At 41.3% G+C, this 63,905-nt stretch overlaps 2 protein-coding genes across 2 annotated transcripts; one reads left to right on the top strand and one right to left on the bottom strand.

Annotated features, from left to right (window-relative positions):
* Positions 1 to 5,070: 5,070 nt before the first annotated feature.
* Hsd17b7 (hydroxysteroid 17-beta dehydrogenase 7) lies at positions 5,071 to 21,839 on the top strand. Its single transcript, XM_051186208.1, has 9 exons — positions 5,071 to 5,115; positions 6,880 to 7,083; positions 8,439 to 8,531; positions 9,737 to 9,851; positions 12,270 to 12,464; positions 14,865 to 14,969; positions 15,193 to 15,249; positions 18,597 to 18,695; positions 21,312 to 21,839. The coding sequence occupies exons 1-9, from the start codon at positions 5,081 to 5,083 to the stop codon at positions 21,411 to 21,413; spliced, it is 1,005 nt and encodes a 334-aa protein (XP_051042165.1). The 5' UTR covers positions 5,071 to 5,080; the 3' UTR covers positions 21,414 to 21,839.
* A 15,546-nt stretch (positions 21,840 to 37,385) lies between these two features.
* On the bottom strand, positions 37,386 to 43,927 carry Ccdc190 (coiled-coil domain containing 190). The gene is made up of 3 exons (XM_051185736.1): positions 43,449 to 43,927; positions 39,135 to 39,255; positions 37,386 to 38,439 (listed from the first exon to the last, which is right to left on the bottom strand). Exons 1-3 carry the CDS (start codon positions 43,642 to 43,644, stop codon positions 37,881 to 37,883), a joined length of 876 nt encoding a protein of 291 aa, XP_051041693.1. The 5' UTR covers positions 43,645 to 43,927; the 3' UTR covers positions 37,386 to 37,880.
* Positions 43,928 to 63,905: the final 19,978 nt, after the last annotated feature.

Genomic DNA, 63,905 nt, shown 5'->3' with positions numbered 1-63,905 from the left:
CTCATTTCCTCACTGGACATTGCCACTGTAGTTTGTAACCTGGCCTTGGTGGCATATGGCGGGAAGGACTTTGGATATTATTCTACAAACATTTGAGAGAAAACAGCAAATTGACAAGCTCCTTTACCAGCGGACAATAGCCCACCTATTTGCTTAACCCATTTCAATTAATGCTTATCATTTCTGGACCCAGAATGGCCATAGCCTTACACATCAATCATGTGTAATGATTAGTCCTTGGTGTGACACTCCAAACAATCCAAGAACAATTTAAGAGTAAAAATATAAAAGGCTTTTAGGCAGAAGGAAATTCTAAACAGAAGAACTTTTGTTGGTGACAAGAGGGATTTAGGGTAAACCAGTACTTCAGTCAAGAATTCATGTGGTACTTAATAGGAGCAGGGGTAGTTTGTGGATAGAATATAACACAAATGTAAACCCCTAATGTGAGATAAAACACTCTTTTCAGAGTAGCAGAGAAGTATAATTTTGCTCAAAATGTTCATCCACAATTGTTATAACAGCAGCTAAATTAAATGCAAACACAACAGCTTCCTGGGAAAAAGTTGAAACTCTAGTTTCATGGATCATGACTTTGGGTTTTCTGTTGGACATATTTAAGCTGCCCTGCTTAAGGAATACATGGTAATAACTGTCTGTGGCTTATGAAGCTCCTAGCACACAATGAATAAAGTATGGAAAAATTTTTATGTATCACAAGTGTGAATTTTGGGAGAAGTGCTTTGTTAGAACCTATAGGACTTCTTTTCAATTAAAATGATAAAGAAAAAAGTGTCCTACAGGCAGTGGATACCCTTGTATCTTTGTGATGGTGAAACTGATCAGACAGCCATGCATAGTAGTTCTCACAGGACACTGGATCAAATCAGAGAACACACTCTGGCCCCAAACCTAGCTCTTCTGAAATGAGTTGCTTATTTAGTTTCTTATGCACACATTGCTAGTAACTTTACAGGTCTTATAGGAGAACAGATGTAAGTTCTAAGGCTGATCTGCAACCAAAATTGGATGTCAAGAAAGCATTTGTTAAGGGAAAGCAAAGGCAGCTGTTATTAGTGCAATCTTCTTAAAAAGAAGCTTGGGTAACTGGGAAAGTTGGGAGCATCCCTGCAAACACACGAAGGTTTTATAATCTATACTATTCATCTGAATCATTCTTTATTATTCAAAGGATTCATCTTTTTTATCCCGATGTCTGGTAACTGTTCCTGGGAACTAACTTTCTGCAGCAATATGGTGGACTCTTGTATGATGAGGTGACATCTGGGCTTTATTCAACTGGCTGTGGTGGAAAATGTGTCTTGTTAGGGGTTAAGCAGCAAGTGGATTTAATTTCTGCTTAAAGCTATCACAGCCATCCTAAAATAGAATACATAAAAAATCCTCTGTATTAGGAAAAGGGGCAGAACGTGATGCCAAATGTATATTTTTTTCTTTATTTATTCTCTGTAAGTCTGTTGGATGATAAATTGTAAATAACACTGATTAAAGAGTCATGCTACTGATGGAGCCTCCTTTTTGTCTAAGCAGTAATGGTTCTGGTGTTCTCTGTTATCCTTCCTCCTTACAGTGTTTGTGGAGAAGTGATGAGACATAGGGAAAGAACTACAGGTGCATGCAGCCTGCACATGTTTACTAGGGCTGTCCAACAGGGACATGTGAACGGGCTTGTTTGGTTTTAGTTGACAGCTAACTAACAGGGCTATGTCTCTGACATATCTAAACACAATAGAAACTGTGATTTTATATCTTCAAACTATTGTGCCTGTCTGGGAATCTGAGTCCAGCATTTCCACTGTTATCTGGAGGGCCTTTATTGTTATTGCTATGGAGGTTTTTTTTGTTGTTGTTGTTTGTTTGTCTGTTTTGGAAGAGAAACTTTTGCTAAATTCAAACATGGTCTATGTCAGGTAGCTGATCACACAAGCATAAACCAACAAAACTCTATACAATTGGAATCCACATTCAGACTTCACAATAGATTAAGGTGGAACAATCCTACACACATTTTACGTCAATCTGCAGAATAGGTTTCTGAGTACCATGAGCAGACCTCTTCCAGCTCTTGTCAAAGTAGATAAGAGAATGGCTCTAAATGCCCAAAGAATAGAATATTTATGATTGCTCTGTCTCTACAATGTCTGAGATTTCGAGACCCAAGACCAGGAATTTGTGTACCTGAGTGGTGAAACTGGGATAGAAGAAAAGGAAACAGGGGGATTGGAGATGTTCAGAGAAATATAATTCTGCTGTCAACACATATTGCCAGGGATTAACAGCAGAGATGAGTGATGATTTGCATCTATCCGTACACAAACACACAGACAAGCTATTCATATACAATATAACATGTTATTTATATATTTTATATACATATACAATATATAGAGATACAATATATTAATATATATTCATGAATATATATTCATTCAAATACAAAGGTTGTTGATGAATATGGAAATATGTCTACTTAGTTTTTCATTAGTAACTTGCAAGGGCTTGGTTGAGTTGCAGAGAACAAGAAAACTAATTTCCATTTATAGTTTTGTACTTATTTTCCATTTGAAGAAGTAGCCACATATCTGTAAATTGTTCTCTTCTATAGTCCTGGGATATTACACAGGGTAACATATGACTGTTTACCATCAATGAATTTGGTAACATTCTGAGTTTTGTGCCAGACTGAATGCATTATTTCCAGGGAAGAGGGGTGAAAAATATAAACAAGAGAAGCTGCACAGCCTCAACCAGCAGTTGTCCTGTAGCCCTGTTTGTACATTAGAAACTGTCAGTTCTGGGAATGTTTATAAGCACCAAGAATGGAGCTTTGTTATTGGAGCAAAAGATACTTCACTCATCCTTATCTACTATATGATAAAAAGAGCTAGAGATCAGTGCCAGAGCTTAGGGTAGAGGAGCATGTATTATATGAAGCCTAAATAGTGGTAGAATAGGTACACTTACTATTCGACTCATATACCAAGGCTTGTCAGTCATAGGTAGGCTCACTGTGTGCCACACTGTTCTGCTACCTAACAGAAGAAGCCCCTGACCAATATAAACACAAGATGAGTAGTTTAGAGTGATAAATAGAACAAAAACAACTCACTCAGCTATGGATTAAAATCTGTTTCAATTTGTTTGGGGTTGTGTCCTCTCTTGAAGGTCACAGGGCCTTGGAAGCAGCAACTTAAGTAGAATGAAAGGAAACACCCAGATTCCCTCACTGGGCTAAGAAGGAAGTGAGAGAGAAAGAAAGACTTTTCCTGAAGTCTTCTGGGCATCATGTAATTCAGAGCTGGTCCTATAGTACCTCATCTGAGAGTGTGGTGAGGCTGAATTCCTAGCTGACTCATCCAACCTGACACTGTGGTGTTTTCATGGACAAAGTACACACTAAGAACTACACAATAGAGACTTTTTAAAAATCTCAAAGTAAACCTCATAATATTTTTATTAAGCTTACAGTTTGGTGTTGGGCCACCTTCAGAGCTACCTTAGGGTATAGTTAGGCTATACCTCCTTGACCCTAGACTCTATGCTTTCTGACTCCTTTAAAGAAATGGGCTTTCTTTGGGAGAGCCACATAGTTCTTTCTACTCTCTTACATGACACCTCTAATGTTCAGGGCTTAAAAAGGATCACTTGGAGCCAGGGGGTAGTAGTGCACCCCTTACCAGCACTCCAGAGGCAGAGACGTGCAGATCTCTGTGATCTTGAGGCCAGTCTGGTCTACAGTGCTAGTTCTAGGACAACCAAGACTACACAATGTAACCCTGTCTCCAAAAAGCAAAACAAGAAAAGAGGAAGAGGAAGAGGAAGAGGAAGAAGAGGAAGAAGAAGAAGAGGAAGGAGAAGGAGAAGGAGGAGAAGGAGAAGGAGAAGGAGAAGGAGAAGGAGAAGGAGAAGGAGAAGGAGAAGGAGAAGGAGAAGAAGAAGAAGAAGAAGAAGAAGAAGAAAAAGAAGAAGAAGAAGAAGGAGAAGAATGATCCTTTGGGTATAGAACTTCAAGATTAGGGAGAATTTTACTTGAAAGCCTTTAGAAAATACTGTTAAGATAGCATCTTTGAAGAACTGATCAAAAATCCATTTTAACTTTTAGCCATTAGTAGGTACCATTAATCAAAACATCTAGATCAAAACCCAGAAAAGATGGTCTCAATCATTTAGGATCACTGTAATTCATAGTTTTTCTTGAAAGAGTCATGACATTTGTTCAGTTGTACTATGTGTATTAGTACTTTTATTCAATGTTACTCAGGACTTTTAACCATCTATAAATAGCAAAAGCTAGAATAAGGATTATAACAGTTGTTCAAGGTGCTTTTATAGGAATTGAACTTAATAAAAATTGAGGGTTGTAATTTGAACGTATTTGCCTTTCCCTCCCTCATTATCTAGCTTCCTCTCCACTACACCCCCTCCAAAATTCTCATCTGCGTTGGTTTAGCGACAAAAAAGGCCCTTTAGAGAGTCCTGACAGGCACTGAAGGCCATGGCAGCACATGTTTCTTTACAGAGCAACTCTCATTTCATTCCACATTCAGAGCTTGGAAATCGCTAGTTCATCTGTGACTCTAAATAAATAAAGCACAATAAAAATCCACGTTCCTTTTCTCAAAGATCATGCTTGAAAGAAGGGTCGGAAGATGGATCTACACTTTCTAAGAAGTAAATTTGGACTTCGGTTCCTGCACCCCACCCTTTTGCCAGTGTCCCACTGAAACTTCCAGTTCTGCCCATTGGCTCGCTTCACCGGAACAAAGACCCCGCCTCGCTGTGACACCTCCAGCAAACTGGAGGCGGTGACGACCTGGATTGGCTAGGACCTCTGTGTCACGCAGCTCCGCCCCTCGGCCTATCTCACCCCACCCGGCCCGGGCGAGGAGAGAGGATTCCGGGCTTCAATTGGCTGGCCTAGGCGGGGACGGATGACGCAAGGGGAGGCGGGGCCTGGCCGAAGCTTGATTGGCCGGAGTGCGCAGGGCGCGGATCGTGGTCCTGGCTGTAAACTGCTGTGGTCGGCGGTGCTGATTATCTCTGCTGTGCGCTGTGCAGGATGCGGAAGGTGGCTTTGATCACCGGGGCGAGCAGGTGAGGCCTGCTACGGAACCTCGGAGGCTGAGTTCCGGGGTGCGGGGAAACGCGGGTCGGTGACCCTGGACTCACATCGGTGGGGATTCCACAGAGACCTTGCCCTGGGCCTCCAAAGAGGCGTGCTCATGCTTGTCTCTCTGGGTGCTCGCTATCCAGGCGCTTTGAATTAAACATGACAGTGGAAAGAAAAACTAGAGCTCCAGTTACTGTTCAGCCTGGCAGTGACGCTGAGCCTGTGCTCTCAAGGGACCTGGCGGTTCCATTCAGACTCCACCATCCCCATCAGCGACCAGTCTCCAGTAGTTCCTGAAGGTGCCCACAGTTCACTTTCACCCCAAACACACGGTGTATCTTACACCCCGGTGTTTAAATGTCAGCATCCATGAACTTTAGGACAATGGGGAGATTGCATTCCTGCAGCACACTTCTCATACACTCCCCAGGAACACACCTAACGATCGCAGCCTCCTGTTAAGGCTTGTCCTAGTGCAGTCACCAGTTCCTAGATTTTTCAGGCTTGCTCAGTTGACCCTTGGCCTACTCTATTGCCTCCTAGATTTCTTATTTGTTCAGGAACAATGTACGGAGGATGAAACCGTCCAACCTTTACCCCAGCTGGTTACATTGATATTTTTTGAGGAATTAATACTGATCTAACCGTGTCCACATTAACTAAACCAGGCTAGGAGGGGTCGCTCTTGGGCATTTAGTTAGCATGCCCTTTCTTTTAGGTCAACTGGTTTTGGTGGTTCCTATGTGGAAGGTGCATATAGAAGTCAGGCCTGATCTTGTGTTTCTTTGTGCAATTGTGTATTTATACTAAAGGTCTGCTATTTTGAAGTAAGGATGATACTCCTGGCAGGTCCACCAGATTATGTGAGTTCCAGACTCTCATTGGGGTTCTGTTTACTGGCATTTTGCATGAGAATTTGCTAGTACCCAGGATGTCATTGCTACCAGCAACTGGCCCCATCTGCTGGGCACTTTCATATTGCTCTTTCTGACCTAGTGTATCTAAAGCCCCAGTGAACTACTGTGCTCCACCCTGCACCTCTGTCTTCCGCTCCATCTGATTGTATTCCTGCTTTCTGTCCACTTGAATGGAGGGCTTTTTCTTGTTGTCAGTTGCCCTGCTGATTTTGACAGGGATTTAACCTCCTGCCTTGCTACTATGCTTTCTCCTTTGCTATTTACAAAGCTCCATTCTTGGTGCTTATAAACATTCCCAGAACTGACAGTTTCTAATGTGCAAACAGGGCTACAGGACAACTGCTGGTTGAGGCTGTGCAGCTTCTCTTGTTTATATTTTTCACCCCTCTTCCCTGGAAATAATGCATTCAGTCTGGCACAAAACTCAGAATGTTACCAAATTCATTGATGTTAAACAGTCATGTGTTACCCTGTGTAATATCCCACTTGCCTTTGAGGGACCTAGTTAGCACAAAACAATGGGGGCATAATAAACAGATAATATGATCCTCTTGACAGCATTGCTGGGGATGTATTAAATCACAACACAACAGGTACCCTGAACCCTACCTCTTGTGTCATTGAACTATTTTGGGGGGGTAACTAGATGTGAGCCTAATCAAATGATTTATGGGGGGGCGGGATTCCATCTTTCACATAATTTTTAGGTGTTTTCTGTCTGCCTGAGTTTCTTATTGGAGAACCTGACACAGCCAGGTTTCTGAACAAGAGAGAAATGCCTCAATTTAAGGCCTGTCAATGAACTGCCCTGTGCCTGAATTGTCTTCTCAGTGGCATTGGGCTAGCCCTTTGCAATCGGCTGCTGGCAGAAGATGAGGAGCTTCGCCTGTGTTTGGCATGTAGGAACCTGAGCAAAGCAGGAGCTGTTCGAGATGCCCTGCTGGCCTCTCACCCCTCTGCTGAAGTCATCATTGTGCAGATGGATATCAGCAGCCTGCGGTCGGTGGTCCAGGGTGCAAAGGAAGTCAAGCAAAAGTAAGTCTCCTTTAGACAGATTCCTTTCTCGTGTGGTAGTGCAGCATAACATTTAATCAGATGAGAAAGGACAGGAAAATATGGAAAGGTAATGGGTGTCCTGTAAAATGAGTTGTGCCAAGGGCATCTACAGAATGACCTTAGAGCCCAGAAAGCTCAGAAGTACCCTTTCCAGATGACAAGCGAATCATTGTGTCTGACACCAGGTCTTTCCACCCTCAGTATTCTGTTCCGTTGGAACTCAGAAGAAATACTGATGTTGCTTTTGTCTAGATAGATATGTTGATCCTTTTATCTCTGAATACACTAATTATATTGTTTGATTGAAGCCAGAGTTGCATTCCCACATTTTTCTAAGCATTGCTTCTTCATGCCTCACAAAATAAGTTGTTACAACTAAAGTCTATAAATTAGATAATAGAATAATTAATCTGAGGTCCCAGTGGCCTCACTTGCATGATGAATGGTGGTTATAGTGGCAACAATGTCATTGCTTTAAACATTTTAATAATTTGGATCATAAGGTTGTTATATAGCATGATCAAGAAATGCTGATGCATAATCCAAAATGTCAGGCACATATATATTTTATTAGCTGTGGATCTGTCCTGGGCTACATAGAGGACACAGTGTTGTGCCTAGGATTATGGGAGATACTCTGAGCATGGATGTTGCCTGGGGTGTCATAGGAGCACGTGCTGCTTGCTTTGATCCTTCTTCCAAAAGGATGTATTTACATTAAGGCTTATGAAGTTTCAAAACTGAAAAAGCTCATTCAAGTCTCCATTTCGCAGCTTCTCCATGCTATGTATTCTGGAGTAAGCCCACTGAGAATACCTAATCCCCATAGGGCATTTACAGTTTCAGGGTATGAGAGTGATCATTAATCAGTTTATGATATGGCCATGGACACTGAGTGGTTCCCACTTGGGTCTTCTGTTTTGGTAGATACCAGGCCTTCCAGATTCCAGCACTGGTAAGTCGTCAAGTCTAATGTATATTATGTACATTTAACTTGTTAACTATGGAAGATGTGAACTGGTAAAAAGCTCAATAACGTTGTAAAGGGAGGAGGAAGGGAGAATGGTTTTAATAGAAGGTGCTTCAATGCCTGATTGATGAGCCACAGTTGGATTTTCCTATAGTGATTTAACCTGAAAGCCCACTGGAACCACCCAAAGTAAAGATACTCATTGTGGCTAGAGAAACTGTTGAGAAAGAACTATTTTAATCCTGATATCACATAGTCTGGTTCAGAAAGGAGTTTTCTGTCCTTGGACCATCTGTATTTGAGAGGTGGAGTGCAGTTTTGTGACATCTTTTCTAATAATGTCATTTTGGTATTTTGTTTGCAGGTTTCAAAGATTAGATTACTTATATCTGAATGCTGGGATCATGCCTAATCCACAGCTAAATATCAAAGCGTTTTTCTTTGGCATCTTTTCAAGGTAATTTTCATGTTCTAGACCAGTGGTTCTCAACCTGTGGGTCATGACCTATGTGGGGAGGTGATCAAACTACCCTTTCAGAAGGATCACATATCAGATATTTACATTATGATTCATAACAGTAGGAAAATTACACTTATGAAGTAGCAACAAAATAATTTTATGTTTGGGGATCATCACAATATGAGGAACTGTATTAAAGGATTGCAGCATTAGGAAGGTTGAGAACTACTGTGCTAGATTGCAAGGAAGGCATTCATTTTGCTGCCATGGTTTTTGCCTTTGGTATGTATGTTGAGTGAGAGGGTGCTGTGGAGGATGAAGTTATATAGAAAGGAGGAGTTGGTACCATAGTAGGCAAGTCAAGTACTCATCTTTGTGGAGAATACTGCATGCTGTCATGGTTTTTATAATATTCTAAGTCTCTGGAACATTCCATATCATTAGATGGTTCATGTCATTAGCTTTTGGTCTGGCTAATTGTGCTACTGGCAGAACCGTTTTTTCTGGATAAGGTGACATTCTTAGAGAGCCTTCAGCACCTAGCTGGTGTCAGCTATGCTGACCAGTAAGCCCAGGGGATGCAGAGAACCAGTGTCTTAGAGATTCTCAATACGCACCAGACTAGTGGCTTTCAAAGTTATCTAACTACAAACCAGACTTAGAAATAAGTCGTTTGTAACCCAATGCATTTATTTGTAGAGATTTTTGATGGGGCTACATATTCACTTTCTCTTTACTTTTCTTCATGGAAATGAAACATGCACAAATCCCACTACTAAGCTGACCTCATAGCAAGATGCTCTGTTAATTTGTATGATGCTCTTAGACTTCCTAGTTAAAAGACAACCTGACTAACTTTTTTTCAGTAATTAAACACACTTGGTATGGGTGAAAACTTTTTCTCATTGGAATAGCTGTGATTGCCTGATAGCTTACATGTAATATGATTGGGTAGTGGGAAGAGGAAAGCATGTTTAGTAATTGGAGGCAAAGAAGCATTTAGTAACTAATTTACTATCCACACATGTCCAAGAAATTGGCATTTTGTCATTATAGAATCAAAAGGTGTGTGTGTGTGTGTGTGTGTGTGTGTGTGTGTGTGTGTGTGTGTGTGTACACAAACACTTGTTTGTGACTAACATCTTTAGTCTTTTCAGTTAAAGTAGTTTTAAAAGTCACACTGCTGTCTTCTGCCATTTCAGAAATGTGATTCATATGTTCTCCACAGCGGAAGGACTGTTGACCCAGAATGACAAGGTCACTGCTGATGGGTTCCAGGAGGTGTTTGAAACCAATCTCTTTGGCCACTTTATCCTGGTAAAAGAAAGGCTTGGGTCATACTAATTCCATACTTATTACTGGGATCCTGAGAGCATGCAATGGAAACAGGACTGTTCTGTGAAGCTCCTTAGTTTATGGTTAACTTTCAATCTTGGAGAATTTAAATCTGTTCACTGGCCTCTGAAAATGTGGCTTACCCAGAGGAAGTGGATTTCCGGACACCCAGTCACCTTTAGAAACAACATACTTAACAACAGAAAAAACACACTAGTTCTATTCTAAGTAGTTCTACAAACTGGGCTTGACGTCAGATAGGCTGGGATAGTGAGCACACTGTTATTAGACACATACAGATTAGACTTTTCACTATGGTCTCTCCTTAAGTGGTAATGATAGAGGGTAATTTAATAATGGTACTGATACTCTTATGTTTTTGATGAATCTATTGTTTACAGAGTTAAATTGTTAGGAAAGCAAATGAGGGCTGTGGTCATGGGACAATTGTCACAAGTGTTCTAGTATGTCCTTATGTAGGCAGATATGTCATCAGAGGATTCAGAAACCACTTACCAGATAAAGTGATTCTAAAGCTGTGATTGCAATGCCTTCTACTTCAGTTAGGTTTAGGAATCTCACCATAGTTCATAAAACACAAACTTGAATTCAGGGTTCATGTGTAAAATGAACAAACAGATCCAGTACTAGTTTGATGAGCATGAAAAATAATGACCAGACACTAATGGTTGTTATAGAGAGTGGGGATTGTTTTTGTGAGCTCCAAGTTCAGTGAGGTATTACTATTTAGGAGTGAGTAGCTGACTTGGTTTCATATATGGGTTTTTCTCCGATTGTGTTCACTTACTTGTCTATTGCAGCACGGGGCACATCTGGAAGCCTTGTTGGTAGATTTTTCTTTAATGAACTAATGTTTTCCAGTAGTTGTAAAACTTTTGCAAAGATAGTACGGTGAGTTCTTGGACTTCCTATATTCAGTTTCTTCTTTTGTTGACATTTTGTATCAGTATGGTACATTTGTCAAAATAAATGATAACATACTGACATGTTATTGAGTAAAGTCTATACTAACTTAAGTTGGCATTTTTCTAAAGTCTCATTATCAGCTCTGGCATTTAATCCAGGGCACCACATTGCATTCAATAGTCAAGGCTCCTTAGGTTCTATGTTGTGGGAGTTTCACAGACTTGCCTTGTTTTTGATGACCTTGCCAGTTCATGGGCTTGTTCCCCAGGCATTTCACAAACTTTCTCTGTTAATTTCTCTGATTTTTGTCTCATGGTTAGACTGTAAATATAAAATGCCTTTCTCATCACCTCATATCAAGAATGTATATTCCAAGGCAAGGCATGCTTAGCACGTTCTTATAATTGTAGCATTGGGAGATGGAGGCAGGAATATTGGGAGTTCAAATCCAGCCTGTGCTACACAGTGCATAATATAGGGTGTAGAGCATAGTGAAGTACATAGTGAGAACCTGGCTTAGAATGATGGCCGACAATAGAATTTATGACCTTTTCATGTTAATCTTGATCACCTAGCTTGAGGTGGCTTGTCAGGCTTCCCCACTGTGAGGTCATGCTCCCTTCTCCATACTGTAGTTTTCAGAAGAAAGTTACTGTGTGTAACCCTCATACAAGGAGTTGAACTTCAAATTCTTAAAGATGTAATATCTATAGAAATTGTTTGGATTTTCAGGAAACTTTCTCTTCCATTTTTTAAAAAATTCAATTAATTTTGTATTCATGTAGACTCATGGTTATATATTTTTATATCAAAGTTTTTCATTTAAAAATGACACTTCTCAGCCAAGTGGTAGTGGTGCATGCCTTTAAACCCAGAACTCTGGAGGAAGATCTCTGTGAATTTGAGGCCAACCTGAACTACAGAGTGAGCTTCATGACAGCCTGGGTTACACAGAGAAACCCTGTCTCAAAAACAAAACAAAACATAAACCCAAAAACAAGACAAACAAAAAAGATATTTCTGTAACATATTCTATTTATTAAATATGGCATAGAATGGTGAGTAGATGTATTTATATGATTATCCCTACAATTTTTTCTTGTTTTTCATCTTTCATTTTATTATGTAAGCCAAGATGAACTGTTATCAGAAACAAAGAGCTGGTGCTTGTTGTTACTGAGATGTGAATAGCTTAGACCCTCTCTGCTAATGAAGCAAGGAGATAAATGTGTGTATATCCATACATGTATGTAGCCAGTCCAACATGAGGAAATACTGATGTCTTTAACCCTGATTCATTGCTGCCTGTAAGCCTTCTATCTTCTCCCTCTTGCGACAATAAGAAACCTGTTCATTTTTGTCATATCCTCTTTACTTCTTGAATTCAAGCATACATACACAGTAGTTTTGAATTGTTAGTATAAATCCTTCAGTGGGTTGTGATATCTTCTGTTCTGTGTCGTCTTTACTCAGATCCGGGAATTGGAACCTCTCCTCTGCCACAGTGACAACCCCTCTCAGCTCATCTGGACCTCCTCTCGAAATGCAAGGAAATCTAATTTCAGTCTTGAGGACATCCAGCATGCCAAAGGCCAGGAGCCCTACAGCTCTTCCAAATATGCCACTGACCTTCTGAATGTGGCTTTGAACAGGAATTTCAATCAGAAGGCAAGGCCTGTCTCAGAGATCCAGAAGTTAACCATCAGAGTCACTATTTCTAGGGCATGGCTGACTTCTGCCAACTGTTGTAACAAAAGCCCTAGGGGGAGAGAGAAACAGCTCCTGTCCTTTTAGCAATATGCAGTTTATTTACCATTCTGCATTCCTTAGAAGTGCGGACCTCTGCTAACAGAACTCTCCTCCTGTGATATCATCTGGTGTCTTCCCCCACTGCAGTTGGGTGGCTTTCACTATTCCAGTTTTCAAATGAGAACACTCAAGTTTGGAGAAGTGGGGTCATGTACCTAAAGGTCCCATGACTTGTGAATTGCAGAGCTTACAGTGGAGTGTAAGGCTGGCTGACTTTTTTCCTTCTAAGCCTCATGTCTTTACCCTCTGTCATGCTGATGACTTAAAGGCAACCAAATGTCGTAAACCTTCTGGAAGGTGGTGATATGACTTCGTAGCTCTGTTTTTTTTTTTTTTTTTTTGAGGTTACAGATTATATATAGGGGGAAATAAACCCTTATTGGTCATTCTGGCTCCTACTGACCACAATCATCCGGAATCACAGCTGCTGTGTATTAATTCGTTGCCCAGGTCCAAAATCTTAACAGGAATTCTTGTCTTTCCCACAGGCATTTTCTGGTTGTCATTACAGCTTGGAGTCAGTGTGTTGGTCCTATCATGTGTTTCCTTCTAACATTTTTGAGATCTTTAAAACCTGTTGTAGCTGCTTCCAAGCCCTGTCCATACTCGCTTTTTAGAAGGCAGGGTCAAGTTGGATTTATTCCATGCTTCATAAAAAGCTCTGGGATTTTATTTACATTTTAGTTGTCAAGTAAGGTGTGGGATCTAATTTTTTTTTTTTTTAAAGGAGAGTGAGTGATTAAGCTGATGCAGCTCTGACTTAAAGTCGGTTGGAATCTGTTTTCAGCCCATGGTTTTTCTTTCTTGGCATTCCTAAGAAAGAGAAAGCTTAGAAGGAATTACACTGGGGGCTTCCATTTGAAGCCTTTCTAATGATATTTTTCACATTTTTGGTTTACTTTTTCAACAAATTACTCATTGTTTTAGTTTTTGTTGTTGTTGTTTAGTTTTTTTTTGTTTGTTTGTTTGCTTGTTTTTGGTGCTGGAAATCAAACCTGGAGCTTTGCACTTGGTGCCATACCACCTGAGCAGTGACCTCAGTTCTCCAGTGATGGGTTTCTGTCTTCTCTCTGCATCTTTCTGTCTCTCCAGCATCTTTTGTATCCCAGGCTGGCCTCAAACTTGGCATATAGCTGATGATGCCACACAACCACACCTGATTTTATACATGTTAGGCAAGCACTCTGTCAACTGAGTTACAACCCCAGAGCCTGTGTTTTGAGACAGGTTATCACTATGTAAATTTGATTGGCCTTGGACTGGTTTCTAGTTTAAGTGAGCCCCAAATTCAAAATTCTGCCTCTTTCCAAGGGCTAGGATTGTGTGGCCATGTCCTACTTTTTATTTAAAGAGAAAGAGAGAGAGAGAGAGAGAGAGAGAGAGAGAGAGAGAGAGAGAGAGAGAGAGTGCAAGAGATTAAAAGTAACAAGAATGAGTTAAAATAGTCACTTTAACAAGAATATAAAATGTAGTAAAATTAATTCCAGAGCTCTAGGGCTTACTATGGTTGGCACAGGGTAATTCTTAAACTACCACAATCATTGTATCGAGGCTTCCTTTATAGAGCCGTATGTACATATATGATAGATCCTTACCCAGTGATTAGTCCTTCTCTAAGGACTTAACTGGAGATCTTGAGTTGAAGGTTTTTGTTCCTCCTGATGCTAAGAGCATCCAATTCAGCTGTGTTCCTACCTTCTTAATGCTCTTACCCCTGTAATACAGTTCCTTGTGTTGTGGTGACCCCCAACCATAAAATTATTTTTATTGCTACTTCATAACACTAATTTTTTTTTACTGTTAGTAATCATATTATAAATATTTTTGGAGTTAGAGGTTTGCCATAGGGGGTGCAATCAATAGGCTGAGAACCTCTGCTACATGGAAACAGCATATATTTTAAATTTAGCCACTGTATGTAATCAATCAGAAACTAATTGAAGGTAAAAATTAACCTCAGTAAGCCTATTATATACTTATTGGAATTGATGAATTAATCTTTAATTAAACCATCATCACAGGTGGCTTTCTTTAAACTATAACTTTTTTGAAAATAGACTTCATTTTGCTAACTTTTGCCTGCTGATCCTAGTAAGTGATTTTAGATTTAAATGGTCCTCCTAAGGACAGCTGAGAGCACAAACTTGCCATTCCCGGGTTTTCCGGCTTTTATGTTTGTCTTTTGTTAACGAGCATCCCTGAACTGAATCAATATGCATCCAGTTCAAATCCTAGTGCAACTCTCCTCTGTGTTCCCAGGGTCTGTATTCCAGTGTGATGTGCCCAGGGGTAGTATTGACCAATTTGACATATGGAATTCTGCCTCCCTTTGTGTGGACCTTACTCCTGCCAGTGATGTGGCTGGTAAGTGGTAAACACTTAACTATTTTTTTTTTTTTTTAAATTCAGAGTTACGAAATATTAAGAATGCAACTCTAAGTGACAGACTTCCATTTGACTTGACATTTTTGAGTTGCTGTAATAATAAATGCAAATTTTCTTTCTTAAATCTAAGTGAAAAAAAAAATTGTTCTTTTTGTTACTGCTCTAAATAGCCACATAATACCTACTGCTTTCTTTTTGTCAGCTTCGCTTCTTTGCAAACGCTTTCACCTTGACGCCGTATAATGGAGCAGAAGCGCTGGTACGTTACTGGTTTCACAGCCTGTAAAGTACTTTGTGGTGGGAGCTGTCAGTCCACTGATGGCAGTGAGCAGTGTCAGGGTAAATACGGCTGTACCCAATGCCTTTGCGATCTATTGACTCTTTCACAGGGGTCACATATCAGATACCCTGCATGTCAGATGCTTACACTGTGACTCATAACAGTAGCAGAATTACAGTTTTGAAATAGCAGCGAAATAATTTTATGGTTGGGGGGTCACCACAGTATGAGGAACTGTATTAAAGGAGTAACATTAGGAAGGTTGAGAACCACTGTTATACGGGACTAAGCTCTGTGGACAAGCAAGCTCCATTTGGGACTATTATGTTACACATAAGAGATATCAGAAGTTTGACATTTAGCATCTGCTGTGATGTTGGATACCATGACTATCGAAAACATACTTCTATGGAAGCAAGATGCACCAGCAGCTGCAGGAGAGGCAGTTAAGAACCCCCAGAGAGGTGGCTCCGTGGTTAAGAACTCTTGTTTTTGTAGATGACCCGGTTTTCCCCTCACTACCCATGTGCAGTTCATAATTGTCTACGACTCCAGTTTGAGGAGGTCCAACACTCTTTTCTGACCTCCACAGGCACCTGGTATGCCCATGGTGCAGATACACATGCAAGCAAAACACTCATACACAAAAAAATAAATCTAAAGCAAAATGTAAAGATTCTTCTTCCTCTCTCGATACTGGGGGAATCAAGGATCAAGGTACAAGAGGATCGAGCATATTAGGAAGATAGGCTTTCCTGGAATGATGCCTACCAGGTGGGCTGTGTGTGTTTCAGGACTTTTAGCATAGAAACTGGAGGGCTAGTACTGTGGTGACCAGGCTTGATGCTTCTTATATTTTGATCAAATTGAGTTTGGGGAAACATGAAGGGAGTGAATGCTAAGCATTAAAAAATCAAGTACCTTTTTGTCTAGACATAAATTGATTGTGAAAACAAGTGCTTTTAGACTGTATTGGTGTAGTTGCCAAGATATAAGAAGTATTAATGTGTAGTCCTTTAGGGATTTCTCATTCTGTGCATCTGTGGTATGGAAAGTCTTGTCCAGAGGATCACATATATGTTGCACATCAGTGGTGTGGGATATGTTTAGAAGGGAAAAATCCTCTGTTGCTAAGTAGCTTAGAGTTGTGTTTAAAAAAGTAATGAATCTATAAAATAGGCAAGAAAACAGGACATCTTGTCATTGGGTGGGGAATGTTGGGACCCATAGCGGCTGGAACTAGATGTAGGCTCTGAGGTACCAGGTGCTTGGATAGGATGAGCACCGTGATCCTAGTATCACAGTTTGTAAATCATTGTGAAGGGCTGGAAAAATAGCTCAGTGGTTAATAGTACTTGCTGCCCTTATTGAGGACTATGGTTCAGTTCCTAGCATCCATATGACAACTCACAACTGTCTGTAGTCCTATTTCTAAGGATTCTAATGCCTTTTTAGGCATATACATATATTCAGGAGAAACACCCATAGAATAAAAATTAATGTTAAAACAAAATCCATGGTGAACCTACTATAATTTTGTAGAATGTACATGAAGAGAAGGGCATAATCCTAAATGTAACCTACTGATGTATGGAGATGCTGGTGGGGTGAGTGATGGTAGCACATTATGTGAGCATTTAGGATCTCTTTCAATCTCTAAGTTTTGCATGCTTGGAGGTGGGAGGGATGGGGGGGAGTTTGAGCTTGAGCTAAGGCATAGGCCAAACATGAGGATGCCACAATTACAGTTACTATTCAAATCCAATTTCTCCAGTTCCTGGCTTAGAACCCTTGAGCATGTTTTGCATGCATCTGGGCTTTTATTATTTGTAAAGCAAGAATCAGAGGGAGTAGGGGCATTGCAGAGGACTCATTATATCCCAGCAGTTCATATTTTTAAAAAAGATGTTAACAACAAATACAGTCTGATGAGTAGAAAGCTTAGAAATTGGCCCATAAACATACAGAGATTTAGTATATAATAATGATCAGAGTTAGAGGGAAAGATGGGCATTTTTAGCAAGGTTGTAGCCAAAGAGGAGTTTATGATATTATATTTCCCGCCTTCCCCAAAATAATGTTCTAGATAGTTGAAGAGGTTTACATGTCAAAATTACAATATATACAAATATTTGGAAGAAAATACAGGGGATTTGTGTGAAGTTTCAGAATGTGAAGGCTTATCCAAATGTGGAAATTCTCGAAGAGTGAAAATTAATCCCAAATAAAGTACAAGGTGGAATACAAACATCTGTCTTAGATGAAGGTGGGTATTTTCTTAGTAAATCAAGAATCCTAGCAAAGGGAAGACAGATGAAAGACAGACACAACAATTGTGAACATTTCAGTCATGTGAAAAGATGCTTCATCACACTGATGCTGATTGAAGCACAAAGTAGATCTGTAATTCAGAGCTCAGCTCAGATTAACAAAGCTTAGGACATTTGACCTGGGGCTATGGTGGCTGATAGGAAATGAGAACACGCCTGCATCCCAGAGCTTCTGCGGAGTATTCAGGATTAGTCAAGTATCAAAGGCACATACCCTTCACCCAGAACTTTCAGTTTTGGCGTTGCTTTTATAGATGTACTCATCATCCATCATAGTTTAGATTGTAATAATAAAGACTGCAGTCTACTGCACATGTCTTTTAATTAAAAGCCAAACATAGACATTACAGCTCATGCCCAAGATAGAGTCCTGTAATTCCAAAAGCAAATGGAAGAGTTTTGTATATACAGATTTGAAAATTTGCAGGTATGACGTTCAAGGGAAAATGTCTGTGTGTTATGTTTCCATTTAAGAGAGAAGGATATGTGTTTCTAAATGAAGAGAGATATTTCTTGGCATGACCACACATACTAGGAGAGAGGGTTACTCCCAGAGATGTTAGCTAAGTGGCTGTGAAATAGGAAAAGGAAAAAGACTTCCTTTCTGTGCTATGCTCATCGACTGGACATGTGCATCTCACATGCTCAGTAAAATATCCCAGCAACCTGTGCTGTGCTGTGTGTGCTAACAATGATACTAAATACACCAGTGTGAGAGACATGAATTTACATGGGAATTAAGGAGAAGATGGGTGAATGAGGATTGTTTTGTGGATTTCTTTTGTTTTGTTTTTATTTAGATTAGCTCTCAAAGTCTACTGTGAAGCAGGCTGCCTTAAATTCTCCCTTCAAAATATGATGGCAGTTTCCAAACACATTTAGATTAGCTTTTTGAGAGGAATCTTGCAATTTCACAGATTGCCCTGTAAAGCACTGATGGCAAATGCCACTTGCTTGGGGCAGGAACAATGTCACTGACATGCTTTTCCTTTCCAGGTGTGGCTTTTCCGCCAGAAACCCGAGTCTCTCAATCCTCTGACCAAATACCTGAGCTCCACCACAGGCTTTGGGACGAATTATGTCAAGGACCAAAAGGTAAGTCTGTTTGTATTGTCACGTGGAAGATGCTGCCAGTCTGACGCACTGGGCCCATGATGCTGACAAATCAGCACACAGCTTGTGTGTGCCCAAGTCTTCACTGGCATTGTCATGGCTCGTGTCATTGTTTTCCGCTTCCTCAAGTCTCAGAGATTTGGGCGGCATCTTCCTGTTAAGCATCTCTTATGTGTATTCCTGTTGATGTCTGCTCAATCCTCTGTGCCTCTTCGGATCGGGCCCTATGCTCTATTGTGGGATTTCTCAGACCTATTCTCTGTAGCCCTCACTCTCAGCTGCCCCCGTCGGTGTATAAGCTCTGCGAGAGGGCGTACCTGTGTCCTTACCTCACGTGGAGACATAATAAACACATCATGAGTTGTATGCAACATAGAGCATCTTTCTGTGTGACTTTAACATCTCTTGCAATATGCACTCTGTTTGAGATTATTATCACCTTCTAACCCCCTGTTTTGAAGAAGTAGGGGGTAGAATAGGGAAAATCAAATAAGTATTTTCTCTTGTCGAGTCTAATCGTAAAAGAAATCATATATATTTACGTGGGGGGAGAGTGAGAACATTTCCTTGGGACTACAAGCACATGCTGTAGCTTTGTCACAGGCAAGGCGTATTGTAGTCTCCTGTTTTCCTCTGTTCAGCTTTACTGAGGATGCATTGGTATAAAGTACAATTGGATGGAGGCAGTTAAATGACCTCTGTCAGTTTGGCAGCAGCATGAGTTTAGTGACAGCCAATCTTCTGTGTTGCTACCCATGTCTCCTGCTAGTAAAAGCCAGCCTTTCATATTTTTTGGAAACACGAGTTGAGTGACCTTTCATGTTGTCTTTCCCTTGCTGGGTTCCCGGGAATGGCTTTGAGATGTTGAAATAGTTAAGTGGTGTAGAGGTGACATGGCTGATCATTGATCTTGGTATCTACAAATTGTTCTTTACTGCATGGATTGTTTATTTGTTGTTGTTTTGTTTTAAGACAGGGTTTCACCATGTAACTCTGGCTGTCTGGAACTCTGTCTTAGTTAGGATTTCTGTTTTGTGATGAAACACTATGACAAAAGCCACTTAAGGAGGAAAGGGCTTATTTAGGCATCTCACACTTCCACGTCATAGTCCATCATTTGAGAGCAGGAACCTGGAGTCAGGCACTGAAGCAGAGGCCATGGAGGAGTGCTGCTTATTGGCTTGCTCCCAATGGCTTGCTCACTTTGCTTTCTGAAGATAGCACCCAGGACTTTGATCTCAGGGATGGCATTGCCCACTGTGAGCGGGTTTCTCCCACATGGTCCATCAATCACAGGATTGCTCACAGGCCATTTTTTGTGGGATCATTTTCCCCAGTTGAGGTTCCTGCTTCAAAAATGATTGTAGCTTGTGTCAAGATGACATAAAATTTGCCAGCACTAACTGGTTATTTAACCCTTTAGGCCTGCAGTGGCTGGCTGCAGGGATGTGTCTGTCTCTGCCTTCTGAGTTCTGGATTGAAGATAATCACCACCATGCCCCATGCTTTGAGTTTTGTTTGTTTGTTTTAAACTCAAGTTTGACTTAACTCATAATCCTTAATGGCCACTGTTTCAATTTATAAGCTCACTTTAAGACTTTATTTAAATCATTTAAATTTGCTATATAACCCTATGGGGAGTGATTTACTTATTAAGGGGAGAAAATGTTTAATTTTACAAACCCAGATATTTCACATAATTTTCTATGAATGCATTGAAGAAAATATGTTAGCCTCTGATTCATTTGGGGGAAATCTGCTTTCCCTCTGTTAAAGGACAGGGGAACCAGTGATAGACCTTGGTGGAGGGGAGTCATTGTCTTCAGTTGTGTGGCCGTTGCTGAGTGCTCATTGCTGCTGTGGACGGCTTCACCCATGTACATGTGGACCACCCAGGTTAAACCCAACATGTCACAACACAAAGACAAAACGATGTAAAAGCAGGAAGAGAGAGGAGTGGAGGTGGAGTGTGGATGAGTGTAGTAAGGATGCACATAGGTGACATTGGACAAGAGTGATCTGTAACATTTCCAATTTCAAAATGAAGAGCAGGATTAAGTGAGAATAATTGTTATGTCCAAAATGTTAATATGTTTCCTTAATCCGTAGTTTTAAGAAGACCCTATTTTGCTGACTTGCAAAAAAGAGAGCCTGGTTGTAGGAGCTTAGAGATGATTCTTATCATCAGTTAAAGTAAGATTTTTCTACAGGAAGAACAAGAATGCAAAACAGTAGTGACTTAAGACAGAATCTCTCATTTCTTGCCACAGAAGCCCTTTGGAAGGGGATGAACATTGATAGGAAATCAGACTCTAGATCTCCTTTCTCCCTCTTTTCCTTTAGCAGTTGGTTGGGTACTAGGAGACAGAGTAGGAAAAAACACTCGCATTTCATATCTTTGCAAGCAGCGGGAGGTTTGGTGAGTGCCGAGTTTATGTGAATATTAATGTCCTCAGTATTTCCCAGCAGTCATTGAATGGCCCCCTCTGCCCTTCCTAGCTTCCAGTTCTCTTACACACATGAACCCCCTCTCTTTACTCTCGTGCAGTTTGCTTTGTTTTTCTTTTGCAGTCATCTCTATTTGTGTTTATTTTCCAGATGGACATAGATGAAGACACCGCTGAGAAATTTTATCAAACCTTACTGGACCTGGAAAAGCGTGTCAGGGTCACCATTGGAAAGTCAGATCTCCCGAGCTGACGGTGACAGTCTCCATAGCATCCAGTACCTGCTGGACATTCCAGAATACGTGGCTGTCCATCATGCTGGATGATGCACATCTGTAGTAAACCATAAACCAGGATAATCTCTGCTCCTACCTTTCAGAACTATCTCCAAGACTCTGTGTGTGTGCACATGTGTAGACATGTACACATGTGTGAGAAAGGATTGGCAACATAGAGGTACCAAGTAAATACCCTCCAGTAGTGTCCTTTCAGATTGCTATAGGCTTCCTGCAGAGTATCTGCATACAGCATTCTGCCACCTGGAGCCCAGTAGATGAGACTTGAATGACCGGGTCACAGGTACAGCCTGAACCTCCTTTTAGTTCCAGCAAGGAGGGGCAATGCTACTGAGTAGTAGTGCTAGCTTTTTTTCTCTATGATCATTTTCCTACTCTCTGTGGTCTTCTTCATATGCTTCTCTGGATAATCTTAACGATCGTCCATCCCAGTGGTCCCCACGTGACTGCCCACACAGCCAATCTCAGGAGCAAAGTGTGAATGTGTTTGGGCTATGTACATTATTTATTCTCTTTAAAAGCATTTTGTTTTTATCAGGTAGCAGAGCCAACAATGAGCCTGGTCTTTAGTCAACATCTGCAGATGTATTCGTAACAACAGTTTATCTTCATGATTATATTTTACTAGAATTAAAACTATAGCAAAAGTTATTTATTGATGTTTCAATAAATTGTGAAAAAGCAAAACAAAACAAAACAAAAAAAAAAAAAACCACAACAAAAACAAAAAAAACAAACCCCAAAACAAACTCAAAAACCTAAGAAGCTGCTACTAGGCCATGTCTGCATGTCTGGCATCTGGTGCACAATGGAAGCAGAAGGAAATAGTTATGTTTGAGGCATCAGTTTATATGATAAATTTTTCAAACTTTTTCTCTATAAAACTAAAAGAGCCACACCTGAGCATCCTTTGGTATGAATCAGAATGCTAAAGGTGGCTAGATATTTTTTATCATAAATAAAGCCATCCTAATCACTTGGGATATAATAAAGTCAGTAAATTTTTTAATAGAAGTTAAGAAAAATACATAAATATGATTTCCCTACAGCTTGTGCTATGAAATTTTTCTGATTAGAGCTTTTCTAATTTTGTTGACCAAGATCTTCTTGTAAAGATACAGATGAAAATGGGTGCATGCCCTCCCCGCATCTTTTCGAAAGGAGGGTGGAGCTTAGCATGGGGTTGTTCTTTGTTCGTTCTTCATCCATTCAGAACTCCCATTTGGAAAAGGCTCCTTCTCCATGGTGAGCTCACATTTATTGTGTAAAGTGAACCCTCTTTGCTCTATTGCTCATGGGTTTGCAGTGAGGAGGGGACTGACGATCTGTGTGTACTATGAACACCATCATTTTATAGAGATCAGTAAGGAAGAGTGCCAGGGTCCAGACACTGCACACACGGTACCATCTAGCCACCGCCCATCTATTCCTCACAGCATTTCCAGGAGACAGTGTGGAGCACTGCAGGATGGAAAGGGGAAGATTATGGGCCCTCGGGCTGGGTAGTCATAGTCGAAACTGTCCTTGAGAGAGAAGAATAGCTTGGGTTTTGATTATTTGTGAGTTTGGAAAAACATGTCCTCTTCCAGTGTTGCCAACTTATGAACATTAAGGTATTCATAGAATTTCTTCTTACTGGCTGCATTAGTAATCCTCTCTCTTTTATTCTTGATACTGATATCTTTCCATAGTCAGTAGTTCAGGGAGTTTTCCAATTTGCTGGTGTTTTCAGAGACCCATGTTTCTGCCTGACTGATCTTTTTTTTTTTTTAATCCCTAGTTGCTTATATGTTTTCCATAGACATTTAACTCTGCTTGTTTTAATTATCTTCTTTTTGCTCTCATTGGGTTAAAATAAGCCATCCTACCCCTCCCCCCCAGTTTCTTATTACTTATTTAGAAAGTTTTCTTCATGGCGAGCCTGGTTTAACTGCACCCCATGTTTGCTGACATACTGCCTTGCTTTTATTTTCTTCTTTTTAACCCTAGATTTTTTTATTAATTTTTGTTGAGGTAAATTATTAAAAGTGTTATTTAGTGTTCATATTTTTAGAGATTTAAAAGGTTGGTATTTGGCAGGGGAGATAGTTTGGTGGTGGAGAGTACTGGCTACTCTTCCTGAGGACCCATGTTCAATTCCCTATACCACGTGGTGGCTCACAAACATATGTAACTTCAATTTGAGGGGATCCAACGCCCTTCTTCTGGCTTCCGTGTATACCAGACATGCATATGACACATAGGCAGACAGAACACCTATACTCATAAAAATAAATAGTTCTTTTAAAAGTAGTTTGTTGGAATTTTCTAGTTTCATGGTGTAGTCCGAATACACTCAATCCTATTTCTATATTCAATTTTTTGGGTTTTATTTATGGTCCAGGATATTTTCTACCTGTAGTATTCTGTGGATTTTTTTTCACACCTTGCTTGCTGGTATTTCCTCTTTAGAACACTGGAGATTGTTCTCTTTGCACTTTGTACAGAGTGCATGGTTGCTTTTCTGGCAGGTGTCAAATGAGAGGACCATGCTGATCTATTGAAAACAACATTTCTCATCTTCCCATCAGCTTTTATTTCTGTTATAATTTCACTCTTCTATTTCTTTCCTGTGTTCAGTTAGTTTTTCTTATTCTATTTTTGTTTTAGTTTCAAAATTTTGATTCATTTATTATTTATTTTTATTACTTATTTATTTTGCATGCTTGGGTGTATTGACTTAGACTATGGTGCCCATCTTCTCCCTCGCTTGAGGTTGATTCCCTGGGCAGGAATGCTGCATATAGTTGTCAACTGGACTTTTTTTTTTTTTTTTTTTTTTTTCATTTTCTTTCAGTGAATATCATATCCCTCAGGTTTTATCATCCTTTGGAAAACAAAACAAAACAGAGTATTTATTTGAGGGCCAGAGAGATGGCTCAGCTTAAGAGCTTTGACTCTTCCAAAGGACCTGGGTTCAAGTCCCAGCACCCACATGGTGGATCACCATTTCTGTAACTCAAGTTCCATGGGACCTGGTGTTCTCTTCTAGCCTCTTGGACATAAGACACACAAGTAGTGCACAGACATACATGTAGGACAGACATTCATATACATAAAGATAAATCTTTAAAAAGGAATCCCAAATTTAAAAAAAAAAAAAACCAAAACATTAATTTGGGGGAAAAAGAATAAAGTTGTGATAGAACTAAAATCTGTGCACATCACCAAATCCTTGTTACCCTGAAAGACTCCTGATAGACATTTAGAAGCAGGCTGCTGCTCAGGTTCCTCTTCCTGCTTCTCTCCAGGCTAACCTGGAGTGCACCCTCCCATCCTACCTAGAGGATGCTAAGCACATTTGAAGTCTCCAGTCTGAGAGACATATACCAGGGTTGGACTACTTTTATTTTCCTTGTATTGATAGAGGGTGCTTTAAAAATTACCTATTTGCATCAAGCTATGTGTTTATAAATCTTACCATTCTTGTTTGATTTTTAACCTTTGATTGTAAGAGATGTTATCTATTTAATAAAGAATGAAACTCTTGTCTACAAATCATTTATTTATCTAATTTGTACTTGTTTCTCTTATTGTCTTTTGACATACCAAAGGGTCAGCTCCAAGACCTGTTATTATCCATAGTTGTATTTCTAGCTTTCAATCAATGGCTGACATTTACTAGGCTCTTGATAAATACATGAACAGTTGATTGAACAAGTGTTTGCTTGAGTAAAAGTATGCTATTTTGGTTTTTAGACTTAGTTGTTTTTTATTATGCCAAAATTAAATACACACACACACACACACACACACACACACACACACACACATATATATATATATATATATATAATCTTGATTTGGAATAATATTTGTAATACCTAGCTAGAGTTTACTGAGGCTCTTTTATTGTCTAAATTTTAGAACATTATGTTATACTAATAAATATGCATGTTTCTCATTATTGTCTGTACTTGCAAGTTTGCAAGTTAATGCTTGAAGAACAACTTGACAGTGTTTATCACAAGTTAAAATGCATGTGCCTTTAGCAATTCAGCATCTCTAAATTTACCCTCAAGATATAACTCAAATATATACAAAGTGTCAGGGTTACTGTTGCCTATTGGAAACTCTTAGAGCTAAATATTCTTCAAAAATTAAGATTGCTTGTACTTTGGAAGGATAAGTTGGTGCAGACAATACAATATGTTTTGTAACAGCCCTAGAGGGAGTTAGGATAACAACCTATAACGAAAGCCAGTTGTATGTCAGCGAAAAAAGATGCATGAATTCACATTAAAGTAGTATAGAAACTATAAATAGCCTCACACCAGCTCAGCTAGAGTTTAGCTGCCAATAGAGTGTGCCAAACATGTGAAGGATGTCGCATGCTTTAAGCTGTTTGTCCTTTGGAATTGCAGGTGAGGGATTTTAGACCCATAACAGCACTGTTCACTGCGGAATCTTTGTCCAGTTACAGCAGGAGAATACAAAGAACTTAAGCATGTTTATCCAGTCTTCAGGGTGCTGGACAAAGAATGAGGTCATTTGCAAAATATACACTAAAAATAATAGTATAAATAATCTTTGAAAAGGGGATGAGGTGGGTCTGCATGGATTGTGGGTTAAATGAATAAAACCAGATGCTGTAGAAGGCAGGGAAGTCTTTGTGTGCCCACAGATAAGCACTAGGGGAAGCTGGAATGTTAAGCACATAGGGTTGTTCCCCCAAAGGGAGAGATGCATAACCTGTTAACCCCCCCCCAGAAGACTGGGAGTTAGCCTGGTGACTATGGTGGAGACCACACTGGATCTCCCCCAGACTTTTATCACTAGCTTGTTTTTCTCAGTTAATCTACAGAACCTGTCTACAGAAAGGGTCACATGTACTTCACAAAGATTTTTGATGTAGTGACATCGAATTTTTATTTATCTTGCCTTTTAAATCATGATTCATATTTGCTTTATTGTGCACACGGGATTGAGTGAATTATGACCAGGAATGTTTTCACCAAATTGTGCTGTGTTTAAATATGCTTAAAATAAACTTCTCAGGGTCAGAAAAACAACAGAGGCAAGGGAAGACTGTTTTCATTGTTAACTGCTCAGTGTAAGGGAAAAAGAAAAAAAAAAAAAAAGCAAAAAAGGATGATAGGGAACATGAAGAGTTATTCATGACAGTTTCCAGATTTTGATATTCAAAGTCAAGGGGAGATCATTTAGTTTAGCCCACCAAAACAGAAAGAGAGAGACCGACCACTCAAAAACAGAGGCACTCCCGATACTGGACGTGCAAGTGCTAGTGAGACTTGTGGACTAGTCGGAGATGGGTGGCAGGTTCCTGGGCTGTATCTTAGCTACCAGAGGTAACCCTTACGCTTTGGCCTCTGGGTCAGCCATCTGAGGGTGTCTGTAAGATTAGGATGCAGGCTACAGGTCAATTGGGCCTGAGTGAGTTACTACCCATGGGATGGCTGAGCTGTGGGTAAGGGGTTGGGGTCAGTTGCTGGAGGGTTCTTACTTGGGAAACTCCTCCGTGTGTTCTCTCCTGGGTTGTTTGTTTTCGTGTGCAACATGCTGACGATGTTCACTGGGATGACTAGGGGAAGAGTGGAGGAGGGGGATTCCTTCCCCACTGTGCCCACCCTGTGGACAACTTGGAATTCTACGGTTCTACGGCTATCTCTCTAGATTCAAGTCCTAGTAACGATTTGGCAATGGTGACTGACCATGTACTTTCCTAGTAGGTGAGGGGTGAAAATCCTTTTATGGTCCCAGGTCCTATTCTGCTGTCAAATAGAGCTCATTTGGAGAAGTTCACCTTGTGTTCGGCAATTTTATCCTCTGTTTTCTTTGGCTGTAGAAGTCTAGGCTTTCCCTTCAGCTGCCTGGAGATGCTCCTTCAACCACTGGGACTCTCTCTTACTACAGTTACACCACTGAGATTCTGGGTGAGTTGATCCAACCCCAGGTCTCTTAGGGTCCCTTCCGTAAAGAGCCTATAAGGTGAGCAGGCTACATGTTACACACAGCACTAGCCTTACACCCAACTCTATAAAAACTACAAACCCCATTTCCCTACAGCAATCATTTAAAGCAAACATCAGGCCCCCCCTTGTTGCAATTACAAAAACCATGTGGGTCGTGGGGGGGACCACTTTGCAGTAATGGAGAGATGAGAGTAGGCAGTGAAGGGGGAGGGAAGGAAGAAAACCTGGGATTTCAGCAAGGCTGGCATATTTGACTTCCTGTTGTCCCCGTGCCCACCAGGGGGCATGTGGCTAACGGGAAATCAGGCATTTTACTCCATTTGGGGGAAGGCGTGGCTAAGCCCATTTTCTGTCAAAAAGTAGCAACTGAGGCATTCTATCTTGTCAATGTGTAACGTCTACAATCTTGTGTTGGCCACAGGAACTCTCTTCTTTGCTCCTATGCCCATTTGGAAAGTCTTCATTTCTTTTTCCTTCTGAGACCGTGCCTTTGGTACCCAGTGTTCACACCAGGCTCTGTCTAATGACTATTTGGAGACACAATCTATTCCAAGCACAGATCTCATAGCCAGGCTTGCTCCATGTCCTGACCTTTTGCTCCTCAGGTGGAATTCCTCATCCCAACCAGGCTCAAGGTTCAGGGTTTTAGCCTACCCAAACCTACATCAGGGGATCCTTCCCCTGACACAGATTTATCTTAGCCAGAGTCTCATCCTCAGCAGCCCGGGGAGGTGGTCCCTCCTGTGTGTGTATTCAGCCTACTATGTGACGAGGCCTAATCCTTATAGTGATGAGTGTGCTGGACAGTTTTATGTCACCTTGACACAAGCTAAAGTCACTTGAAAGGAGGGAACTATATTATCAGGTGTGGACATCCTGTAGGGCATTTTCCTAATTAGTGGTTGATGGTAAAGGGCCTAGCCCATTATGGGTGGTACCATCCCAGGGCTGGTGGTCCTGGGTTCTATAAGAAAGCAGGCTAAGCAAGCCATGAAGAACAAGCTGGTAAATGACATCCCTCCATGGCCTCTGCTTCAGGGCCTGCCTCCAGGTCCGTGCCTTACTTGCATTCCTGTCCTGACTTTCCTGTGCTGTTATGTGGGAGCACAAGCTGAGTAAACTCCCCAATTTGCTTCTGGTCACAGTGTTCCATCACAGCAACAGTAATCCTAAGGCAATATGCCTATCTGATTTCCCTTTGTACTCCTTATTGGCATGTGCAGGCTGGTGTCTCACTTCTGGCTAGGGCTGTTGGCTTCCGTGCCTTCCCATTAATATGTCTCATCCTTAGCGTTTCTAAGAACAGTGTGTACTGTTGTGGCTAGCACTTCCAAGTACCATCTAGCTTAAGCATCTCTGTTCCTGCCTTCAGTGTCTGACCCTGATTTTCCTTTCATGCCTGCCTCTGGGTTCTATAGCCATTTAACACAGCTGGCGCTCACACCGTCCTACAGATGTAATCGGCTTTCTGGTAGTGGGAAGTAATTTCAGCTGGTCCTTTTTGATCTTCTTTGAATACAGTGGTCCTGGTTTGTTCTGTTCAAATTAAGCTGGAGCTTGCCAGGGTCAGAATATCTTACTTGTCATCTGAGGGAATCTTGGATTTTATCTGAGCCATAATTGTTCAGGGAGAATGGACACTTGTAAATATATATTTGTAACTCTTTACATTGCTCTGGGAAAATATCAGAAAGAAGCGACTTGAGTGAAGAAGAATCTGTTTTGTCTAATGATTTGAGGAGATGCAGTCCATTATGGGGTGGGGAGCAGTGTGATAGAGATCATGGGCAGATCAGGAGCCAGAGATGTGAATTTGGCTTTCTATGTCCTCCTTGTCTATTTAGTCTGGAAGCCCAGCCCATAGGATGGTGCCATCTGCGGTGGTTTGAAAGAAAATGCACACCCATAGGGAGTGGCACTATTATGGGGGAGTGGCTTTGTTGGAGTTAGTATGGTCTTGCTGGAGGAAGTGTATCACTATAGAGACAGGCTTTGAGGTCTCATATGCTTAACCCCGGTATCTCAGTTCGCTTCCTGTTCCCTGTGCAAGATTTAGAATTCTCCAGCACCATGTCTGTCTACATGCCACCATATTCCTAGCCACCATGCTCCCTGCCATAATGATAATGGACTAAACCTCTGAACTGTGAGCTGCCACCTCAATTAAAGTTCTCCTTTATAAGAGCTGCCATGGTCATGGTGTCTCTTCACAGAAATAGAAACCCTAACCAAGGTACCATCTATATTCAAAGTGGAGCTTCCCTTGAATTAAATCTCTCTGGAAAAGCTCTATTAGCATGCACTACCCAAGTTTGTCTCATTGATGCCTAGAGGCTTCTTCAGCTAATCAAGTTAGTGGTGGAAATTAACCTTTGAGGTAAGGATGAAGTGTGGGTAGGATGTTCATTCTGACGTTTGCTGATAAAGGATCTGATAGAGAGTGGAGCTAGAAAATTCCTATAGAGGGCTTACATTATTTGTACTTGTCAGGTTCCTAGAAGCAGAATATTAGACTTAACTCAGATACCCCTTCCAGAAGGTCTCAGAATTGCCTATCTTTCCCCTGAACTAAATTCATGGTGTGGTTATAGTGCCTGGCCCATGAAGCTTTGACCTTCTGCTCAGTTACTTTTCATGTAGTACTGACTTACATGACTGTGAGTCTTCATTCATCATTTCCTCAACTAGGTTGGTTCTAAAAATAAGATGGAAACGCAGCTTTCTTAGCCCTCTCGAGCATTCCCCGAGATAAGGCTCGTTCCCCTTTTGAGAGGTGAGTCCTGGATTGATATTTATGAAATCCTGACCACAGCATCTGGCACAATGTAGCCATGGTTATGTGCTCAGTGCTTATTAAAATAAATTAAAAATTAATAAATAATGAGTTTCCAAGGGTTGTGATATTGAGTCCAAGGTGAATCACCCAATGCTCTCCTGAGGTCATAAAATTCTTGCTACCTTCCGGGAGGTACTGCTGAGCAGGCACACAGAGGCAATGGATTCTTTAATTTGAGACACTGGCTAAACATAGACTATCATTTGCATTGCCTTTTCCTACTCTTTACTGAAATGGCTACAACTAAGGTTAAAGTAAAATTAAGAGTAATGTTGAAATAAATTAGTGCTAAGATATAATCATTTGTAGCATATATAACTATAAGCAATAATTATACATAGTACTTATTATGGTTATCCCTAATTATTAATTTTAAGTTAACAAATTAAAATTAAGATGTACAATAAGTGCTTTTAAATTGTCAATAATTAAAGTAAGTCATCAAAACTTAAGCCACTTGTTATATGAGCCAGAGAGATGGCTCAGCCAGTAAAGGCCCTTGCTATGCAAGTTTGAGGAGGTGAATTCGAGCTCCCAAATCTACGTTAAAGTGGAACAAGAGAACAGACTCTGTCTTAGTTAGGGTTTCCACTGCTGCAACAAAACACCATGACCATAAGGCAATTTGGGGGGGGGAGGGTTTACTCAGCTTACACTTCCACATTAGGGTTGACCAAACAAAGGAAGTCAGGACAGGAACTCAACAGGGCAGGATCCTGGAGGCAGGAGCTGATGCAGAGATCCTGGAGGAGAGCCGCTTACTGGCTTGCTTCTCATGGCTTGCTAAGCCTGCTTTCTTATAGAACCAGGACCACCAGTCCAGGGATAGCACTACCCACTATGGGCTGGACCCTCCCCATTGAGAAAATGCCTTACAGCTGGATCTCATGGAGGCATTTTTTCAGCTGAAGCTCTTACCTTTCTGATAACTCTAGTTTGTGTCAAGTTGACACACAAAACTAGGCAGTAAATACTCCACAAAGCATGTAGCATGCAAAAAACAAAACAAAGCAAAGAAAAAGGCATGGCACGTGAGCATTCTCTCTCTCTCTCTCTCTCTCTCTCTCTCTCTCTCTCTCTCTCTCTCTCCCTCCACCACACAATAATAATAGCAAGTTATCGATAATTAAATCATTACAAAACACCGAAGCAATTCTTCAGTGGTTAACAAGCCACATAATATCTAGTGGTACCTTTATTTTATGTATTCTTGAGGCACGGACTCCTGTATACCAGGATGGCCCCAAATTTACTATACAATTGAGGATAGTCTTGAACTTCTGATCTTCCTGACCTACTTCTTGAGGTAGGATTACAGATGTATGCCACCATGTCCTGTTTATGCAATGATGAGTTGGAACCCAGGGCTCTGTGCAAACTGACCCACATCCCCAGCCCCTAGATGTACCTCTATGTGGAAGCAAATAGCTAAAAGTTGCCAATGTAAATTTTGTGTAGGTTGAAAATTTCCTCATAGGGCAGAACTTTCTGGAAAGATGGACTCCAGGAAGAGTATTTCATGCTGAACATTCAATTCAAATTTTCTCTTGTGCCTTACATGCCTTAAGTGTTTACCTGAGACCAGTGCAATGGGTATTTTGCCTTGGGGATCATTTTCCTTTCCTTGGTCACAGCAAAGGCAAACATAGAGTAGTTGGCAGGGATGTGCACCAGGCAATTCTCTGCAGGGGTCTTTCTTCCTTAGCCCAGATTCTTTGTCTTGTAGTGGACACACAACACATGCAGTGTCACTGAGATCCCCAGTTTCAGTGAAAGTGAAATGTGCCTAGAATGGCTTCTTGCAGATACTAATAACTTAGCAAGCATTCGATGACTCCTTTTGACTGTGTCTATAGCTTTGCCCTGATTCCATCCCTGGCATCAGCTTCCCAGGCTCCTTGGCATCATAGATAGCCAGGTTTGTTCATTTTCTGCCTCCTTGCCAGCTTATTTTTAGTAGTGTCTCAGTTCATTCTCAGAAGCATCCCCATTCAGATGAGAGGCCACACAGCAACCTTAATAGGAAGCCTTTTGTTAGCTGACCTCTACCGGGTTCTCAGCTTGTCTGCTCCTGATTGCTTTCTGTGTTTCCTCTTCAGCCTGGAGTAAGATGACCTTACAGGACAGGGAGTCATATCCAGGTATGACTGTATCTGAAGAAAACAGCTGATTCCTCGGTTTCTTTTTCTTCAGAATGGGGGTACTTTTCTCTGAAGCACCCAGTGAACGTCTCCTGTCTAACTGGCGGGCCCCAAGCCACATACCCCTTTCAGAATGAATTACAGAATGACTGTGGTAGGCTTTGGTTAATCGCGTGTGGTAGGAAAGATGTTAGGGAATAATTTAAAAGCAGTGACTACCTGACTTAGGGCCTAAGTTGAATTTGTTTGGGACCTGTTTATGTTTCTAGCTATCTGGATCCTCAGACTAGGGACTGCTTCTTTATTAGCTGTTGCGGAAAAGAGCGAGGTGTTGTTGACATTGTAAATGGGTAGGCCTTGGAGCTGATTGGAAATAGACTGGACCCCCAGTTCTGCTTGTGGCCTATTCAGAGTCTACACAGGATCCTCAAGTTCAAATCTCTCACCTGTCACATGAAGCGAAGATAACCCCTGACACCACTAGCAGCAGGCAAAGCAGTGAAACATCTTGTTTCCTTTTCTCACTATTTCTGTCTCTTTCACTCTACGGTTTTTAAATGAGTCATGGCCACATTTGCCTGGGTATGCATGCATGTGTGCTGGGGCATTCATGGGAATACTGGTAGGAAGAGCAAAGGGAAATTACCCTGTGGATTGTATGGGGGGGTCTCTGTTGACTAGTTGATCTTTATGATATAAAAAAAGAAAAAAAATATCTTAATCCAGCTTTTATTCCATGGCGATGTTTCTGAAGTGTGCTTTGTGGGTCACCACAGTTGCTGGAGATGATTTGTGGACAGCTTCCATGGCCATATCTTTGGGGTAATTCAGCTTCATTTAATTTCCCCTCTGGATGCTCACCTTGATATTAGCATATTAAAGACTTAAGAAAAGTCCCATCTAGAGACATTGATTCCAATTATCTCACTCAGGTTTCTCAAGACTTATTTCAATTCTAGGTCTTTTCCTAATAGCACTTAGCAAGATTTCTTGGAAAACCCTTTGAGAAATTATGTTAGCATAATAGCTAATATCTTGGCTCTCAAAATTCAGGCTCTCTCTTGAATGGGTCACCTTTACCACTAGGGGGAAGCATTGGAACACATATTGTGAACATTTCCAAAAGTACTATAAACCAAAATTCACTGATAAAAATTCAACCAAAACAAGCACTTTCATATTTTACTTCATTTTAGGAAGTCATTTCACATATTTGAACTGGGGTTGAACTGGCTGGCCTCTGTCTCTACTGACTCAGGGGCAGAACCCAAGGAGGATATCAAGACATCCTTCGGTGCCAGAACATAACTTTGTTTTGCTTTTATGTGTGATACTTGTGAGCTTGCAAACCCAGGGATCTGATCACCCATTGGGGCAACCCCTCCTGTGTATGAACTACTTTCGGCCTCAGGAGAGCTGGTTTCCAGGTGAAAGGAGAGTGGGTGTCTGTCATACATAGTGAAAGAATCTGGCACCCACCTTGATGCTGTGAATATAACTAAGGAAGCCTTGACTTTGTGGACTTTCACTACGGTGGAGTTTTTGTTCACTGTTTAGTAGGACACGGTTGCTTGTCTCTGCTTCTGTTGCAGAGACAAGCTACTGGGGACAGCCAGCTCAGACCTGTGGGCTGTATGCTCGCTCACTCGAGGCTCTGTTTTCTGGGGATGGCATCTGCAGTGAGCTAACCTGTCCTGTGTCTTCCTTGGAGAAGATGCCAGGCTTGCTCTGGTCAGCTCCCTCCCTATATATCTATTCCAAGCACATTTCTTTTTAACCTAAACCTTACCTGACCCATGTTCCTTTATATTTAGGACCTGACTTACACTGCATTTGTTATTTCAGATGGACTCAGACGAAAACACTGGCAAAATGTGTACCAAAAATTTTCTGGAATGTTAAAAAAAAATCTGGTTGCCAAATATAATGGTGACTGCATAAGAATCCCAGCACTCAGGAGGCTGGACAGGAGGACTCTGAGTTTGAGACTAGCTTGGGCTGTATATCTAGAGCAACCAAATGCAAACTGTGTTAGTATTATCACTCACCCACAGGCTCTAAAATAATCACCTCCCCCCCAGCCTGCTGAGAGCCACCACTTTGCTGGTGTGAACTGCAGCAAGCCATTGAGGAACTACGTGGGGCTTCTCTTTACTTTTATTCCTAAAGAAAGTGGTGGTGGTGGTGGTGATGGTGGTGGTGGTGGTGGTGGTGGTGTGTGTGTGTGTGTGTGTGTGTGTGTGTCTAGATTTTTCCTCATTGCTCAATTCCATGGAGCACCTTTTATAGACTTAAACTCAAACCATTCAAAAATCACATGACTAACTATATTAAAGTTAGTTTAATATTAAAGTTAGTTTATACACTAATTGATGGATGGCTACTATCAGAACACTTAGCAGAAACCTGTTCCTAGTAGCAGTAGCCAGCTGGGGGAAGTTTAGGGTGTGTTTCAGGTTATACCCAGTCAGGTAAGACAGTGTTTCCTAGGCATCTCAAGTGATCCATACTCCAAGCTACAAGTGAGATGAGGATTGTGTAATAAATGTATGTCTTTGTTTGTTTTCGTGATTTTGGGCAAGGAACTTTCTTGGGATAGAATCTCACATAGGCGCAGCTGGCCTCAATTTTGAACTGCTGGTAACTCCTATAATCTTGATAGTAAATGGGACTCAGCATCTGCTTTCTACCTCAAAACTGGACAGACTTAGCTTGGTGAAGTGGAAACAGAGTGGCTACCGCTTTTCTTTGACTATTACCCTACTATTACCCTTACACTTCCTTGCATTTTTTTTATTTAAATGTTTTATTTTTGTATATATTCATTCACTAGGTGTCATCTGTGTGCAGATGTGTTTACTCAGGCCAGAAGGGGTAGAAGCCAGAAGTGGATGTTCAGAGCCTTCCTCGATTGATTCTCTGCTTTACTTTTCAAGGCAGGGTCTCTCACTGAACCTTGCCATTTGTGGCAGATCTGATGAGCATCGAGCCCCTGGGACCTAGCTGTTTCTGCCTCTCCTCCCCCCAGTGCTGGGATTCCAGGTGTGTTTGGTCACACCTGGATTTTATGTGGATGATGGGGATCTGCATGCAGGTCTTCATGCTTGCATAGCAAGCTCCTTTCCCGCTGAGCCATCAACTTCTTAGGTGCCAGTTCTTGCTGTTCTTGATCAGTTTTAAGTCTTCCTTGCAGAACTGATGGAGTGCCTATGTTACAGCGTAGAGCAAGTTGAGGAGAGAAGCTCAGTCATCACCTCTGAGTGTGCAGATGCCTCTGCCTCCAGAAAGAAAGGAGTTGCCCTCCACATAGAAGGCATTCTGGTAATACAGTGAATAGATGCACCCCACATAGAAGGCAATTGGGTAATACAGTGAAGAGGAAAGCTTTTCCATCAGGAAGTGGAGACACAGCATCTCTCCCCAGTTCTGGGCACTTTGTAAAGGGGGTTCTGTGTACTGGAAATCTCTACATTCATGACCAGTGTAAGTAATTTGCGAACCATACAGTTTTGTCTGTGACCTGCCTTTCCTATTAGAGAACACACTGTAAGGAGATTTCTTGTGTTACTTCTACTATAAACTATTGCCTTGTCATTTGACGATCAAAGGCTGGGCTAAAACAATTGAATTTTGCAAGGCAAGCTTTTGTAACTTCAGTTAGGTGGTAGCAAGGTAGATGGAGAGAGGACAGTGTGGAGACCAAGGACACATTCTGCTCTGCTCTGTCCATCTTTGGAGTTCTGAGGCGCAATTGGAATTGGTATGCTGTGTGGAAAGTTTGGAACGGCAGGGGATTCTGGAAAATGGGAGCTATTATGAGTTACGAATTTAAACACCAGGCATCTCAAATGGGAATTAAATTGTGTTATTAAACTAAATGCAATTAATTCATACTTTGTCATTAAATTCAAATTAATTTAATCCCTAGGAGCTTTAGTATTAGAATATTGGGTCCTTTATCATCTTTGATATAAATAGTTTCATTTCTTCAAGATAGCCTCAAGCTAGACCACAACAAATATGTTTGTCTAATTGTAAATAGGTTCTGGTGGTAGGAGCCTGCAACCCCAGCTCCTCAGAAGATTGAGGCAGGAGGACCACTGGACCTGGGGGTTCAGGGCCAACACAGGAAAGCATAGTTTAACCTCTGTCTCAAAAAAAAAAAAATAATTCAAAGTAAATAAATAAGTCCAAAATAAATATATAGATCCTGAATTTATTCTTTTGGTGTCAAAATTTGCTATAAGGTTGAAAAATTGAGTTTAATAGTTGCAATCTGACCCTGTAGTTCTAACGACAAGCTAGTTTTTCTGATGAAGTCATTGTAAATAATAATTCGATGACAAAAGTCACAATCTTATTTGGTATGAATTCAGTGAGCAGTATAATTAAAGTGTGTTTATTAATAGTGAGCTGTTGTTTGCTGGTGACATATGACACCATTTTGTTTTAAGTGTGAAATTTGGACTGTCTGGGTGGGAAACAAAGTTTACTCAGTTAATTTACAGTGGAACAAATGTTATGCAGATCTACTTACTTAAAACAGTGGTCTTTATTTTCTCTAAGAATTTTTCTTGACGGAGTCTTGCTATGTGGCTCATACTGGCCTCTGTAAATCATCCTGCCTCAGCTTCCCAAATACTGGGATTCTGGGGTTATAAACTTGTGGCACCACACTAGCTTAAAAGAATAATTTTTAAATGGAAATTATTCTTTCACTGCGAGTCAGTTTGTTATTGGCTGAATCTGGTATAACTTGAAAGTGTACTGGAAGTTTTAAGATATTTTTATTAGAGAGGAGAGGAAAGAACACAGATTAGTTTTTTTTTTTTCCCATTAGGATCCCAAAATATTTGGTATTGATGTTAAAACGGGAAAGGGAATCCACTGGGACTACTAGAAAGGGCAGAAAAGAAGTAAGGAAAGGAGGGAGAGGAAGACAAGGAGTAGAGGGCAAGAAGTTGGAGAGAAGGAAGAAAAGAGAAACAAGGGAAGAAGGAGCTTCAAAGAAAGAGTACTAACTGTGGTGAGAACAGGTTTTATTTGGAGACTATGTCACTACATAGTTTCAGCTGGGTTCCCACACAATCCCCAAAAGAAATGAAACAAGGCGACCAGCTATGCCATTTGACCAGCAGATGGCGCTATAAGCACCTCTTCAATGAGAAGGCCCTTTGGGCAAACAAGGCTTTGTCTCCATCAAAACAAGTCCGAGTTCTCAATTAAAATATTTTCACATTATATCCCCTCTCTTCCCTTTCATAGTATCCTTTATTATAAGAAAGTTTATCATGAGAAAGACCATATAAAAGGGTAGGAGGCCCTAAGGATGCAAAAGAAAGTTGTCATGGATTTCTGTTTATTTCTGTGTACTACTTACTACAGCTATTTGAGGGTCGCATTTCCATAGTGGTTATGGCACCTTATTGCCAGGCTACATTACGCAGACAGGGAGGAAAGAACTTGGTATTATTTTCACAGTTTTCCCCCTTCTCTTAGGAGTGAGGAGTCTCCATGTCCAAATATCTCCCTAATGCTAAGCAACCTCTCAGACTCAGGGGGCACCCTGTGGCGGAGATAGTGGGCATTTTTGGCCTTTGCAAACAACTCTAGGAAGGTTGGCTTTGTGCATTTGCCTTTGGAGCTCTCTGCACAATCCACAGAGCTTGGGGCATTTTGGTCTCCAGCATCCCCATGTAGCTTTTGACCAGCATTTTTTGATCTGGTCTCATCTGCAGATGCTGACCCCCTGTCACCATCTGAGCTAGACACGGGGCTGTCTTCTGTGCTGTTGGTGGAGATCTCTTGACCATGACATGGGACAGAGACATCCTTGTTGTGGTCCCTGCTGTTAAGGGGCTTTGTAGACTTTCCCTCCTGGGCTTGTGAATTCCCTTCCTTGTAGCAGCTGTGTCTGTCACGTTGACATTGCAGGTGCTCTTCGTTTCTCAGGGCATCTTTGAGGGCAGAGTCATGTAAAGAGGGCCCCTGAATCTTAGTTTTAATTTCTTGGATCCTATTGGTTGCCAATATCCTGGGTGAAAAAGAGAAATAAATGTCTTTGAAAAATGAAGGGGATCCTAGTTAGGTCTTTCCATTTATTAGACTATGTGTATGTGTGTGGTTTCAATTGGGGTGGTAAAGTGGGTGGGAAGAGGTGGAGGGCGAGGGGCAGGAGTGTGTCTCTAAAGAAAGGATAAAACATGAAAAATATAAAGCCAGAGACAGATATCGGGGTTCAAACTTCAAGCTGAAGATCAGAGAGGCAAAGCCACTAGCTCTTACCTCTACCTCATGCTGAAAGGGCTGTCCTTTCGTCAGTGTGGCTGGAGACTAATTCTCTCAGGAGACCTTTGCTTCTTCCTTTTATACCTCTCAAATTCTGGGGTTAAAGGCTTGGGCTCCCAAGTGCTGAGATCTCATTTGTATGAGCTGTTTCTCTTTTAGACTGGATCAATTTCTTGTGGCTCAATGTGGCCTTGAACTAATGGAGATCCACCTGCCTCTGTCTCCAGCCCTGGGATTAAAAGTGTATACCACCACCACGTAGCTTCTATAGCTAACTCATGTGTCTGGTTTTGCATTCTGATACTTGAGGCAATCTTTATTATATCATAATATATCACCATAGAAGGAGAAGGCAGCCTCTCCTCAAATGGAGGGGGATGTTTTAAAGAGATTGGTTGGGAAGTGGGATTCAGTGTCATACCTAAACAATCCTATTCTTACCTGATTTTAGGGTCTGGGACTGTGTGGCTCTGTCCTGTTTGTGGTGAGAATGTGACGCCATCTCTTGGTCTCTTCTGAATTCCACTCTCCACATGAGAGGAGAGCCTTTTCTTGATGATATCTGCTATGAGATAATTAACAAACCAAAGGGCTGGAAGGATGGCTCATCTGTTAAGAGTGCCTGATGCTCAACGATGAGGACCAACAGTTGGGATCCCAGCACCCACATCTACAGCTCACAGACACTTTCACCTCCAGTTCCAAGGGATCTAACACCCTCTTCTGGTCTCTGTCAACACTTGCATACACATGTGCTCATATACTTACTTAGACACATGTGTGCACAAATAAAATAAAGCTTAAAATGAGTTAATGTGGACTGAATTATGCAAATTTTCATTTACTGGGGTCCTGGTCCTTAGTTCTTGAGATTGTGACATTATTTGGATATAGGCACTTTATAGACATGGTCAAATTAAAACGAGGCCATTTATGGCGGGTTCTAACCATTGTGATAGCGTCCTTATGACAGTAGCAATTGGAGCAGACACACAAAGAGGGCAGGGTGAAGGGACCTGCGGTCTACACACAGAAGAGAAGGTCTGCTCCTGCCTCACACCCGAGGAACCCCTGCTCACATTCCCACTTTGACTTCAAAGCTTCAGAGGTGAGACAGCGAAGCTCTATGGTTGAGCTGTGTGGGTTTTGATGCTTTTCTGTGCAGCCTAGAAAATGAGTGCAATAGGAGAGGAAAGTGAAGGCTGGGCTTTCAGAGATCAGGTGTGTGAAGATTCTGGGTCCTCATCACATGTTGCTCTCCTCTGATGCAATGTTTGAAAACAGTAAAGCTTCCTGCAGTTCCTGCTGTTTACCCAGAACATGTCAGAGAGGATTTTGACACCGAGATTAGATGTTGCAACTGCCCCAGCCCTGGTGGGCTTTGTTTGAATGTTTTACTTGGCAAGCACAAGTGTTTAAGAAAGCAACTGGGTGTGAACATTTTGTCTGTTTACTACAGTTGCATGCCTTCCCTCTACCCGAGGCAAGGGTTTGCAACTGCTGGAGGCCATGGTTAAGTGGACTTTCCATTTTCCTAGTTGATGTTCTGGTCTCTCGTAGTCACAGCTTGAAGAGAACACACTGACCCAATTAGTTTTCAAGGCATTTGAGACTGAGTCATATGGGAAAGAAAAATCTTACATTGGTTTTTGCTTTGATGGGACTCACTTAAAGTTATAGTGGTTAAGGCTAGGGGTGTTGTTTAGTGGTAGACAGCTCACTATACATGCACAAGGCCCTGGCTTCAATCCCTAAGGCCAAGTGCTTCCTATCCCACTAAACCCAAATCAAAAATCCCAAGCAAGAATAACAAAGAAACATACACCAGCAAACTGCCCTCCCAGAAGCTCCCTGCTTCTGTTAGAATGTACGAGGCAATGGCAATAAGGTTAGGGGACCACACAAGGGGCATGGACATCACATGAAACTCCTCTGATCACTTCTTTGAGTCCTTTGCTGTGTTATCTTCTTGGGGCTATTTTGAGTTATTTTTCCATGGGTTTTTAAAAACCGATTTCTAATAAAGGATTGAGTTGCTTTTCTAGGTGCCCCCCCCCACTCTTCCGCAGCTGAGATAACAGAGTGAACAGGTTCAGACATGAGCATATCTTCTCTCAGTGTCTTCATCTTCCCCTGTTTTCCTCACCACAGTGGTATGGTGCTATGGCGACCTAGTTATCTGATTCAGCCTGTACATTTGATGGCCTACCTCAAGCCTGACAGTATGCTCTCACTTCTTTTATGTTTGAACACGTAATTAGTCAAGGAAACCTGACAATTCTTCTTCCAAATGTATTGAAAAGCTGGTCTCCATATTTTCTCCTCCTGACAGTGCTCTAGTTTAGGTTTTGCATCAAGGCCTGCATTTGGAATTCCATCAGCTCTATGCTGGCTATGTCCTGTGTCCTAAGCTGTTTTCTCAAAAGCTAAAATGTGAATATGGACTCTCCCTGTACCCAGATCCTGCATGGTGGGATTTACCCATGTGTAGTGCTGGCTGGAGACAATGCCTGGTTAGTGTAGGTTCTGCAAGTTCAGGCACACTTGAGCAGCACGGAACTATTTCTGGCAAACCACGCCCATTCGTATCCCTTTGCATACACTCTTCCTTTCTTCCAGGAATGATCTCCTGCTACACATCTCTCCACAATCCCTCTCTTCCTCTGTCACTTTACTCTTCTCCTAGGTTCTGCTCACACACCACCTCTTGGGGAAATCCTCATAAGAGCCTTTTAACAGGGGCAGGAGGCTTCTGGTGCCTGCTTCTTAGTTTGTGAATAATCCCATTCTCAGCATTTAAAAATGTTATGGAATTTATAAAGCACAGTTTGTTTGTTTTTTTAAACCAGCCTTATAAAACCTCAGCTATCTGACAGTGTAAACAAGCATCTCAAAGTGAAGAGACCTTATTTGTCCAAATGTCCATCCCAGCCCCTGTGTAGCCTGACCCATAGCACAGATTTGTAATCTCAGAATTCAGGAGATGGGAGCAGGAAGATCCTGAGTTTGAGGCCAGTTTGGGCTATGTAGTGAGATTCTATCTCAAAACAAAATGTAAACAAAGCAGCAGCAACAACAACAATAACATCAACACCTCTGGAAAACCAAACCAGCCAACCAGCCAGCCAAATCACCATCCACTCAATCAAAGAAAAGCACCTGACCTGGAATAACCATTCTTAGCAGCAGTGAAAAGAATGCTGAATTTTGAGGCTAATTTCTTTGCACTGACCCTATTCTCTAAGATGAGGGCTGACAATATGCATGGGAAAAAATACACTAATGGGCAAATAGTTGCATCTCAGTGGTAATAGTTCCATTAAATAAACCACTGGAAACTGTTGCTGAATACACATCTAGAGAACACCAAGAGGGTATACAACCGTTCCTTCTCCTTCCTGTGACTTGACTGTTCAGTGTGAGATGCAGAACCTGGAGACCTTGATCTCTGAAGCTGTCTGCCTCTTGGTCCTGACCCTTTCCACAGGCTGTGACTGAGACCAGTTCTCTGTGCTGCAGTGCTGGGCCAGCCCTTATGTAACACTTACTGACCCTTCTCCCCCCCTCCCCCCCCCCCCAGCATGGATACTTGCTCTCCTTTCTGAGAATTAATGTGAGAACCAACCAACTGGTTTCTAAGATGCCTTTTCCAGCATCATTCGTATGCCAAGTTGGCTTAACCACTTACTGTAGACAGGGGAGTTCAAAACAGAGTATAGTTCAGACAGGGTCACTGTTCAAGCTCGAGGAAGCTAGAGAAATCGTTGAAAATGTGAAAGAGTTGCCTTCGTTTCGATGCTGCTTTTGCTTTGTGAGTCTGCTGTTGAGATTGTGTAGCCCTAGAAGGTCCTGACTTTAAGCATGTCATCTGGCTTCCCTCCTGAAATGGCCGCATCCCACCCAGAACACAACCCGGAGTTCTGGCACCTGGCTCAAGTCAGGAGGGATGCTCTGAGAAGCTGAGTTTACCAACTCCATGTGATTCTGAAGGAATGTTGAAACCTAATTACTTAACGAATACAACAAGAGCAACAGCAACAAACAGAACGAGGAGTGCAGGCTTCTACAAATCTCACCTGCTTCCAACAAGACCACAGGAGAGGGTTCATTCTGAAAGGACCTTGCCAGCTGCCCTGAGTAATTGAAGTTGTCAAATCTAAGAAAGGCTTTGGGCTTAGTTAGGTTCGTGATAATTTCTCACCAAAAGCTCGGATAATTTCACAAGATGAGCATTGCCACTCCTATTCCCAATCAGAGGTCAAAATCCCAGAGAAAGGTTTTCTTTTTAACTTACTTTCATAAAATACCTTGGCATTTCAATAACTGGCTGCTAGACCCCCGAAGAGAAAGGCAAACTAGACAAAGGAGTCAAATCAGATAATCTCTGATAGAGGGAAGAGAGGGCAGCGTGAAGACTCAAACAAGGACAGGGGTGAGGGAGCGGGGGGGGGGGGGGGGGGGGGGGGGAGGTGGAGAGCCAATTGGAAACCAGACAGTGATGGAAGCCTGGAGCATTCAAGAAGACTGAGGCCCAGGCAGCAGGAGGAGCTATGGAGTTTGGAGGACCAGGGGGCTTAGGCTTGCATAAATCCAGAGGGAGATGGTGGCACTTGTTGCGCTGCTAACACTTCCCCTTCCCCAGTGAGGCCCAGGCTGCTACATCCCCACCCCGCTCTGGGGTAGACTGTTCCTTATGGAGACAGTGTCCTTAGGACCAGAAGCAGGGGCAGAGCATCCCTTAGGACAGAGCCTCACCTTGCTGTAGCCGCTGTAGTTCTTTCTGAAGCTGCCTCTGTTCCCTGGCCAGCGATTTCACATGATAGAGGCAGATGAGCTCCAGCCTTTGCAGCCTCAGGCTGAGGCGAGCTTCAGCTTGCCTGGCATTCTTTCTCTCCAAGTCAAACTGCTTATACAGTGGTCCCCTCGCCCTGCTTCTGTCCATCCTCTTCATGGCTTGGAAACAGTGAAGGCAGTGTCTTCCAGGTACCACAACCGAAAAGAGCAAAGCCAAGATGCTGGCCTCTGGTGATTGCTCACCACTTAGTGTGAAAATGAACTTACTAAACTCCAAATGCAGATAAAGTCACAACACCCAAACCCACACTTCTACTTCCTTCACTCCAGGAACCCTCCCAGGAAGGGACATACCTTTTCTCTCCCAATACTCCCCTCGGGGTTGCAGTGCAGAAGGTGTTCAGGACAGCAGTCGCTTGCTCCCACAATTCAGGAAAAGGACTATCGCTAAAGGGGATGCGGTCGGTCAGACACAAAGCAGCTCAATTTAAGAGACTGTTTTACATCTTTAGATTCGAGAGTAGAGACAAAAACATCACCAACGAACAAGGGAGGCGGCACTTACCTGCAAACCCAGGTTCTCACCATGAAAATGTTTGCTTCTTGAGCTGCAGTAGCCTAAGTCGTCTTTACTGAACTTGTTTTCTTCACTAAAGGCCTGAGCCCGTGAAAAGGGGAAGAGGGAGCTTGGAGAGGGCTGCTGGAAGAACGCTGACTACACTTGAGGCCTCTCTGCTTTCTCCCTATCTCCCGGGATCAGGAATGCTGCCTCTTTGAGCCATGGGTACCAGTCCCTCTTGAAGAGGCCACATCTCTAAGTGTTTGGAGAATGAAGGAAGCTTGCCAACTTCCAGCCCTCCCCAGAGAGGCCTGCAGTGCCCCTCATGGTGTCCATGGGAGCCAAGAATGAAAGTAAAGAGTCCCTCACTGTTTGTCACTGTTCTCTTCCACCTCTCCTCTCCCCTTATCCCCCCCCCCCTTCCTGCTTCTTGGAAACCAAAAGAAAGCACCCTGTCTTCCCACTCATGACTGCACATTTTGCTCAGAATGGACTTTTAATTTGCTTATTCCATGTCGAGTGTTTTCAGGCTTCTAGCCTGCTTTAGTGCATTTCAAAGTTTATTCAGATTTTCAAGTATTGGGCATAGAATTAGATGAAGTGTGCGTGTGTGTTTTGTTTGTTTGTTTTTAAAACAAACAACTTTTGTCTTCATGTTTGGATTTTGCAGCAGAGGGACTTGACCTATTGGTTATAGAAGAAGATACTGGGTGGGACTATTATTGTTTCCTTGGGGATCCACCTGAAAATATGAGGCAGTAATATTCCAAGTCTAAAGACAGCTGTCAACACTGGGGCCCGCTAATCCCCTCAGAGTTTAGGAAAAGCCGCTAAGCAGCCCTATTGCCACGGTCACCACCCAGCAAACAAACTATTATAAAGAGCTTACTGAGGATGCAAGAGAGGGAGGGCGGGTTCCCAGGCTCTAAGTGAGAAATGATGTCTTCTCAGAGCTTTCCCATGATTTAAACAAAAAGGGTGGAGGCTCCCAGACAATTACTGAACAAAGTGGGGTGCCGCACAGCAGAGACTGACAGTTCATTTCCCCATCTGGAAAACTGGTAAAGTGCATAGCAACAGAACAGACACCACTCTCTACTTTTGTTGCCCCCCCCAGAGTTGATGACATTGTGGCATGTCACACAATTTGTGTGCCATCTTGAGAAAGCGTCCATGGGGAGAAGCTTGCAGAACTAATCACACGAAAGGCCCTTAGTGTGGTGTGCATTGGGGTCCTCTGGTCCTGATGAGAGTGCCTTGGAGGCACTGACTCCATATGAGAGAGCAGAAATCATGCTGTGCCTGTGGCATTGCTGTCTGTGGGAGGGGAAATGCTTCCACAGGGATGAAATGGAAGCATGAGCCCAGGCTGAGGGGATCTGGGTGAAGATGACCTTCCTTCAGAAAGCAGCACATCTTAAAGCAGAGGTGACGGGCATACCAAATGCAGCAGCAATGCCAGACACAAGGCCTGCTGGCTAGGATCAGGAAGACAAAGGAATGGAGGCATTAAAAAAGAGCATGTTGCCCTTAGCAGGAAGTAGTTTGGAAAGAACAACGCCGAAATTCCCAAATATTGTCTATAAATGTTTGTTTTCATTTAAATGGACTTTGTTATATAAAATAAATTTAAAAAATTAAAAAAAATAACCATAAAAAAAGAGCATGTTGGGGCTGGGAAGAGGGCTCAGTCAAGTGTTCACCACACAAGCATGAGGTCACTAGTCTGGACTCCCAGTACCCATGTAGAAGATTGGACATGGTAGTATATGCCTGTAACTTTACCATGAGAAAAGGAGTGGTCAGAGAGATCCATGGAGCTCACTGGCCAGCTAGTTTCTTGGATGAATGAATTCTAGGTTCTTTCATAGATAAATAAATAAAACAAAAAGTTGCTGAGGAAGACACTTAATGCCTATCTCTTGCCTTTGCATATGTGCACATGAACACACACACACACACACACACACACTCACACACATACACTCACACACACATTCCCACATGCACACACACACACTGACATACACATACACTGACACACACTCACACATACAAACACTCACACACACACTCACACACAATACACTCACACATGCACACACACACATATGCACACACATGCACGCACGCACACACACACAAACACAATATTGCCCACTCTACTTCAACAGTGGGAGGAAGAGAATGACAAGACATCGCCCTCTTTTCTCTTCCTCCATACTCTTGGAGCGCAGGGAGATTCTGTCCAGTATCACCAGGGGAGAAGAAAGAAAAAAGAATCAAGGATGATGGTGGCTGCAGATATGAAATTATCAATCCAGAATCATGTCCTGGCTATCACTCACAGGGAAAGAATTAGTCAGAAAAAGGTTACAAAACATGCACAACAATATCATGTTGAAAATTTTAGGTTGTCTTCTTTTTTCATGATAACCTACAGGCTCAATCACCATCAAGATCTTAGCAGGCATTTTTTTTTTTTTAAACCTGGCAAATATTGAAAAGCTAACTGTAAAATCCAAATGGCAATGCAAAGGGCTGATGATGCCTAAAATTATTTTAAAATGGAAGGACAAATAAGACAAACATTGTGTGATTTCCAGATCTACTCTAAAGCTACATCAAGATCATACTGTGCCAGCATAAAAATAAACACACAAGACCACAAAACAGAAAAGAGATTTTAGCGAAGACTTGCACATCTAGTTTGACAGAAACATCAACACAATTCACCGATGGGAAGGATGTGCTCCCTACAGAGTATGCTGGAAGAATTGGTTTCCATGCTGAAGAATTCAACCTCAATCCTTGTGCTACGTCAAATATAAAGACGAAGAATTTTATGTCTTAATTTTTTTTTGTTTAAAAAAAACTGAGAAATGTATTAAGATCAACTGTAGGCAATGAGGTAGAGGGAAGAGAAGGAATCTTGCCATATGCAAAAATTAATAAAACACTTGAAAATGAATATAGATTTAATGGTAAACATGGTCAGGATGTCTGCTAAGGAGGCAACCACATATCACAAGTTCAGCTATAGAAATGTTTGCAAATCAAACTTCATGTGATCTAAAAGGACCATGCACCAGGCTGTCAAAACTGAACATGTACAGTGAGTTAAATCAATTCAGACAGACATAGTCTAGACCACCCTAGAGTTAGACAGATACCTGGGCCACATATGTATTTGATTTTCTTTTCTTAAAAAAAAAAAAAAAAGTAAAAAAAAAAAACCTCTTTTTTGTTTATAAAAGTGATGTTCTGAGATAATTTAAAAAAGTATCTGACAATTATGAATGATCCCCAGTTTTACAAAAATGTGATTTCCAGGGTATGAAAACTGAGAAAAGTCAGCTCTTCAGAGTGTGTTATACTATACAAACAAGTTTTGTGGAAAAATGACCCAGCAAATGTTTAAGAATATTTATATTGATATTTTTCTAATTCTTTTTATTAACACACTTACAAAAAATAACATCCAAACACTGAGAAAATTAAATAACTTTGGAGGCAGAGATTATAGAAGTGACAATTCTGGGCTGTTGGCACGAAATAATCAACATTCATTCCTCCTTATTACTATATATCAAACACAAATTAAAAGCATAGGCACTAGTTTATCAAACCCACATTTCTTCTGTACCACTAACCACAGTAAATCCTTAGATTTTCCCAAACAGAAAACACTGGCAATATACAAGGGCTTTCTAGTAAAAAGGCATTTTTTTCTCTTTAGGAAACTAAAAGCCAATAGTCTGTGGTAGTACAACAGCAGGTAAAACAATATTACCAAACTCAGATCCAAAATACATTTTTAAACAAGTGATGAAATAGTTTAATTTAAAACAAATAGATTTTTTTCTGATGCAGCCATTTAAAAACAATGTTAAATAACCTGAATATTCCTTTTGAAACTTATTAGCTAACTTTAAAAATGCAATAGATGGTTCATTAAAGTTCTTTTAAGTTATTAGGTTGCAGCATTATTATTTTTTGGACTGTTACACTGAAACAGAGACCTGTTGCTGTGTGCACATGTGATTCCAGGAGCCAGGGGCTACTCCTTCATTACTTAGAGTTACACGAGACGCTCCCCACCAAAACACATGTTCCATCTTTCTCTGAAGAGCAACAGTTCCAGTTCATCATCATGGATAATCCCTTCTTTTCTCTCCCCACCTTCAAATGCAAGGAAATGAGTTCTTCCGTTCTACGTGGTAGGTCCCTGCACTGACGGCTGCTTGCATTAGCTAGCTGAAGGTCTCTCTACTTACTGGTCCAGTGTCAGTCTTAATTTAAAGGCTAAAATTACAAAATGAAATGTCTTTGTAAACATAGGCAAAGAATTGGAAGTAGGCAAGAACAGGCAAACAAGAATAGTTAATGAACTGTATCAAATGATACTCAATCTACTTTTCTTCAAAGCACACTGTCAGAGAGGAGAAAGGGTATGCCATAGCTTCTGAGAACATTCCGATGAACCATTTATCTCAGAAAAAACCTGAGTGCACAACAAGCAGATAGCACACGAGGACATCAACAGCCCTGTTCCAAAAGGACAAAGGACAAGGACAGACAAGCCAAAGGACTACGCAAAGGGAATTGAGAAAATGAATATATATATTCAATGTAATTAATTATTGGGAATTTCGTAAAAAAAAAACCAAAAAACAAAAACAAAACAAAACAAAACAAAAAAAAAAAAAAAAAAACCAAAAAAAAAAAAAAAAAAAAAAAACAAACCATGATGAGATACCTATCTCATCCACTAGCCTAACATAAATGAAAAAGGTTGATTGATTTGCAAACAAAGGTGCTGGTGAGAATATGGGTCAACTGAAACTTAAGATATAAATTGTATAATCATTTTGGAAACCAGCTTAGGAGTTTCTTGTAAAATTCAACATATAGCCAACCCTTAGGAATTTTATTTCTAGAGATTTAACCAGGAGAAAGATTAAGTGCACCAACAGATTTGTATAAGCATGCTCATGGCTGCTTTTTCATAGCAGTCCTCAAACAGAGACAAACTGAATGGCCAGGGAGCGGATCAGTGAACTGAGAAGCAAACGGATTCATTCCCATCACAGGATACTGCTTAGTAATAAAGGAAATGTGCTACACAAACCCCATGAATGGATCCCACAGACACCACGCTGGTGAAAGGAGCTAGACACAAAAGGGAAACTGGCTCCAAATATTTGAAATATTATAGCAGGCACAATTAATCCATAGCAACAGAGATCAGCTCAGTTGCTTCTTGATTGGAGAGGTATAGATGAAGACTGCAAAAGGCGAAGCAGGAGATTCAGGGGAAAGAGAGGTGGCGATTGTGCGTTTGTTGCATACATTTGTAAAGGCCAACAACCCACATGCCTAAACTCTGATATATTAATGTATAAATTATATGAACTAAACTCTGGATCTTAATGTATATAAATTATATCTTAGTAAAATTGATTATAAAAAAGATTCAGGGAGCTTCTGCACAGGAAGGATTGCTGCCTCCAATAACCAGAGAGCCAAATGAATGTACAAAACAACTGTCTTCAGACGTTGGGAAATAGGTGATGCAGTGTGATTCCTGTGAGAGAAGAAATAACTCAAGGAAAAGAAGCAAACTAGAGCCCAGCTGGTTCTGAACTGGAGCGAATGGAGGCTCAGCAGGTTGTGGAGGTGGCTAAGATTGACAGAGTATCAGAGCAGAATTAAATGCATGTACACAGACACATCCATACACAGACACACATGCAAACACAGACACATGCACACACAGATACACACACACACAGATACACACAGAGAGAGACACACAGACAGACAGACACACAGACACATAAACACACAGATACACACACATAGACACACACACACACACACATACACACAGAGAGTGACACAGACAGACAGACAGACACACACACACAGACACACACAAAGATACACACACACAGACAGACACACACACATACACACAGAGAGTGACACAGACACAGACACACACACAGTTACAGACACACACACACACACACACACACACACACACACACACGGAGGAGAGAGAGAGAAGGAGAGCATTTAAGCAGTGTATCTGTAGAGCCTTTGGTTGATCCTGCTCTATTGAAGCAAAAATGAAGTGTATAAATGCTTGCACATGAGTAACGAAAAAAAAGGCATGGTGCATTTATACATCAGAATTACTTTTTATGGAAAGCAGTGGAATTCCTGATATATGCAACAATGTAGACTAATCTCAAAGGATTATGCTAAGAGAATGATGCCCATTCAAAAGACTCCATGCTTTGTGATGTCAAACTTGCCAGTACTGGCAAATGGAAGCTTCAAGTGGTTAAAATAGCAATGGCTCTTTGGAGTTGAGATGGGGTATGTGGCCTCACTGTAAAGAACAACAGTTTTGGGGGAGGGGCACAGGAAATTTTCTGTGTTTTGCTTATGGTTGTGTCTACATGGATGCATTTATTTATTAACCTCTTGAAAATGGATGAATTCTAATGGATGTAGATTATACTTCAATAAAATCGAGTTTTAAAATAGATCTGGGGTAAAAGGTGCCTGTTACCAAGTCTGAAGACATGGGCTTGATCCCTGGGACACGATGGAAGGAGAGAATCAACTCCTACAAGTTGTCCTCTGACCTACACACACACACACACACACACACACACACATTGTGGGATCTGTGCATTCACACACACAAACACTAACAAGTAAATTTAAAAACCAATGAAGGCAGGGTTTTAAATCAGTTCACCAGGTCCAAGATAAATGACAAATAGGTGTTTATTAGGGAAGCACTTACACAGAACACAGATAAGAGTAAATAACAGCAGAGGTTGCCCTGCTCCAGAAGAGGCAGTCTCTGCCCTTCTGATTTCTCTGTGCAACTCAAGAGAGCATGTGCTAGCCTCTCCTCTATCTTAAGGGGTCATGTCTGCACCTGACACCATGTCCAAAGGATGTGGCCACTATTACAAGTTCACTGACAAGGCAAGATGCCATTATAAACCAAAAAATATATAATTATAAGAGATGTAGATTAATGGTAGAGTGCTTCTCTAATGTATGGGAGACCGTAGGTTCAGTCCCCAGTGTTCATTATCAAAAGCCACCACAGGCTGGCTACGTTTAGACCATTTTAGGCAACAGTTCACTATCCATAAAATAAACGGAGAGGATCAAGCATCCTCCATGTTTTCCTTCAGGAACTGTATTTTCAAGTTAAAGAGTTGCCAAGGGAAAGAGTTTTGAACCAGTAGCTCGCAGGTCAGGAGGAAACCATGTAAGTGGGAAGATTTCTGGAGTAATAGAGTGAGGCAGCAGTTCCTGCCCAAACCTTAGGTGAAAAGTTCAGGGAAAGATTCATAGTGAGGATCAGCTGATACCCTTTGAACCCTCTGGCTAATGTAGCATCTCTAAGGGAAATGTTGAGACATATGCCTGAATAAAGCATTTCTAACCTGAATTTATTCTAACTTTGGGTTCTGACTGCCATTCAGAGGCTTATGAAGAGATTAATAAACAATCTCAGGAAGCCCTTTAAAGTACAAAGATCACCCAAGAAAACTATCTGTTTTTGCTGAAAAGCAATAGCTAGATACTAAAAACAAACCAAAAAAAACCAAAAAACCAAAAAACCAAAACCAAACCAAACCAAACCAAAACAAAACAAAAAATGGTTTAGAAGCTACTTATATTAACCACCAAAGCAGTATGTGGACTTGATTGGATCTAGATGCTCATAAACCAAATGTGAAAAGCATCTTTGGGACAAGGGCAGAATGTGAACAGAAAATAGACATAAAAACATGGAAGTGTTGTTGTTACCTGTACTTGGTGTGATAATGGCATGTGGTTTTCTCTGTTCAAGCTGCTTTGGCACAATACCGTAAACTGGAGACTCTATGAACTAAAGGTGTTATTTCCCCCAACTCCCCACCCATGGTGTGTGTGTGTGTGTGTGTGTGTGTGTGTGTGTGTGTGTGTGTGTGTGTTGTAGTTACCTGGAAACCTAAGACCAAAGGTGGTGTCAGATTTAGTCCTGGTTCTTAGATAGCCATATGGTGTCTCCATACTGTGAGAAGAACAAGACAGTTTACTGGGGCTTTTCTCCTATGGGCATCCATCCCATTCATGGCATCACCTGTGCCATGATGTAATCAACTTTGAGGCTTCACCTTCTAATGTCAGAAGAACTTCGGGTGACTGACCAGGCAGTGGGTTGTCTCTGTCATTTCTAGAGTTTATACATTATCCTTCTGTGGTCTTTGAGGGAGTTGAAGACAAATAGTTATCGTTATAGTTTTCCTTAGTTAGGATTAAAGATAAGTTACATAGACTTTAGACACACAAAGATAGGATAGATGATGGAATATTTTCTTCAAATCTTGCTAAATGGTAATGGACTAAATATTGTTAACTGTGATTCTTACTTGATAAGTGTTGTGTTATATATTTTGCTTTGTTAAGGTTAAAATCCTTTTTATTTAGACAGAAAAGAGGAGATGATGGGAGATGTCATTCTGTAAATATGTTTCTCATACTGGTTAATGAATAAAGCACTGTTGGCCAATAGGAAAGCAAGATAGATAGGTCTAGGAGACAAGGAGGATTCAAGGAAGTAGTAGGGAGGAGTCAACATGGAGAGATTGGAGAGAGCAGAACCTCCAGGCCCACTCTCTGGTAAGATGAGTCCACGTGGAAATACTTAGATTAATAAAAATGGGTTAATAATTAAGAAAGAGCTAAATGATAAGAAACAAGTACATGGCCAACAACATTATATCAAATACAGAGTCTTTATATGTTAATTGGGGCTGCCGCTGCGGTGGGTCCAGACCGGCAGTGGAAAAAAACTACTCGTAACAAGATTCCAATGCCTAGCTGTCAGGTCATGCCAATATGGTCCTTCACAGTTGGATATACACATTAAGTGATACAACATTTTGTATGTACTCTAAAATGCCCCATTAAAAATTACTTAGACAAGTGTAAATGTGACTAAGTGTACAGAAATGTATGACACTACAGTTGTAAATTATTGATAATCGTTAAAACTGGAATATGGGAACAAATAAATGCATATACTAGACTATTATAATTTTGAGTGTGTTTTAAATTTCCCGTATTTGAAAATGTTAAGACAAACAAAGAGGCAAATATAATGTTCAAAGTAGTTCAGCCCTTTAGCTGACTTTTCAATAGCAATCATGTAGGTTGGGAAACAGAATATTTTTGATGTTCTGAAGACAAAACAAACCATAACTCCAAGTATCAACCTAAAATTCTATGCATGGGGTAGCAAAGATAGTTTCAAACAAAGGAAAAAAAAAAAAAAGGATAAAGTCTTTGCTAAATTAACTTCTCAAAAAAAGAAGTTTCCAGGTATAAGGCTAGGGTGCAGAGGTATGCTAGGTAAGGAAAGTGACATATGTGTGAACACATGTAAATGAAAACTGGATGAATAAAGTTGGGACTTAGAAAAACAGGTAAGTTTCCGGTTTTCAGTTTTCTTTCCAAAAGAAACCTAAGGACAGTCGTTAACATTTCACTTTCAAAAGCTAAAATTCACACTATCATTTTTTGGATGACAACTAACAAGATTAAATACCAGGAAAACTATTTAAATAAAGATCAAAACACACATTCAGTCAGGCATTGGTGGTGCACGCCTTTAATCCCAGCACCAGAGAGGCAGAGGCAGGCAGATCTCTATGAGTTTGAGGCCAGCCTAGTCTACAGAGGGAGTTCCAGGGCCTGCTCCAAAGACTGTCTTGAAAAACTAAAACCAAACCAAACAAAACAAAAAACCCAAAACAAACAAACAAACAAAAAACACACTCTCAAAGCAACAAATCTGATGTGAGAGAAGAAAACATACAAGATATATATGTTTCTGTCCAAATGCTTCTGTACTTATCCACACAAATAACTAATTGCTTTGCTAAACACTCAACAGCTGCTAGTTGCAATTAAAAAGACAAAGCAACAGTATGAGAAACAAAATGGCTACAAATGTAAATTCAAATGGAAGTAGTGAGTTTTTTTTCCTAGTTAAGTGATGACTATTTTGGTAATACAGAATATTCTGATACTGCTTCCTTCAAACATGGAAAGTAAAAAGTTAAAATAACTGTAAGAAAAAAATGTACTTCTAAAATCATAATGGAAAATATTTATGTATTTGTAACAGTAATGATAAAGTTAGTTGGAAATCTGGGAATTAGTTAGGATATGGGACATTTGAAGGTTAAACACACACACACATACACACACACACACACACACACACACACACACACACACACACACACGCCCCTTTAAATACAAGCTCTCAGAAGCTTCCCAAGATACTGTATACAGTTGATAGTCACATGGTCACATCTAAGTGCAAGGGAGTCTGGGCAGTGTATATTTTTACTTTGAGGACAGCCATATATCTATTTAAATATTTGGAGTTTCATTCTTTAGAGAAGGGAGGAGTTTGTATTAGAGACAACCAAAATTTTCTACCATACAGACTTATATGTATATATACAATTTAATGGCTAAGATTCATTGCTTATCACTTTAATGTGTAATAGACTGTAGTTAAATAAGTTCTGCTTACCACAACCCATATTATAAAGTCTAAGATTAAGTGGCATCACTAACACATAAGGTGGTTATTCAAATGCTCAGACTGTGCTACTTTTAAAGATTGGATTTGAAATGAGGCAAATGCACACTCACATAAATATTATTGTAAATAAATTTTTAAAAATTGCTATTGATACCAATTTGGAAAATAAAATCAAACAGAGAATGACACATGTTAGGATATGACCTCTGCCTCATTTTCCCCTGAAATGTTAGCATCTTCCCAAAACTTTGTGAACCCTAACACTCTTGATCCTGTCACATGCTAGCTTGTTTCCATTTCTTGAGCATCATACCTATGTTGACTTTTTGTTCCTGTCAAAGGAAGGGAGTGTCTCTAGGGGACAGACAGGTGGCCTTGTTTTCCAGAGAGGATTAGCCATAGTCTTCTCTTTGTGCTGCGTTCACATGTTTAAAGCACAGAACACTTCTGACATTAATAGCACACTAAGTTCTTCAACAACAGTCATCGCTACACTACAGTTAAAAAAAAAAAAAATCCAGTACCTTCAACTGTTCATCTACTCATTCCACTGTTGTGACAATTCCTTTAAGCAAGGGATTTATTTATTTTTCTTTATGGAGCAGAGTGCCTCATTCATGGTAAATGTTCTATAAATGTTTGCTGAGTGAAGTATTAATTAGAAAAAAAAAGCAACTTAAACTCTACTGGAAACTTATGCAACAGCCATTGACTTTCCTATTAAATGCTAAAACAAACAAAACAAAACAAAACCCACTAGTGCTTCTTAAATGGAAACTGGAAAGATAAGCATGCTTTTTAAAATGCCAAATATTCCATGAGTATTTCAAGCTCAGTAAACCGTAGTTGTTGGGATTCTTACAGTTATACGTGAATCAGCTCATACTGGTTTCCGGTTGGCTCATTTCCCAATGTTCACCCTCCCATCTCCTCCCCCCCTTTCCTAGTGCAACCAGCTGGGTCTGGGTACTGTGTTTCTATCTTGGGAATGGCTCTGCCAGGAAAGTTGCCGAGGAGGCCTCTTGTGTCTAGTAACAAATTTCAACCTGGAGTCACATAGTGATCAGATAACAGCGGTGACCACCCTTATCAGAGACAAAGTACATCCATTTATTAAGCTAACAAACTCCTAATCTCTTCATGAGTTTAATGAGTAACCTCAGACAATGCAGCATCTCCATAGAGACACAGTCCTACAGTGTCCACCACACTTACAAAGCTAAACGTCCACCTCTTTCCCCTGCTCCGAGTGCCAAGCAGAAATGGCATAATTTTCCTATGGCTGCTACGACGTGATACCCTAACTGGCTGGTTTGGAACAGTGGAAATGATTTTTGTTTTGTTTATTTTTTCCTTAGTTGGTGGAGGTCCAAGGCTGAAAGTCAGGAGCTGTGGCAGCCACGCGCCCCCCGTAGGCTTTCAAGAGAATTACATCCATCTCCTCCCGCTTTTGTTAGCTCTAGAGGCAGGGCTTGTGTGAGCACTAAGTCCTACTTGGAAAATTTTCATAGCCTTATTTTGTTGTGCCTACCGAGTTTCCTCAGCCTTCAAGGAAGTGACTCCCGGCTGCAAAAGCAAAAGGATTTATTGCTAAGAACAGAACAGGCTGGGACCTCACTCTATCAAAAGAGTAAGGTGCCTGCTTACAATTGCAAAGTGTTTTTAAAGGGAAAGGGAGGCTTGAGACTGCCCATAAGGTTTCCGAGGTTATAAAGATTTTATAGAGTACAAAGTTTTTACAAGGCTGAATTGTTTAGTGCACCTGCAAGTTTAGGGAGTTTTCTTTTGCTAGGACCAGTGGGCTCAGTGGCCTTGTCCTTAAGATAATGGGGAGCAAGGCGAATGTACTCTGCAGTCAGGGAGTTATCTATATCTATTGGCAGAAGCACTTGTTCTTGCTGTATCTTTTAGTTATTAATTTCTCCTCACATTCCCCCCTTTGCTATGAACCTCAGAGGCCCAATCTTGGGTCTCTAGTAGTTAAAAGACTTCTGGTGGGTTTTGGGGTACAGGTTATCCATATTGTCCCTTATATATGTTAGCATCTCAACCAGGGAAAAGGGTTGACGTATTCTTTCCTGTGCTACTTCCTGCTGACTTCTGGGGTGTTGTTTGGGGCCTGAGAAGGCTGAAATGCTAGTCAAAATTAAAAAGAAAAGGGGGCGGGTTTCAGGAAATGGAACATTTATCAGAGGCATTAGTTCGCAGACTCTGTTGAAGATTCACATTTGCTGGGCTGATTCACATCCACAGCAAGTCAAGGGCTAGCAGTCTTTAGGAACAGGCTGTAGTCAGTAACTTATGCTCATCAGCCAGAAGCAGAAATCTGTTGAGACATGTTTAAACTGGGAATAGAAGTTAAAACTTATATATTTAATTGGAACTCTTAGGCCCAAAGTTTTAGTCATCAAGAAGGACAGGAATCCCAAGACCAGGGAGAAAATCCCATCCTCAGGAACAGACAGGTGGATAACAAAAGCTGTACTTATCTGGAATCCTTTTGACTTGTGAGAAGAGGATCCAAGTTTTGTGACTTTTGATCCCCCAAAGCCTATATGAACTTTATTACATAAGAGGACATACATGTTTTAGATATATTATCATTACCAATTTGTACTGAAACCTATATTGTAGAAAAAGTAGATATTGTGTATCTGTAAAACAGCAGGAATATACTTATACCTTTGAGTCCTAGCAAAAACTACAGATTTGGGTTAGAAGCTTGAACATTTTTTTTTCTTCTATCTAGAGGGAGCCAGGTATAGATTGAACAGCGGTACCTTAGGCCTGATGAAAAGCCCTTTAGATTTATAGCTAGATGAAAACCAAAATAAATTATAAAACCTTGAGCTTGTGACTGACAGCAGGTAGTCACCACTCTATTAGCTTATCAGAACTTTATTAGATGTTAAGCTCCAAATTTTTATATTTTAAATTATTTTATATCTTTAAGACTTATATGCCTTTATATTTTTAGATTTTTATTTTGGAGCCCTATTAAGGCAGCCTAATACTGCCAAACTGAAAGTTATGGCTAGCCCAGCCATCAATACTATCAGAGATCTGAGAAGGATAAATTTTATGTAACTTTTGAATCTATTAAAAAATGACAGGGACCAGTCTATATACAGTTAGCCATAACCAAGTCTCTGTAGTGTTGGGGGCAGAAGTAAAACTTCACCAGGTCCATGAAGTGAGAGGTTCTCTCTCTCTCTCTCTCTCTCCCTCCCTCCCTCCCTCCCTCGCTCCCTCCCTCCCTCCCCCCTCTCTCTCTCTCTGTGGAAGAGGGACATGGAGAAGACTGACCTTATTCTGTCTAGGCAAAGGTGGTACAATCAATTTTCCAGTACCCTGCAGCCTGTCCACAGTCTAAGCCGGGCCCTGCCTGGCAGCAGGCATCACATTTGAGCATCTTGCACACTGGTCAGCGTAGTCACACTCTGTGATGCCCTTAATCTTCTTTAGAGACCTTAAGTCACTGTCAGGGTCTGGGATTCTCTGTCTGATATAAGCTTTTAAGTTAACATTGTAAATGCCATATTCTGTAGATCTCTGTAGTATTAGAAGTCTGCCCAGGTAGATCTAAACAGACAACTTTGTTTTTATTTACTTGTTTTAAGCTTAACCTTTGAAAACAGGAGACTGAGTAAGGTTTATCCCCATTATTAAATATTAATAGTTAGCTTGATTATAACCAACAGCTTATTTATAAGAATGGCTACTAACTTATCATTTTGTAGTATCAAAAAAAAGTACCCTTTATGTTTTTAAAATCATTATCACCTGGATGACTGATAAGTTTATGATATCAATTATCAGTGTTACTTGTTGTAACCTTTTAGCTTTAATTTTTAACAGATTTAACCATAAAACAGTTTTATCTGAATTTAATGACTAGAGCTCTATGGAAACACAGCTAGAACTTTTTAACAAGTACGCATTTTTTATTTTCCTTTAAATCTTGAGGCTCTCTGCACCCTCCATTCTCTCAACTGTTGAATCCTGTTGGGGTTTACCAGCTCTCCTATTATTATTATTATTTTTTTGGGGGGGGTCTGGTCAATCCTTTCTTCTGTTTTATCTTTTATTGCCCAGAGAAGTAGAGTTATACTTTTAACACTTGAAGCTCTTTCTCATGTTCTCTTGCTGCTTTGGTGTGTTTTGTGAACCTCTGAATTTGTAGCCCCATTTAACCTGTCTCTTACATCTACTGTTTTATCATATTTTGTCTTTTTTGTATCAGACTGTACCAAGTCTGCACATAGCCATTATCTCTTTACCATTTATTTTGTTAGTCTTCATTTTTTTTTAGTTGACATAAAAATCTTTACCAAAGTCGTCCCCCTCAACACCCCCTCCCGCCACCCCCTGTGCCTGCATTGCTTGCACTGCAGCCCCTGAGCAGCTGCTGCCACCTGCGGAGGGGAGGGAGGGGCTGGGTGCGGTACACCCTGGTGTTCTGCTTTGCCACCCGGCTGTAACTTTCCGGCCAGGGAGCCAATGCGGCAGGAAATTTTATGATTTTACACAGGGGAGAAAGGAGTCTGTCCTATGTTAATTTTTGTCTGGGGTAGCATCCATAGAGGAAAGACAAAAGAAAAATACACCACACAAATAAATGCCACAAGTAGACAAAGGGCCCAACACAGAGACTTACATACACAAGGTTCTCTCGGATTCAGATGGCCCGACTCCCCCGTTTCCACAGGAGGGTCTATAATGCCAAACACAGTACAGATGGGAGGTCTTCACCCTCAGATGGCAGGTTAATCCAGCCCTTGCAGGATCCCTGCCCAGGCGAGAATTTGAGGTGATCCCCTGAATTCTCCAGGTCTGACCCCTTTTAGTACATCCACTGAGGTGCTAGTGGCCTATATACAGATACAGATGTCCACTGCTGGACCAGAACAAGAACCTTCCTCTATATATTTTTTTTAGACAGACAGTCAAGCAGACTAACAGACAGACATAGAACACTTACTCTGGTCAGGAGTTCAACCTTTCGGGGTCAGGGGTCCTAGGAGGCTGGGGAAAATCCCAGACGAGCCCACAAATGTTGTACCTACAGGGTTTCCTCAACCTCCAAGGAAGTGACTCCAGGATGCAAAAGCAAAAGGTTTTCATTGCTAAAAACTGAACTGGCTTACTCTATTGGAAGAGTAAGGCACCTGCTTACAATTATGAAGCGTTTTTAAAGGAAAAGGGAGGTTTGAGATTGCTAGTCTCAGCCCATAAGGTTTCTGAGGTTATGGAGATTTCATGGAGTACAAAGTTTTTACAAGGCGGGATTGTTTAGCGCACCTGCAAGGTCAGGGAGTTTTCTTTCTCTAGGACCGGTGGGCTCAGTGGTCTTGTCCTTAAAGATAATGTTCTCTCTGGTCAGGGAGTTATCTATATCTATTGGCAGAAGCACTTGTTCTTTCTGGTTTTCCCTTCTTGCCACAAGCCCTGTATCTTTTAGTTATTAATTTTCCCTCATAATTTCTAAAAAGGTGTTCTCAGCTTCTTTATCTGTTGCTGTGATAAAGTGCTGTGGCAAAAGCAACTTGAGAGAGAAAGGGCGTGGTTCTTGCCATAACTGTTGTTTATTCTGGTGGCAGCAATGGCATCCCAGTCAACAATGATGCCATTTGTAATTAAATCCATCCTACCTCACTGTTTAGTAGGAACATGGCTGAAATTCCAGTTGGATACCTGTGTTCTGCTTTGGGAAAGTTTGTTGTAGTTCCTGATTATGACACTGGATGGCGCTCCGAAACCACTTACTCTGCTAAGTGAGCGGAAACTGAGCCCTCAGGAAACTCCTGGACCACAGTCTAGAATGAGGGGTTAGAAGAGAAGATATCATCTTTGACATAATAAGTGGTCACTTATGATTTATTTCTTCTGAAAGCATAAAATACTGTTTCACAAATATGGGTTTTCATGCTTTAAGGCCACTTGCGTGAAAGCTTAATTTTTCCATGTTAGAAGTCAGAAAGTGTTCAAACTCCCATCTTTCCCGCTACTGTTGATTGGCTTTTGAGACAGGGACTTGTAGCTCATGCCCTTCCTGAACTTGCAATATTCCTGCTTCAATCTCCCAAAAGCTGGAAATAGAAGCATGTGCCGTCACACTTGGTGAAACACAGAATCATGTGCTGAGAATCGATTTTCTTTTCTCCCAGAGGAGAAAATAAAATAAAGACTACTTTTTGTTGTCAATTAAAAAAAATTCTATTTCTAGAGGACTCTGCCTGGCGGAAGGAGAATTGACTCCTGAAAGTTGCCTTTTGATCTCCAAGTGCCATAGCACTTGGACACATACACGCAGTAACAAAAATAAAATAAAATACAAAGAAAAGAAAGAAAAGAAACAAAGAAATTAAGAAAGAATAAAACTCATGTCAATTCTTCCTTCTGAACTCCAGAAGCGATTTTGAGTAAAGCTCAGAAAATAAAAATGAGACCTCTTAAAAATACCCCAAATGCCAACAATGCCACTTCTAACAAACAAACGAACAAGCCACCCTGAACTGGCTGCTGTTGTAGCATTTACTGCAGCCTGAGATGCTTAACGCGGCTGAGGACTTCACTTTTGCTGTTACTTCTCTTATGCGAACCTCGCCCCTCTCCCTATAGCTGGCTCTCCTTGCTCTCACTCTGCGGCTCATCCGGCTCATCCTCGGTGGCAGCTGGAGCAGAGATGCCCTTCTCTCCCTGGCAAAGCCTCCCTCCTGTGCCCTTGGCTATAGACTGAGACATGGTCAGTTTCTGCTTTTTGGAACTGGGGGCTCACCGAGCACCCTTGCTCCCCACTTGACTTGATTGTGTTAATCTAGCTTCTCATTTTGAGGAATGCCCTAGCTTTTAGACTTCTGAATGGTGTGCTCCCCTGTTTTTGGATATGTCTACCTTCCCAAAGGCAGAGGGGACCCAGGAGTCCCTTTCTTTTGTGCTAATGGCCTCCATGAAGACAATTGTCTCTTCTGCCTTTGAAGCTCTTTACAGGACCATTGCTGTCTGCACCGTTACTTCTCCACTTAGTTCACTTTCTCTACTTAGGTCCTCAGCCATCTAGTTTAGCTTAGCAATTGTCCTTTGTAAATCTCAGAGGCAGACTTATGAGCCAGGCTAGTGAATGTGTGAGCTTAAATCTAAAGAAACCACTTCTCAGGCAAAGTCATTAGCAATGTGCCTAACACGCAGTTACCACCCACTAATGAAAAGTGCCATCCGCTGAGGGTTTCCAATCAGTTCATTTCACTACAGATTCAAGTACCCACTTGATAACACCTGCTTTGCGTGGGAGGTGGCAAGAATCAACAGTCTTCAACCTTGCTTCCCCAGCAGCTCAAAGACAAGGGAAGGGGACAGACATTTATAATAACCAAGAAATAGAGTGCTCCTTTTAATGAGGAATCATGGGCAGGGTTGTGACACAAGACAAGAGATGATTCTGCATGACTGTTGAGGAACAGCCTTCATTCTGGCTTTCCTATGGAACAGTAAGGTGGGATTTCTTTGGTATTCCCATTCACATATGACTTCCGACCTGTGTCCTGTTTTATTTTGACCACCTACAGAAGGAAAGGACACAGGCATAAATGTCCACCCAAGGTCCAGGCCAAGTGTGCCTGACTTATGTCTAAGGCTTGGGTTGCTTACAGATGTGACTATTATTAGTCTAGATGGCTTTTTACTTGACAGTCCTAAATGTTCTCAAATCGTTCACCTATTTCTATTTTGAATAAAGTCTCACTGTCTTCAGTGTTCCTGAGAAAATAACTCCAAAATTGTGTACGTGCAGGCACACACTCCTCACAGGTAGGCACACTATGATTAAAGAGTATGGTGGGAGAAGAAAAGAACCTGTCATCCTTCTGCCAGAAGCAATGTGCTGCCTGGGCCACATCCCACAGCCTCCTCCTCTCTGAAGCCCATGGGAGAGGTGTCTCCTGTTCCAAACCAGATGCTTCCCAAGCGCATAATTTCAAAGCGTGAGACAGCTGGCTCGAGGGAGGCTGGTGTTTATAATCAGACTCGGCTGCCTGTTATGGTGCTAATGGGCTCTCTGAATCCAGATGGCCACCCCTTTGGCCAGCTTACATCTGGCTGGGAATGCAGAGAAGCACGTAGCTGGCTGGAGTGCTGGAGATGTCCCTTTGGGGGACGTGATGATGGAAGGGACTTAAGGGGCTGTTTACACCACACTCTTCAAGCATCTGGGATTCTTCTGTCCTGGTGCTCAACTTCACTGTCCCTCCCCCACCTCCCCAGATCCCAAATTCACAGAGACCAAAGTTCAAACCAGACATGCAGTGGCATCCTTAGGTCCCTTTTCTGTGATGGCAGACCACAGGCTTCCCTCAGGGAACACTTTCTCAGTCTCCACTTTGAAAGACCATCCCCTGAGTTTGCCGATCAGTGCACTTGCAGGCCTGTCTGTCTTCTGCCCTACCAATAAGTTCAAAAGAGCAGGGTTACTTCCCATGGATGATGACCTTGAAAATATTTATGAAGCCATCAGGTCACATACAGCCAGAGAATGGCATGCATCCTGCATGTTAACACATGTGGAAATCAAATCTCTGTCTGTCTGTCCCCTTCTCTTTCCATAAATATATTTGATTTTTTTAACAATAAAATATCTGCTATGGGGGACCTCTGACTTAAAGATTAGAGAGTTAGTTTCAGGAGCATTTATTATCTCCCCTGTTTGCCTCATCTCCTAGGGGACAAATTATAAAATGGCTCACAACACAGTTAAATTAAGATGAAGATCAAAATCCAGGTTTCCAACTCATCCCTCTGTGTGTGTGTGTGTGTGTGTGTGTGTGTGTGTGTGTGTGTGTGTGTGTGTGTGTGTTATATTTTACTATGCTAGGTTAATTTCTGAGAAAGTGAAGGCAGACTGTGGCAGACATACTGGGTCAGTGGTAGAGAATAATATGCTATTAGAACCAGGAATAGTTTTGAATCTGAATTTATTCTACAGACTGGTAAGGACAATTTACAACACTCTGTCCAGCACTGCTAGGCCTACTAGGGCTCTTGAGCTTAGTTCTCTGTGGTCTTCCTCATCCTAGCCTAAGCCAAGCCTACTTTAGAACAGAGTCAGTGTGAAAGACACTTCACTTAAGACATGGATCGATGGCCGGTTTCTGTGTGGTGCTTAGAGCTGGCTCAGTGCTAAGTTCCCAAGTTTGTGGGGCAGTCCCCTGCTTCTTCCTATTCA

This window comes from Phodopus roborovskii, unplaced genomic scaffold (assembly GCF_943737965.1).
Source record: "Phodopus roborovskii unplaced genomic scaffold, PHOROB, whole genome shotgun sequence".
Lineage (NCBI taxonomy): Eukaryota > Metazoa > Chordata > Mammalia > Rodentia > Cricetidae > Phodopus > Phodopus roborovskii.
The sequence above is the reverse complement of the archived record's forward strand: the minus strand, read 5'-3'. Positions and strand labels throughout refer to the sequence as shown.

Excerpts from the sequence above, each read along its gene's own strand:
- Hsd17b7 (XM_051186208.1), top strand. The coding sequence starts at position 5,081 with ATGCGGAAGGTGGCTTTGATCACCGGGGCGAGCAG. Across the intron at positions 15,250-18,596 it reads ATAATGGAGCAGAAGCGCTG|GTGTGGCTTTTCCGCCAGAA; the intron begins GTACGTTACTGG and ends TTTCCTTTCCAG. Across the intron at positions 18,696-21,311 it reads ATTATGTCAAGGACCAAAAG|ATGGACATAGATGAAGACAC; the intron begins GTAAGTCTGTTT and ends TTTATTTTCCAG.
- Ccdc190 (XM_051185736.1), bottom strand. The coding sequence starts at position 43,644 with ATGAAGAGGATGGACAGAAGCAGGGCGAGGGGACCACTGTATAAGCAG. Across the intron at positions 39,256-43,448 it reads ACTACAGCGGCTACAGCAAG|ATATCATCAAGAAAAGGCTC; the intron begins GTGAGGCTCTGT and ends ATCTCATAGCAG. Across the intron at positions 38,440-39,134 it reads GTCCCAGACCCTAAAATCAG|GATATTGGCAACCAATAGGA; the intron begins GTAAGAATAGGA and ends TTTTTCACCCAG.